Source organism: Leptonychotes weddellii, chromosome 1, assembly GCF_054177405.1.
Source record: "Leptonychotes weddellii isolate Sample4059 chromosome 1, ASM5417740v2, whole genome shotgun sequence".
Classification (NCBI taxonomy): domain Eukaryota; kingdom Metazoa; phylum Chordata; class Mammalia; order Carnivora; family Phocidae; genus Leptonychotes; species Leptonychotes weddellii.
This window is the reverse complement of record NC_138369.1, coordinates 88,293,648-88,349,838: the sequence shown is the minus strand read 5'-3', so window position 1 is coordinate 88,349,838 and position 56,191 is coordinate 88,293,648. Positions and strand designations below refer to the sequence as shown.

Sequence of the window (56,191 nt, the reverse complement as noted above, 5' to 3'; positions counted from 1 at the left end):
CTAGGCTCTTTCCATAGTTTGGCTATTGTGGACATTGCTGCTATAAACATTGGGATGCATGTGCCCCTTTGTATCACTACATTTGTATCTTTGGGGTAAATACCCAGTAGTGCAATTGCTGGGCCATAGGGTAGCTCTACTTTTAACTTTTTGAAGAATCTCCATACTGTTTTCCAGAGTGGCTGCAACAGCTTGCATTCCCACCAACAGTGTAGGAAGGTTCCCCTTTCTCTGCATCCTTGCCAACATCTGTCATTTCCTGACTTGTTAATTTTAGCCATTCTGACTGGTGTGAGGTGGTATCTCATTGAGGTTTTCCCTGATGCCGAGTAATGTTGAGCACTTTTTCATGTGTCTGTTGGCCATTTGGATGTCTTCTTTGCAGCAATGCCTGTTCATGTCTTCTGCCCATTTCTTGATTGGATTATTTGTTCTTTGGGTGTTAAGTTTGATAAGTTCTTTATAGATTTTTGATACAAGCCCTTTATCTGATATGTCATTTGAAAATATCTTCTCCCATTCTGTCAGTTGTCTTTTGGTTTTGTTGACTGTTTCCTTTGCTGTGCAAAAGTTTTTATCTTGATGAAGTCCCAATAGTTCATTTTTGCCCTTGCTTCCCTTGTCTTTGGCGATGTGTCTAGGAAGAAGTTGCTGCGGTTGAGGTCGAAGAGGTTGTTGCCTATGTTCTCCTCTCTCACATTTAGGTCTTTCATCCATTTTGAGTTTATTTTTGTGTGTGGTGTGAGGAAATTGTCCGTTTTCATTCTTCTGCATGTGGCTGTCCAATTTTCCCAACACCATTTATTGAAGAAACTGTCTTTTTTCCATTGGATGTTCTTTCCTGCTTTGTCAAAGTTTAGTTGACCATAGAGTTTAGGGTCCATTTCTGGGTTATCTATTCTGTTCCATTGATCCTTGTGTCTGTTTTTGTGCCAGTACCATACTGTTCTGATGATTACAGCTTTGTAATAGAGCTTGAAGTCCAGAATTTTGATGCCACCAGCTTTGCTTTTCTTTTTCAACATTCCTCTGGCTATTCGTGTTTTTCTTTTTATTTTAATAGAAACTCTCCTCATTAAATGCCCAACTGCTTGTAGATTTCAGCAAATTTTCTCTACTAGCATTCTCAACAGATGGTTCAACAGGGCCCTAATGAGCATAAGGCAACTGAAAGAGAAAATGGACTTATATTGTCCAAAGGAAGGAAGAATGTCTCTTCTTTCCTTGAGTCAGATGAACTGACAGAGAGTCCTTGATCAAACTTCAGTCAAGCTTCTCTCTCCCCAACTCTAAAACCCCAATGCACTAGTCCCTTGAATGAAGTCTTCCTTATCATCTTTAACAAGTATCAGAATAAATTTTTCTTTAACAGTATAGAAGAAAATGCAGGTGTGGAGGATGAAACAATAGTTTTCCTGATAGAGAAACACCATTGTTAAAGGATTAAAAAAAAACAAACTATTTCAATCTTATTAGATACAATGTGTTTAATGTTTGTTTTTTATCTGGTAATTAGTAGTGATATCCAGGTAGTCTGCTAAACTATGGTAATAGTGTTTGTAATCATGGGTTTTAGAGTCAGACAGACCTATGTTACTATCCTAGCCGTGTCACTTTTTATTCTATGATATTTAGGCAATTATTTGATCTTTCTAAAATGTCATACTTCTTTTGTTAAATGAGCATAATGAATAATGATAATATATCTCTGATAGGCTTGCTGTGAGAATTAAATGAGATAACACATATAAAGAGCATAATACAGTGCCTAGAACATACTAGGTATCCAATAAATATTAGCCATTTTGATTTTAAATATTCATAATAATTAAGTGCTTTCCAAATATTTTGTTTTGAGTTGTTCCATTACTTATAGTAGATATTCCCAGGAGTCTCTTTAAAGAGACTATGATAGTTAACACCATATTCTGAAATTAGTGATCTCATGGGAAGGTATGTTTGATATGTAAGTTACATATAATACATAATTTTTTTCAAAATAAACGACCTCATAATTCTTTCTAGACAAATCATGGTCAAAATTTATTTCCTTTCTAATCATGAAAGCCTCCATCTGGAGCCCAGGTAACATCCTAATACTTTATAAGTAACACAGAAATCCAGTAACTTCTGGCAGATAAGAATATTAATGTGGACAAAATCCATTACTCTATGACTCTTAAGAATAAAGTATGTCATATAAGGGTGTATTCAACTCAGTAAGATATTCTTATTGTTAGATTGAACCATATGAAATCACCATTGAATGCCCCAAATAATCAAATATCAGCAATTTCACATTTCATACTAAATAACTAACAAAGGTGTTTCCATGAATAATGTTAACTACATTTCCTCTTCTGGGTTCTAATTCCAAAAGGATAACTTATTTACTTGAGCCCTGTATTTGTCCATGCCAAGCCCAAACTATCATGGTTATTTCCAATGCATATGAAGGTGAGGCATTATATGAGTGGGATTCTTGGATGTAAACAACAGAAACCATTTTGGCTAGCTAAGCAATAAAGGAATTTCTTGGAAAGATACATCATGGAATAGAAGGCTGGAAAACCAGGCTCAGGCAGAAAGGCTAAGACCCTAACACTTGTCAACTAACACTCCGTAGTTTGGAACTCTCTGTTATCTCTGACAAAAATAATCTCTGCTGTCCTGCACTGTTTTTCTCACTCTCTCAAAGTTTGAACCTCTGGGAGGAAGTGTCTGATTAGCTGATGACACATCCTGTCACTCTACCTTCTATATGACCACATCCCCTCATTGTCTTCTGTAACGGAAGACAGAGCCCTACTTCCTACCTCTCTTGTTTTTCCTGCCAAACAGGAAGTTTGTTTGTAGGTTGGGCACATGCACATAGTTTTTTTTAGCTAAAACCCTCTAGATTTGTTCCTATACAACATTATGTCAGGATAGTACCAGATTGCTACAGACTGAAGAAATTTTGCATTTTTAATTATTTTTGTTGTTTATATATAATATATATTCCTATTTAAAAATATATCTGTACAAATGTGTAAGTCCAAAAGTATAATGAACTAAATAAATGATTAACTAAAACAGTTTCTAACCCTCAAAAAATTGGTGGTTCAGAATTGTATTTGCTTTTTCTCAATTGTACTCTCAGTGTCAATTCTTATTACACAAGGAGTGATATGAAAGTAATATAAAGAACAATTTTTTGGTGTTATTTGTGCAAAATATATTTAAGAGAGTGCTGCCAGGATGTTATTCACATGAAGAAGTCACACATTTGATCTTTACATAGAAAGTACAGAAGATTATCAGTTTAACAAAAGGGAAATAAAAATCAATTTTCACCCAATGCACTTCTGTGAATCTAATCAAAATTGAAAAGTAAATAAACCTGTCTGCTGATGAATATGCTTTCTATTGAGGGGGAAAAAGAATGTTTGCATGGTTGTTGGTGAATAAATTCATCTTTCACAAAAAATGAATTTGGTCTTTTCCAAGGTGAAGAATTTAGGTCAGATTAAATTTAAACTTATGTGCTGTAGAAGAAGTTAAAACTTTATTAAGAGATAATAAACTATATTTAATCAGAATTATTTCACAATGGGAGTGAAACTGAATGAATCCTACCATCCAGAATCTCCCATGATATTTCAGCTCTGTGAAAGACTTCTAGAATCTCAAAGGCAGTGTGTTCTTTACATGAGCACTTCTTAGCACATTATATTCCCCAGTCTCAATTATCTCTCCCTTTACTCATTTAAAAGAAGCCAGATAAAAAAAAACTTAGTCTCAAAGCATGCATTAAAATATGACCTTTTCTTTCCACTGAATTAACAAATTGAAATCACATTAAGTTTCTACCCCAATTATACCTGTTTGTAAATGTTTCCTTCTCTGCTTTAAAAAGGGAAGAGGTTTTTGTGTGTAGGAATGGGTTGTGGTTTGTTTTTTGTTTGTTTTTGTTTTTGTTTTTTTTTGGTTTGTTTTTATCCCTTTTGGGGAGAGGAGAGAGGTTTGGGGGAAACCTGCTTTTAATGTTAAGGGCAAAACAAATTTATTGATAGAATGCTAATTAGAAAGTAAATATTCGGGCGCCTGGGTGGCTCAGTTGGTTAAGCGACTGCCTTCGGCTCAGGTCATGACCCTGGAGTCCCGGGATCGAGTCCCGCATCGGGGTCCCTGCTCAGCAGGGAGTCTGCTTCTCCCTCTGACCCTCCCCCCTCTCATGTGCTCTCTCTCTCTCATTCTCTCTCTCAAATAAATAAATAAAATCTTTAAAAAATAAAAAGAAAGTAAATATTCATTAAATCATAGTTTTAGTACAGCTGTTGGATATATTTAAAAAAAACTGGTTGTGTTTTAAAACTGTTCAAAACATGGTGTTTTGCATTTAAACAATGAAATAATTCAATACATGAATTAATTGAATATAATACCGGTGAGGTACTTTCCCTATAATTGGGATGATTTTTACCTAATCGACAGCTTAGCTAATGGTGCTCATTTGAAGATGGTTTGTGGTTAATATAGGGGTGTTGTTTCTTTATCATGAAACAGAAAAGGGTGAAATAGTCTTTACTGAACATTGATTTCTGATCTTGGTAAGTTAGCATGATGTTCAATCAGGTTTGGTCATTTGTTTTTCTATTTAATATTTAAATGATGCTATATAGATACTTGGCATCCCATGTCCATGAGGAGGAAAGGACATTTTTCTAGGAAGACCAAAAACTAAAGCTCTTCTAAGATTGTGATTTTAATTTTCTCCCCAGTTATTTCTACTGGGAGCATCATATTACAGATACCAGACACATAATCGTGCAAGAAAAACATCAACAAAGACAACAGTTTAGGATTATTTTATTTCCATGAATAACACAATCTTTTTTCTGAGTCTGAGCATGAATTCATGGTATTGATCTAATAATAGAAAACTTGGTTAAAAGGGGACTGTTGATGTTTCCAGATCCAGTGGCTAAGTTATTCATACTATTTCCCCCCCACCAAAGAATATGATAACAAAACAAAATGCAAAGATAACAAACTAGGGAATAAAAATGGCTGTATGTCTGCTTTTGCCCGCAAGTACATTTAATATGAAAATATATGGGTATGGGGTGTGTGTGTGTGTGTGTGTGTGTTTATGGGGGGAAGAGGGTACTACATATATATTTTAGATGACTCCTTTTAAGTTAGAGGAATTTAGAGAAATTGATCCTCTCTAAGGCACCAATATGTACTATATCACTTGAGTATTCAGCATCAGATGTGCTAAAACAATGAAGGGAAGAAACAAACAAACAAAACTAACACAGGCCACTAAGAGAAGGTAAGGAAACACATGGCATAAGACATCTATGTCCTCCTCTCCATCTTCTCAGTTCCCAATCTTCCAACTCTGTACCCAAAGTGTTTTTACCTCAGAATGGAAGTAAACAATAAAAGATATGGCGTCAGCTAATGGTAACCTTGACCTTGACTCTGGACCTCTGGACCCATGACATCAGTGTCTTGTACAAGAGGAAAGTTAGAGGGTTCATATGCAGTCTTATAGCACCATATGGACAAGCATGAGGTGTCCCATGCTGTGACTTGGAAAGTCCTTTCACTGAACCCCCCTCCCCCCCAGATTCTGTCACTCAGGGCATCAAATGCAGGCATTTTTTGCATATTTGTTCATTTGTTTAAGATCCACTCATATAGGCAAGACTTAGTCATTAATGATCATACACTGATTAGGAAGACAAAGTTTAATGAATCTTGAAAACAGACTTCTATTTCCAGCCAGCTCACAACTGACAATACAAAATTATCTAAGTCATTTGATTAAAATTGTGCATTCTATCAAAAACTTACTCAAGCTGACTTTACTTCAGCTTTTCCAAGATGAGATCATTATAAAAATAATCTAAAGGAGAAAAAAAATCTCCAAACAACATGTAGTTGTAACTCATATTTCTCAAAAATAAACCAGTCTAGGAGTCAAGATAATAGCCTAATAAGGGTAATAAAATAGTATTTCTGTTTTTGTCACTATGTATTAATTTCAGAAGCTTCAGCTTTCCTCAGATTTCTCCAACAGACTTTAAGCTGTCCTCATGGGGATAGCCAAAAGCAGCTCACATGCAGAGAATATGGTTTCCTCTTACATATTCTTCTTGGATACCCTAGGGAGTCCTCCATTTCTCTTGTCTCCTAGTCCAGCTGCTGTGAGGATATGTCTTTCTTCTAATGCTCTGATGTTCAGCCCTGATAGAGTTCTTTTCTTTCCCTTCATTCTACACAGAGGCTGGATTGGTTTGCTGTTTCAGTTAATGTGACTACAAAGATCAATAATTACCTAAATTACAGAAAGCATTACACTGCTATACAGACTACTAGGCTATGGTTGTTCTATTCTCTTCATGTTGTACAGAGATTTTAAGAAACCAGTTCTGTTTAATGTATATCGATTATACTCTGGTCTCTGCTATATGTCTTTAAAGGAAGCAAGGAAACATATAACATCTGATCTGTACCCAAATTTTCCATCTTTTCTCAAAACTTAAAATATGTTTGTATGCACTCTTTTTTAGATTTTTATTTATTTATTTATTTATTTATTTATTTATTTGAGAGAGAGAGAATGAGAGAGAGGGTGCATGAGAGGGGGAGGGTCAGAGGGAGGAGCAGACTCCCTGCTGAACAGGGAGCCCAATGCTGGACTCCCGGGACTCCAGGATCATGACCTGAACCAAAGGCAATCGCTTAAACAATTGAGCCACTCAGGCGCCCCTGCACTAACTCTCTTTATTGAAGAAGATATTTGTTCTTTCCAAAGGAAGTTCATTAGTCCTTTATACAAACAGACCCTGGTAGTCATTTAAACAGACTCACTAGACTTGCAGAAATATATCTGAATCCTAGGGTGAATTCAACTTGATCTCTCAAGCTCAGATCCCATCACCATATATGGGCATATATTAAAGTGATAAAATTCTATTCAAGAACAGGCTATTTTCTTCATTATTTTAAGTAAAATGGTGAATGGGCTTCAAATTGATTATTTTATTATATTTGCCCCTGATGTGCCATAATTTACATTTAAGACCAATGGACATTTCTAATTAAGAAACAAAGAGAGAACTGCTTCTTAATATAATTTTGAATGGCAGGGTACCAGGGTAACTGATGGAGTTTCCTGGAAAGAATTAGTGTTATTCCCAAAAGTAACCATGTTGGCCATTCTCAAGGCCTCTTGGGGGACTATAGCACCAAGTGCACCATTTTGATTTGTTACAATAATCTATTCAAAGAAGCACTTCTCTAAGAAATTAGTCTTTTGCTGTGATAGACTTTGGTCATGTTTTTCAGACTCAGTCACTCCTAATCCTGTGAACAACAAACAAATAATTTCACATGTCCATACTGGTCATTCTCACATATTTTCAAAACTATTGTACATGGGTGATGCCTTGTCATTTTTACATATTCTGTAAAAAAATACATATATGGGATGTTGATCTAGTAAGAACTTGTCACCTGAGTCTAAATGTGACATGGTTTTTAAAAAAGTGTTTATAAACCATAAAATGCTGTCATTCCTAAGTGATAGGACTAGGGCTATACGAAATTTATAAAGCCCTCCCTTGATGCTCCCTGAATCCTGGTTTGGATTCAGTCTTCACTCTGCACAGACAACTAAGCCTCCCATCATCTGCCTGTATCTCTAAATGAGGGAAATGAAGGAGGTTCCAGAAGTCCTGGTCATAAAACGTCCCAAGCATGATATTTTTTTGTATTCTTTTCCAAAAACTGTCTCCTTTAAGCTTATGATAGTAAAATGCAACTTGATTAAAATTTCTGTATTGGAATGACTAGTTTTGTAAATTTTCAAAACTTTTCCTCTGTAGGTCTTAGCTGCCATGCAAATAAAGGTTTTGACCAAGAATTAAAAATATAGAACTATAGAAGTATTTCTATAATATTTATTTAATCCATTCATTAGTGAACATTAATCAAATTTATTATAACAATGAGGCTATACCTAATCATTCAAAGAGTCTTCTAATATCAAATTTGTGTCTTCCTTCTTATTCCCTGACTTTGAACTCAAGGAGTTAGAGTTAGCAAATGGGGTCCCTTAGCCTTTTACAACACTGGGACAAAATAAAGGAAAAAATGACAAAAATATATATATATTTAAGATTTCTTTATTTTTTAACATAGAGAGAGACAGCGAGAGAGGGAACACAAGCAGGGAGAGTGGGAGAGGGAGAAGCAGACTTCCAGCGGAGCAGGGAGCCTGATGTGGGACTCGATCCCAAGATCCTGGGATCATGACCTGAGCTGAAGGCAGATGATTAATGACTGAGCCACCCAGGCACCTGACAAAAATATTTTTGAAGAGTTTAATATATATCAACTGTGATAGGTTTCCATGTTGTTTTTTTCCCTCTACTATCATAATTTGAACAAACTTCCTGACAGAAGGAATTTGATACAATACAGAGGATTCTGGAATTCCCCAAGTCGTCAAACACCGGGATAGAAATACCATCTTAAAGTTTTCCACAATGGAACCTGATTCATAAGACTAAAAGTGTTAAAATATGGGTTATCTATAAGGAAAGAAAGAAAAGGTCTCTATTGAAAAACATCTAGAGTAAAGAAGAAAAGAGACAGCCAGAAGGAAAATCCGTAAAAGATATCTCTGAGAAAGGTCACTTCAATTGATGTAGGTTTTTCTGTTATGAATTCCTTTTTATGTGCTTAGCTGTTAAATGTTAAAACTTCCATTGTAAAATGGACTTCAGTTTCACTATGGAATAGGGCTCTAACCCCTGCAAATGATGGTCAGTCTCTACATATGTATTTCATTTTATGTCATGTGCTCTTTGCTCATGCTTTCTATTTTTCTTATTTGGTGCACTGATATAAGGGCACTTATCTGTCTGAAATGTCATTGTGTGAATGTGTATTGATATCCTCTTGTGTAAGTGCCTCAGGGACATTCTTTTCTGATGGATGTCCCAGATGTCAGAGTTTACACCTGTTCCTAAGGGTAAAACGTATATGTTAACCAACAAAAATAAAGTTTTATAAGGCTAATATGATTTTAAGTGAAGAAGCTCATGTAAATGGATATAGCAAGGTGTAGAAATATAAAACATCCCATATTTGCTTGAAAAACATATAATTTCCAGAAGAATGCAAGTATGACATTTGAAGGAAAGATCTGGATTAAATATCATATAATTAAGTGACTAAATAGGGTAGCTTAAGTGAATGGTTTCCTGGTTCCCACAGGTTATGATTTTTCTCCTTGCCCTCACGTTAAATAGCCAATAGATTGGGGGTGGAAAAAAGAAAAGGAAAATTAGAATTTTAATAAATTCCAATCCTTGAACTTAGAGTTTAGTAGCTTTATGAGTTCTTTAAAGGTTTTCATCATATGTTTATTTATTTATTTATTTTAGAGAGGGTGGGGTCTGGTAGGGACAGAGGGAGAGAGAAACTCAAGCAGACTTTGCACTGGGCATGGAGACCAACAGGGGGCTCCATCTCATGACTCTGAGATCAGACCTGAGCTGAAACAAAGAGTTCACGTTCAACCAACACAGGCACCCTGAGTTCTTTAAATTTAATGCAATCGACAATACAGTTAGTGGTGATATAAGAGTTGATAGAAGCCTAGATGATATTATCCACTATTACTTATTAGTAATAGTCACTCAAACATCCATTCAACTAATACTTAAGTGCTTAATATGTATCATGCAATGTTCTTGAATATCACTTTAACATCTCTTAGTCTCTATCACCTAATCTGTAAAATGGACAACATTGTCTTCTAACTTAGTGAAGACAGAGGCTAAGCAAGATGGTCTCTTGAACTTAAAGATTTATAATGCTATTATTCTGGGTAAGATTTTTCTATTTCTCATTCTCTCTCTCTCTTTCTCTCAGGCATTAAAAACTATTAGAGACAATAGTAAGCAAGCAAACAACGTAACCCAGAGACAGAAACATAAATTCTTTAGAAGTTAAGATTAGCTCTAGAAGACCAGTAGAAGAGGCTTTAAAAAGGGTTTGTGAAGACCAGCAAAGAAGAGAAAACCAAGGGTAGGAGAGCTTTCTGATTTTAAAAATAATTTTTCCAGTAATTCTTTGAATTTTAGACCTTTTTTTTAATTTCCTCCTTCCTATGTAAGAGTAGAGAGCAAATCAAATTGAAGAATTGTTTGCAAAGAATTGAAAACTGTTCTAGAACATGATTTTAGTAAATTAACTAAAATGATTGCAAAATACTAAATGTTGGTGATATGACCGATAATCTACTTCCATAATAAAGTAAGACAACACAAGGAAGCCCACCTTTGGAAAGGTGGGATCTTTCCATGAAAGGCTTTTGATCATTGTCACATTAAGTTATGGTAATTTTTAATAGAGATCTTTTTAAAAAGCCCAAGGACACTTTGAAACTTCACAATTAAAGTATTTTTAACATAATTCCTTTTATTTTTATTCTAAAGATCTCTAATATTCAGCTTTTCTTATAAATAGCTGTACTCCAGGTTTATTATTTGAAAAAAGTTTGAGATGATTACACTACTGTTATTATGTTTTTAAAATTCCTTGCTAGAGGAAAATAAGTACTTGATTCATAATCAAACTATTACCAGAATTTAATTTGAATTGGGAACAGGAGCATTTAAAAGAATGAAAGGCCTAGATTAGCTGATTTCCTGAATGGCATGGCCATCTTAGAAATTCAAAATGGAAGGTTAACTATTATTTGATTATCTATGGTTGTATGGAAATTTCATTATTGCTGATTTTGAGGGCTCTGAATATATAAGTCTATGAACACACACACACACATTTCTGTATATTAGCCCTTCGTTAGTTAAAAGGGCAGGATGAATTTTTACAAATTATATATTGATTATTGTCTGAAACTTCTTTCTTGCTAGGCTGCTCCCTTTCCTGATTCTTTGGCTAAAGAGGGCAGACTTTTGTAAGGAGTTTTTAATGTCTACAACCCTTGGCATTTCTGGACTGCCAGCTTCAGCTAGGATATATGAGGCAAAAAAGAAAATTCCAGGAAATCACCATGCTATCTTTCCTTGGGTCCCCAAGTCATAGTTGGTCTGCCTTCTTTTCTAACCTTTCAGAGTCTTCTTATGGCTATGTTACATATAATTCCAGGGATATTAGTTATACTTAGTGGGAGAAATGACTTGACTTTCCAAAAGTGAAGTCCCAAAAGATTTTTAAAAGTTAATACCGTATTAACCTTTAAGAGATAGTTTCTGTTAAGTATTAGTAAGGGGTAACAATTCTTCTACGCAACACAGGATAATATAGTTAATTATGCTCTTTAGTTCTATCTGAAAGAATCATTTAAATTCATGATGATGATCATAGAGTATTTGAGTTAAAAATATCCTGAATGATCATTTAATCCTTCAAATCTCACACTTAATAACAGCTCTATGATTAGAAACCAAATACTTAATACCTAGAAAGTTAGTGACTTTCTTAGCTGTTGAGCAGCAAACCTCATAAAATTTAGTAAATGCTCAGTTTGTACTTAAAGTTATTGAAAGATGCTCTGAGTTTGATTGTAGCTAAATTTTCAAATTCTGCCTTCTCATTGCAACTCTTCCATTATTTTTTTAATCACAGTTATTAATAATAAATATGTCTTTACTTGTCTTGGGTTCATTTGTCTTAAAATTATGCTTACATGTTCTTTATGAAACTTGGGAAATATATCATATCAGATCTGTGACTTATCAGCATAGCTAAAGATACCTACAATTAGCCATACAACTTATCATCTTTACCAGTTATATTTATAAACACTATTTCCTATTTCTCTTTGTCACAAATCAAAATAGTTCAGAAGACATCATTGGTACCATGCTCCCACTTACCCCCAACAACAGCCCATTCTCTACATAAATTAATTTTAAAATATACATACAAATCAGATTATTTTACATCATTCCTGCTCAAGACTCCCTGGTAATTTAAATTCATACATAAAATAAAACGTGCCTTTAAACCTTACCTGATCTGTATCTTGCCTCCTCCTTTGACTTCAGTTCTTTCCCCATCTTCAGCACCCCCAGCTCCCCACCCCTGCCACCCAAAGTTACCATATATCATCCATACTTGTATGCTCTCTGTCCTTGAACACATCTAACTTATTTCGCGGCTTTTACACAAACCATTACCTTTCATTCATGTATCGGACCAAATGTCATTTCTCTGATCCATCATTCTATTTTTGCCTAATACTTAGCATTATCTGAAATGACCTTATGCATTTGTTTGCCTGTTTTTATTTTGTTTCCCTGACTAAAGCACAAGCTCCATGAAAGCAAAGAACTTGCCCATTGTAGTCACTGTAACTTCCCATGCCAGATATTTCATATATGCTTCCCATGCCTGGTAAGAGTTAATATAAAATGTAGTTAAATTAATTTATTGAATGAATAATTTAAGCTTTTATTGTTGATTGAAAATTATCATGCTGAATATTTGTTACACTATTATCTTGCAATATTGTAAGCTATTTTAGGAGCATTGAGAATCTAAGAACTTTATGTCTCCAGATTTCTGTACATTTTGAGTGCTAATGTGTTTGGTTTTCTTAGGTTCATTGACTTATCTTTCTGTTGACAGTAAACCTTCTTTAAGTAACCAATACTCCCCTAATGTTTTGAAATCAAAAAAAGGCAATTTAGTATGCACTGTATGTAAAGTAAAGGTGAGAAGGTTTTGAACGAGGATCTAGGCCACTCTTGTGTAAGAAAAGCATATAAGCTTTCCTATCATATTTTGGGGCATCTGTTGGTTATAGTACTGAAAAGCATTTTAAAAAATTGACTTTTTCTGTATGTACACAAAAAAAGACCCAACTTACAAAACTCTGCTTGATAAAATTTTACCAAGTAAACATACCCCTGTGACTTCCTCCCAAATCAATAAATGTAAATATAATCTATAATTTGGAAGCCTCCTTCTACTTCTTCCCAGTCATTGGTTTGGTTTCAAAGATTAGAAAATTATTTTTGATTTCTATCCACCATCAATTAGTTTTTATTTAGAATTTTATAAAAATAGAATCATAACTAGGGTTTTGTTTTTTTTTTTGGTATTTGGCTTCTTTGGCTCAACAGAACCTTTGTAAGATTTATCCATATTGTTGCATGTAATAGTAGTTCATTCTCATTGTTTAGTTTAGAGGCTTGTTTAGTTATCTGGCCTGAGAATTCCAAATGGAACTTTAAGATGGTAGGATAGATATACGTTTAATTTTCTGAGAAAATACCTGAGCAATTTCCAAAGTGGTTGTAAAGTTTTCTATTTCAACAGCAATGTACAAGAGTTTTAGTTTTTCCATTTTCTTGCTAACACTTTTCAATCTTAGCTATTCCAGTGGGTATCTCATTATAGTTTTAACATTTTCCTGATAATTAATGATGTTGTGTACCTTTTCATGCACTTATTGGAAATTATATATCTTCCTTTATAAGTGCCTGTTCAAGTCTTTTGCTCATCTTTTAAAATTAAGTTTTACTAAGTACTTAGAACAAAGGTTGTCATTCTCAGTATTAATACTGTTGAAAGGGGAAAAGTATAAATAAAATAGATGAGGGTACAGGTACAGTAAAAGCAGACTCAGCCTCGTGGAATCCAGTTGGTCACAATATGGGAAACAGTGTTTGGACAGAATCTCAGAGGATTTAGGATCAGAATTTAAGCTTATGGATTAGTTGTTATTTACTACTTGAATATCAGCTTATTGACAAAAAAGGGAGGGGCCAGTTTATTAAAACACTGTGTTCTCTTTTTTTCCTCAAATAACCGGAGGCTTAATTATTTATATTCAATTTTAGAAGATTTTTAATTTTTTAAACATTAATAAATTATTAGCATTTCAAATTGACCCTTAGTAGCTATTAATAAGGGTTCACATATTTTAAAAATGTAAACTAATAAAATACTTGTCTCTTCACAAAGTTGAAATTGAAAGAATTGCCTTTTGATAGTCTACCAGTCATCAGATTCTCATCATGATATCCATCTGTTGTTTTTCCTTTATTGTTACAAGTGAAATGATACATTTTACAAGTAACATAATCAAGAAATGGGGAATTAGGTGTAGTTATAAGATACTCGGGAGTTCAGGATTCAATGGCATGTTGTGTAAAAAAGGAATTGAGGCAATTTTACTTAAATCTAGACGTACGGGGCACCTGGGCTGACATCCAGGTTACGGGAATAAACATCATACTTCATCACTATGTGTTTTTACCAAATAATGACATTTTTTAGAAGTGTGCTTCCAGAATGATGCTTTAGTAAGTTAAAGCAAGACAAGGAGTTCCCCAACAGTATTCTGATACATTCATCTCAGAAGTACTCTGATGTTACCTAACATCCTCTGTCTTCCTTTAAGTTATATTAATTCCAAGATGCTTACCCTTATTTGGTATCATAGCAATACAAAGAGAATCTCAGTTTCCCAAATCATGTTACTGCCTTTGCCAGAAAACTACTTGCACTATAAAAAAGAAAAACCAAGGTTGGTTATTATGTGTAGCTAGTGAATGAGAGTGCTATCATTTCTGCTTCTCTATTTTCAATACTCTATTGTTATCAATTATCTATCAAAAGCTATAAAAGAGATGTTTACTGAAATGTATGAAGCCTCAGAATATAACTAAAGATAAATGCTAAATTATATATAATGTAATCTGCTTGCATAAAAGAACGATATTGTAGATTACATTTTCAACTATGCCACACACTTAGCATCAACAGAAAACAACAGAGTTAGCCATGGAGTTAAACCAGCCCATGCCAATTTTGTTATTTCATATGCTGCTGTCAAAGCAATAGCTCTGGAAGAAATCCAAATGGAAACTCAAATCAATAGCACTCTGTATTCCAAAGGGTTTATGATGGGACCAGAAGTATAACAAATGTGACTTGAGGGCACAATGTTCTAAGAAGAAAAAATGACATATCTCACATAAAGGATGAGCTGATTATAACTAGAGGGAGGAAAATTATAATATGTGCATGGATATTCTGATAAATAAGAACACAACAATATTATAGCTATATGAAATAATATACTCTACATACTCAAAATCCAAAGTTTCACTATCTGATTTAATTTTAGCTCAGAGTTTTTTTTGCACTTTACATATTAAATTTTATTACTACTAGTATAACAATCTGTTGCTTTGTTTTCCTTTCCTTAGAGAACATTTTTTCTCTTCCCATTTATTGTAAACTAAAGGAAGCTATTTATTGTCAGATGATAAACATGTCAACAATATCTATTTGTACATAGAAGTAGAAAAGTTTCTTAGGCAAAATGAGCATTTTTTTCCCGAGGTAACAAAATATGTCATTCATCTAGGTACAAATATTTCATTTATATTAGTGTAAACATGAGGCAAAAATATAAAATTCTCACCTTTTTAATGATTTCCTTGGGCATGATACCAGCATGAGGCTGGGAATTTTAGAGTAATTTTCCCATAAATTTGCTACAGATTTACCAGACAGATGTTGGTTAGAAATATTTGTGTGTGTGGGAGCCTGGGTAGCTCAGGCAGTTAAGCATCTGCCCCTTGATTTTGGCTCAGGTTATGTCCTCAGGGTTGTGAGATCTAGCCCCACATCAGGCTCCTCACTGAATGTGGAACCTGGTTAAGATTTTCTCTCTCCCTCTCCCTCTGTTCCTCCCCTCCCACCTACTGCCCACATGTGCACTCTCTCTCTCTTTCTAAATATATATGTATATATATTTGTGTGTGTGCATGTGTGTATGTGTGTGTGTGTGTGCACACACACATAGCACGTAAGCCATCTTCCCTTGAATCACTCTAGAATCTGGGCTCTAAGGATAAAAATTTGGTCCCAATATGAAACATGCAAATGGGAAGGAAGGAGTTCAGTTCCCTTCTTTCCCAATTACATTTAAATCTCACCATAAAACTGTCCGTATTTCCTTTTCTTAACAAAATATAAATATTCAATGGGTTAAACTTGCTAAAGTACACCAGGAAGCAGCTTATCTTTCCCTCTACTCCACAACCTTTCAACCTTCTTTCTGATCTCCCTTCCCTTGCCTTTTGATGGCAACTCAAGCCTATCCCATGAGTTTACAGTTACTTTCAGATATTAGAGGTGTTTTAATTTCAGATATTAAAAACTTCAGCCCAACTCATATCAAAACATCAATTTCTCCTTCCATTTAACTACTACCCCCAATCTAGTTTAACATATGGCTAGGCAAGTAGCATCAAGGAAAGGGACATGCATTATCTCTTAATTTTATCTAGGTTTTGTGGAAACTAAAGCATTTACAATTTGGGGAGGGGCACCCCCTTTACAAAAAATACGACAAATTAATAATACAAAATATGGTCCCTGGTATCCCAAGGAGATCTGTGCAAATGAGGGGCTCTGAAGTTTGAGTTTCATTAGCTTTAAGGTAAATCCACCCCTGCCTTCACTTTGCACTTCCTCTCTTTCTCCTCATCCTCTTCATTCTTTCAAGAACAAAAGCATAATGAAGAAGGCCTCGAGGTGATAAAAGGTCTTTTGAGTAGGTGGAATTATTGGCTATTCCTTCTTGGCTCACACTGGCTGGTTTTTGCCCTCTGTCATGGCAGACATCCAAACACTTGTACTTTTATGAAGCATATTATTGGATTCTTTATGAACCACTCCTCTCTACCCACCCCATGGTGACCTCCACTATTATATATTCTCTGGCAAAAATGTGGCAATCCTGAGCTGACCTTTTGAGTTCACTCTCAGCTAGTGCCTCTGGCAGTTTACATACTAGGTCCTCACTATGACAAGTATCCTTTTTTTTTTTTTTTTAATTGGTGAGGGAGGGGCAATACTTTCAATAGTACTTCAGCCTAGCTATTTTCCACAATATCCACTTGACTCAAAGGAATGTAAACCCCCTTGTTTATCAAATTGTAGAATTTCAGCTTGCTTCTACTATGACTTCTCTTCTCTTTACCTCATTCGTGTAGGGGTGGGTACTCCAGGTATCCTCCCAGCTTCAAAACTTTCAATGTGAGAGTCAAGTTGCAGTTTCTTGGCTGCCAAAACTCTAGGGGGCAACAGGTCAAGCTCTCCTAAAATGTCAATAGTCTCCACCCTGGCAGGAACACCCTGGGTTTCTAAGCTCAGGAACATGCAATCAGGGAGTAAAAGAAGTTAATTTCTCCTCCTTGACCCCAATTTCTCCTAATCTCTTCAAGGATTTTTAGAGCTTTCTAACGTACTTTAAGGGTATCTACAAGGAGGAGAGGGAAATCCTGACAGTTATCTTTATTCTCACAAATTCCTTCACCTAAAGAAATCTGGTCCTCATTGATACACCCTTAGCCTTAATCTATATAGTTTTCAAGTGAGTAATAGTCGCTGGGTTAGTTTGGCTTTCTTTTCATCAATCCCATTATGATGTGTGTAGTACTTATCTTTGGATTGTGTCATTTGGATTAGCAACCAATAGCATAAGCAATGTGGCTTTAGCCAAGATTATAACGGGAAAAGTCCCATTCTAAATGTTGTTGTGCTTTTCCTTACTGGCTGTGAAATGACCAAGCCACTATTTAGTCCAAATTAAATACTGGCTTTGTGACCTAGGAATAGAAAAGTGATTGAGCCAGAATTCTTCTGTTCCTTTATGGTTTATGGAATACCAGTATAAAAGTCTGCAAAGAAGTGCAAACATATTATTTAAGATGAGAGATGGGCTTTTAAAGATGTCTCAAAATTATCAATGTTTAAGTTATATGGGAGCTCAGAACTCTTTCTCTTTTTTGCACCTGGCTTCCTGGTTGATCTTTATTAAATGAAGTTTTTATAATTTCAAATTTTTCTTTCCCCTTTATACTTCCTAAAAATCTTTTAGCAGCTATTCATCTTGCATTGGCCAGAGTCCATCTTTATTCACTTGGATATTTAAGTCTCTGTTATTAGAGCTTAAGCCTTCTGGACGGTCTTATTTTTATTCTATTCCAACTTATTTGATCCATTTTATATAATCTACTGCCCAAACACTCTCCCAAGAACTTATTTATATACTCCCTATACCGGGAATTCTCTTTTTCATTCTGCCTTATCCCTATTAATTCTTCATTAAAATCTCTCTAATACATCAACACAGAATGGATGGATGGTCCTTGTGCAGAACTTCTAGTATGTTTTTATTTTTTTCTGCTTATGAGACACAGTTGGCTATATATCACTTATTTTTTGTGGTTTTTTTCCTTCAGTCACTAGTATTGAGCTACTACCCTATTCAGAACACATGTAGTAATTTATCTTCCCAACTGCATTGCAATCTATGAGATTTTGCCTTACATGCATAGAACTATGCCTTGAAGGTGCTTATTAAATCTTATATTTTCATTGATTCACATATGAAATAATTGATAGAGCAGCCAAGGAAAGAGAATTTCTATATCCACAGACTAAACAAAATAGCCGAATTTTAAGAATAGAATTAAGAGGTTCTCTTATATCAACCACTTGAGAATCACACTGTAAGAGGCAACAACCTCTCCTCTTCTTCTCCACCATCTGCTCGGCAGCCACAAAGCAGCAACCATGCATGAATGCATGTCCATCCATGTTGGCCACGCTGGTGTCCAGATTGGCAATGCCTGCTGAGAGCTCTGTTGCCTGGAACATGGCATCCAGCCCGATGGTCAGATGCCAAGTGACAAGATCACTGCGGGGAGATGACTCCTTCAACACCTTCTTCAGTGAGATGGGTGCTGGCAAGCATGTGCCCAGGGCAGTATTTGTAGACCTGGAGCCCATAGTCATTGATGAAGTTCACAATGGCACCTACTGCTGCCTTTTCCACCCTGAGCAGCTCATCATAGGCAAGGAAGATTCTACTAATAACTATGCCCAGGGACACTACACCATTGGAAGGAGATCACTGACCTTCTCATCACCTCTCTCTGTTGATTATGGCAAGAAGTCCAAGGTGAAGCTCTCCATTTATCCAGCGCCCCCCCCCCAGGTTTCCACACCACCCTGGAGCACTCAAACTGTGCCTTCATGGTAGACAATGAGGCCATCTATGACATCTGTCGTAGAAACCTTAATATTGAACGCCTAACCTACACTAACCTGAATAGGTTGATAGGTCAAATTGTGTCCTCTATCACTGTTTCCCTAAGAATTGATGGAGCCCTGAATGTTGATCTGACAGAATTCCAGACCACCGGATGCTCTATCCCCATATCCACTTTCCTCTAGTCATATATGCTCCTGTCATCTCTGCTGAGAACCAGAGAAGCTTTCTGTAGCAGAGATCAGCAATGTGTGCTTTGAGCCAGACCACCAATGGTGAAATGTGACCTTCACCATGGTAAGTACAGGGCTTGCTGCCTGTGGTACCATCGTGATATGGTTCCCAAAGATGTCAATGTTGCCATTGCCAACATCAGGACCAAGTGTACCATCCGGTTGGTGGACTGGTGCCCCACTGGCTTCAAAGTTGGCACTGATTGCCAGACTTCCAGCATGGTACCCGGAGACTTGGCCAAAGTACAGCGAGCTGTGTGCATGCTGAGCAGCACCACAGCCATTGCTGAGGCCCGGGCTCACCTGGACCACAAATTTGACCTGATGTATGCCAAGTATGTCTTTCTTCACTGGTATGTGGGTGAGGGCATGGAGGAAGGAGAGTATTCTAAGGCCTATGAGGACGTGGCTGCCCTTGGGAAGGATTATGAGGAGACTGGTGTGGTTTCTGTTGAAGGAGAGGCTGAAGAAGGAAAGGAACACTAAAGTTAAAAATGTCACAAAAGTTTGTCTCCCTCTCTGATTTCTCCCCCTTCAGTTTTCCCTCCATCCTCCTGTGGTCCTCTGTGCTATTCCTTATATTCCACATATGAGTGAAACCATATGATAATTGTCTTTCTCTGCTTGACTTATTTCACTTAGTATAATCCTCTCCAGTTCCATCCACATCAGTGCAAATTGTAGGTATTCGTCCTTTCTGATGGCTGAGTAACATTCCATTGTATATATGAACCACATCTTCTTTATTGTAACTAATGAATTGTTGAACACTACATCAAAAACTAATGATGTACTACATGTTGGCTAATTGAACATAATAAAAAAATAAATAAAAACAAAAATATCAAACCTCATCCAAAAAAAAAAAAAATGTCACAAAGGTGCTGCTTTTACAGGGAAGCTTATCCTGTTGTAAATATTGAAAAGTTGTGCTCTGGTCAGCTAATTTGTATGTAGCATGTATACTGTCATATACAATTACTGACCTATGCTTTAAAACATGATGCTTTGTTACATCACCCAATTATCCCATTCCCCAGCTGAAGGGGAGGTGGGTGGGGGGATGGGGTAATTGGGTGATTTTTATTAAGGAGGGCACTTGATGTAATGAACTCTGTTGTATGCAACTGATGAATCACTGAACTCTACCTCTGAAACTAATAATACAGTATATCTTAACTAAACTGAATTTAAATAAAAAGAAAAAAAAAAGAAAAAAGACAGACAAAGAAACCTGAAAAAAAAAAAACATGATGCTTTGTTATAGACTCAAGCTGACCATTTCTCTGATGAGTTTGAATAAAGTATTCCCAGTCTTAAATGGAAAAAAAAAAAGAATAGAATTAAAATAATTTACTTTTGGGCGCCTGGGTGGCTCAGTTGGTTAAGCGACTGCCTTCGGCTCAGGTCATGATCCTGGAGTCCTGGGATCGAGTCCCGCATCAGGCTCCCTGCTCGGCGGGGAGTCTGCTTCTCCCTCTGACCCTCCCCCCTCTCATGCTCTCTCTCTCTATCTCATTCTCTCTCTCAGATAAATAAATAAAATCTTTAAAAAAATAAAAAAATAAAATAATTTACTTTTTTTTATTTTAGGAAGCATATGCATGAGGAAAAAAAGGTTATCTGGAAAACAATTCATCAAAGAAGCTGTAACAACTTACTATGACATATTTTCTGTTGTCAACTATGTCCATCTGGGCAAGTGGCAGTCGTGGGTCAGCACAACAAGAGTTGGAGGGAATCTTTTGGTTTTCCTCCTTCCCTCTGCCCTCCTCCTCCTTCTTCATCTCCTTTTGATTAGGTCACATTATATAATGTTCAGTTACTTTTGTCATTCAGAGCACCATCACAATAGACAAAGATGAGGGGCAGAGTCTCTCATTCTTTTCCAAGACCACAGAGTGCACAGAGTGTATATCTAGCTTTTTTTTTTTTTTTTTTTTTTTTGGCATTTATGCTATTGGTTAGAAAGAGGAGTTAATAGAGATCCTATACAGTTATATCCAGAATGTACCACACCCACTTACTCAAGCTCAAGTGTTCATAATATTGTAACTGTTCCCTCTGCTTCCACCCTTGGCTCCCTTCAGTCCATTACAATCTCAGAAACTGATGTGATACTTTAGATTATAATTCACACCATTTTCCTTTCCGGCCTAAATCTGACAATAATCTGCCATAATATTCAGATTAAAGCCAGGGTCCTTACAATTAACTTTAAGTTACTGTATGACTGCTCACCTCTGTCCATTCCATCCACCCTATAATTCCACTTCATCTGCCACTACTCTTCCCCTTTTTCACTTTCAGCAACTCCTCCACAGGGCCTTTGCACTTGCTATTGCATCAGCCTGCAAAGCTCTTCCCCCCAGATGTCCCATGACCTTTTCTCATACTTTCTTCAGCTTTCTTACTTTTTCAAACATCACCTTCCCCTATGTCACCCTATGTACAATGACATTTCCTCCATCCTTTTCACAGTTTTATTTTCTTTCCCAGTTCTACATATTTACCAACTTCCTTTATTTATTATCTGTTCTCCTCTAATGGAATATATATTCCATAAGCACAGGAAGTTTTGTGTGTTATGTTCACTGTTACATCCCTAGCATGTAGCACAGCACTGGACGCTAAATAGGAGTTCAATGAATATTTGTTGGATGAATGAATGAGTACCTACAGGAATGCCAGAGTACCAAGGCAATGGGGGCTATACGACAATGTATAAAACATAACCTTTATGATCAAGGAGTTCACAATATGTTGGTGAAGATCACTATGAACATAATGAAGATAAAACAAGCCCAAAATAGGTTACAAAAAGTATTATGGTAAAGACTTCTTTGAACTTGACTGGGACAACAGTAATAATTATGCTTAATCCTGAAGAATGAGATTTGAATATAAGAAAATGGAGGTAAAACCTAATTTTTGGCTAATAATAGAGCACAAGAAAAACAATAAGCCAGTGTTAGGCAAATATGTTGCCTGTTGAGGTAGAGTTGATAATGGAGTTTGGTGGAAGTGTTGATATGAGGAAATAGAGTGCAGATAGAAAGGTTAGATCAGTGCCATGTCAGAGAAGATTTTGAATGTCAGATGAGGGGAGTGAGTGATATTTTATAGACAGCAGGGTACCTTGTAAAATTTTTGAGCAGGAAAATGAGCTGGTCATACCTGTGCTTTGGAGGAATAAATGGGAGTGAGGGAGAGAGCAAGGACAGATTGGAAGCAGAGAGATTAATTAGAAAATTATTGAAATATTTGTGGAAGTGCAATGAGAGCTAAAGCAGATAGTGGCAACAGGAATGGAAATAAAAGGTTAGATTCCAGTGATAACAGTGGGTAGGATGGAAAGAACTTGGTGACTAACTTAATGTTTATCGTAAAAGTGCTGTCCATTATCCATGCAGATAATGTTTTGGCCTAACTATCAATGAGAGTGATCATTTGAATTAAACATTTTGTTTTATTTCTATTCAGTCCTGGGATTGTACAGATCCTAGGGTGTGAAAATATGTTTAGAAGCAGAAAGTCCTAAGGATCCTTTCTTTGCATGGCACTAAGGATTCACATGGAATAAAAATTTACTCCGAGCCTGAAATTTCCAGTGATGTCAGAAGCTCAGAGTTAGACTAATTTGTGCCTGTAACCATCAGATTCAAACAATGGTCTGGCACATATGGGAAGCCAGTCATCCTCATTGCCTCAATCCCACTAGGGAATGATAAAAGAAAAAAATATTCTTAATGTGAAACATTTCATGCTTGCAAGAGGAAGATGAGCGGCTCTTTCGATGAGAATAAAACCTCCAAAAATATCTCTCAAATTAGAGCAGGAGGCTTGCATACTAGAAAACAAAACACAACAAACAAATAAAGGTGATCAAAACATGCTCAGAATAGCTGAGCAGCAAACAAAGACAGAAAGGGTTATGTTGGGGACACAGCAACATAATTGGATTCTTCTGCCAATCCTGGTAATTAAAATGGAGACACTCAGTACCTTAGTTGCTCTGCAATCCCATAATATGTTTGAGATTAACAACCCTTGAATCTTGGTTTTACTGCTATATTATTTGAATATACAATACGTATCTCTTGCCATTTTCAGAATACACAGATCAGGGCTCCTGTAGGGCTGAGAGGATTTAGAAACAGCTAACGAGAGAAAGCCTGATTCTCGCTCTCCATCTCACTTCCCTCTGCCTGGATATTTGGGCCAAATTTGAACAGAAAACAAACAAACAAAAAAGAGGAAGTAGCAAGCTTGCCTTCAGTGATTTAAATCTTTGCTTTCCTATTTCTGAGAAAAAACAGTTGTGTCTTGTAGCTTTGCATAGTCACTTCTCTGTTTTGCCAGCATGGTGTGTGTGTGTGTGTGTGTGTGTGTGTGTGTGTGTGATTTCACCAGTGCCTTGTAAAAATTAAAGATATAAAATGCATTGTTGGCTTGAGCTGCCTGGCTGGGTAATCTGTGAGGGACCGTTATCTTCATTGACACTGCCTTACCCCATGCACTTCAAACCCCCTGTGATCTGAGAGATCCCTGCTGCACCCATCTGCGGAGGTGGTATGGGAACTCAGGTCTCCTCATTGGTCTGTGACTTTACCTGGCTGGTGCCCACAGGTAACCCACAGCTGGCTGGCCATGCCAACCAGCCACATGCAGGAGACTCTGCACATACAAAGATCCCTCTGTTGCTGAAAGGTTTTTCTGACTATAGATGGTAATTTCAGCTGAATTCCTGCTTGCAGAATGAGAGCTCCTCCAGGCTCTTGGGGAGGTGCTTGTGAGGCAGCAGAGATGGTATTACAAAGGAGACCAGAAGTACATGCCAGTAATTAATATTATGTCTTGTCCCCAAAGACATTCCTGGTCCCTTTATATGTTAGTTATCTGATCCTCCAAACCCACTGAGAGGTAATGATGAAGTTCATATAAACACTGAGCTTTATATGTAATTTCTACTATTAAAAGGGAGGGAGGTAAACAAATGCATATAAAGCAGGTCGGTAATGCCTAAGAAAAATCTCAGTGATATTGGGTATGCAACCCAGAGGACAGGAACTCGTGAACACTTGTGTTTTAGGCTGAAGGAGTTGGTTCCAGTAGGTCTGGTCATGGTGACAGGTATCACAAAGAGCCTGGAGTAGAAGGAATTTGAAAGGGCTTAAAGAGAAAGCATAGGAAGTGTCTGCAATATTTTACTTCTGTTTCATCCCTGGACTAATACCTCTTGTGGAACAAAATCCGGCCAACAGCAGCTCGGCACTAGTTCAGCCTGCCATGGTGAGGAACAGAGCCCAGTTCACAGCTCACCTGTCTGGTTAGTGAAAGAGGAGGTGAGCAGAAGACCAGAGGTACATCAGTGATTATTCTTACCTCGGTGTACACAGCTGTCAATCTTTACAGGGTACTGGCCATAGCCAGAGAACAAGTGGAAACTCACATTTTTAAAAATGACTGAAATTATATATCAAGTACATTTTAGCATTAAAATAATAGGTACTCCTAAGGTAAATGTCTAGTCTAAGCATGTGGAAAATCCTATAAATCATGCTTTTAATCATTCATTTATCCAATAGATATTTACTGCAAGCTTCGCTGCAGCATTGGTTGCTGCTGGTGGTACATGGGATGATCACTGTTTTCAGAGGGTTTCTAGACTAGATGATCAACTTGGTTGAACTTGCTTGAGAAAAATGGGACACTAGAAGCAGATGTGAATGTTGTTAGGCTAATGGAACATTAGAAATACTGACTGGAGAGAACAAGGATGGATTTCTTTTTAAAAAACAAAAAGATATATCCTTCCCCCCTCCCCCCATCTCCTATTTATATTGTTGCAATTTTAAAAGGACTAAGAGATTACCATGGAGCAGGAACTCGGCCACAATACAGTCTCATGAATGCTGAATATGATCTTCCCCCAAAGATTCAAAATAGCCAGGAGAAATCTGATGATTCTGTTGTTTCTAAGAGGAAATTCAATCCTATCTTGTGATTTAATTCGGTTAAAAAATTCTGATTTGTGATTTACTTCACAAATTCTTCATTATTTCAAGAGGATCATGCCATCTCTTGATCCTCAATGGCCAAATATTTTTAATTCATATGCAATAAAAATAAAACATGATGTACTTTACCTCGAGGATGAAGACAGGGCACTGTAAAATAAAACAACTGACAAAGTGTCAAAACTCTTCCAACATGGACAATCTCTGCATTCCTATGATCTTTATTTATTTTTTTTAAAAAAGATACCACCTATGAGAAAAATCAAAATAGATTTTTCTGCCCAGAAAAGTCACACTAACCTCTTGTAACTATTTCTGTCCGTGGAAAAATACCCTTAATCACAACAAGAGCCCTACTTCTTCTGAACACCAGTATTGTTCCAATGGCTGTTGGAGTTTGAGCATTTGGGTTCAAGGAGAATTTTAGGATCTGAGAATATCAGGAGAAAAATGCTCAAGTTTGGGTCTCCATGTGCTCAGCTGGAGTTACACTTCATAGCAGATGCTCCCGGAGCGGCGGGGGGAAGGGGGGGGCGCGGGCGGGGAAGGGAAGCAGATGCAGCTGTGGAGAGGCTCTGGCCTCTGCTCTGGGATGCTGTTCCACATAGCTGGGGCTCCGTGCTCGTGAATGTGGGAGCTGCACAGCACTGTGACGGGTGCAGTGGTTCAGTTGCTATTAGCGAGCGTCATTGTGCCCTGATTGCAAGCACTCCAGTGTTCAGAGGGGGAATCAGGGATACCAAATGGAGAGAAACAATACACAGGAGCCTAATATCTTTAAGCGGGTAAATTATCTTTTCCTTGAGAAAGCAAAAACTGTTAATGGCTAAATCTGCCAAGACATTTTATAATAGAGGTAAATAAAGAAACAAAAGATTGTTCCAGTACTTTTGTGTGCAAGTACAGCGCATCATTCAGTACCCTCAATGTATCTAGGATCACGGACATAAAGGTCTGGATATATCATAAAAGGTGCAATTTGGCTTGATTTTTGTCTTTAGGAAAAATGCTTTGTAACTGGGGATTTTTCATCTGTGCAGTGATATTTGATATCATATTTCTATCCTGAATCAACATATGAGCAAAAGTAAGTTTTATTCCTATTTATCTTCTATCTTTTCCCTCTTACAATCCATTTTAGTGGACTATCTTTCCATCAAGACTAAATTTTGTTAGTCAAGGCTTCTTCTGTTTTAGATGATAAAATAGTTACTGATTTATAAAATTAGGTTGGGGGGAAAAATTGGAGTCTGTGAAATGAGGAGTTGTCAGAAACAGCAGAGCTGAGCAGGCTGGATGATGCTGGCTTAGCCTCCCTGCCTGTCTTCTCTGTCTCAAATGGGATGCTTTCACCTGCCGCACTAGAAAAGGGAGGCCTCCTTTCACCTCTGGGTTACTTCAGGACATGCTGAAGGAGAACTGACTTCCTTACCCCCACGCTGTGCCTGCACCCAGTCACTCCATTGGTCACATGGTAGAAGGCCAGAAGTAGAAGTTACTTCTCTGATGTCACAACGGAGTACATTTGATTGCTAAAGCAATTTCCTAAGTATCCTGCTCTCAACCCTCTCAGAAATGACAAGTAGATTGATAGAAGAAAATATGTCATATCCTTAAGATGAGGTGACATGACCAAGTAAGATAACCATAGGATGTGTTGTCAGAACTCTTGGGTTCATGTTCAAGCACTGCATTTACCAGCTGAGAAGAGTAAGCCATTTAATCTTCCTGAGCTTCATAATCCAAATGGATAGAAGAACGGTAATGCCTCTACCACCTAATTTACAGTGATTCTATGGTGACTGAATGGGAGATGGATATGCAAGCATATTTTCAACCCAGAAGCCTAAAATTTGCTATTGATATTTCCCTGTACCTGGCATGTTCTCAGTATGTACACATTGAATGAAGGACTCGATGTGCCATGAAGCCCTTCTAGATAAGGCAAGACAAACAGGATGGGACCTTCCTACCACCAAAAAGAAGAAAAAGAAGGAGGAGGAGGAAAAGGTGGGTAGTGCAACCTCTTCATAATTTTGTTAAAGATTTTGTTTATTTATTTGAGAGAGAGAGCGAGAGTAGGGAGAGGGGCAGAAGGAGAGGGAGAGAGAGAATATCAAGCAGACTCCCTGCTGAGCAGGGAGCGGGGAGCCCACAGTGGTGCTCCCACTGTGGGTCTCAATCTCACAAGCCAGAGATCATGACCAGAGCCAAACTGAGTTGGATGCCCAACTGACTGAGCCACCCAGATGCCCCAGTGTAACCTCTTCAAAAAACATTTGGCTTATCTACTGAAGCTCACATTTTCACATACCACATGGGGCCCCAAAATTCTACTAGGTGTATACCCAGAATAGATTAATATCTATTTTTCCCAAAGGCATATACAAGGTTCATAACAGTATTATTTATAATAATCCCAAACTGGAAAATATGCAAACACCTACAAATAATAAAATGGGTAAATAAATCATGCTGTGTTTATCCAGTGGAATACAATATAGCAATGAGAATGAATGGACTATGATGATACATAAAAATATGAGTGAATCTCACAAACACAAATTGAATGAAAAAAGCCATACACAAAAGAGTACATACTTTAGGATTCTGTGTATATAGGGTGTAAAAATGGGCAAAAGTAATCAATGATGACAGAAATCAGGAAGTTTTGTTCTCGAAGGGTAGTGACTAGGCATTTTAGGATGTTGATAATGTTCTGTTTTGTTAATGTGTGTTTACTTTGTAAAAACCCACAGGCTATACACTTACGAATGGTACATTTTTCTGTGTGTATATTATATACTTCAATAGAAGTTAAAAACCATATGGGTTTATTGAGATTTGAGGGGTTTGGGGGTTGTGTTTTGTTTTGTTTTGTTTTGTTGAGTGTGCGTCTGTGTGTGTGTATTTTAGATTTGAGTTTAATCCTTCCAGATTCCCTGAATTCACTCTGATTCCCATAGCAGGCATCTTGAGTCCTCATATCAAACCCGTCTTTGTCTGCTTATCAATAGGAGAGACAGGCCTAGCAAATTCACACAATATCATGTAACCTATCACACATATTTACATCTTAAAAAGAGGACCTCTACAAGAGAAAAATGTCAAACACAGAGGTGTAGATCACTAATAGTTGGCTTTTATTAATCACTTAAGAAGATCATTTCAAGTGAAATATCTCGACTTTCCTCAAATCATATTACATATGAGGAAATGTATTCTCTTTTCACATAATGCTAGATTACAAAAGTCAAAGTTAACAAGAAGAGAAGGAAAGATGATGAGGTTAGAGAAAGTACACAGAAGGTTATCTATCCTCAATCTACAACAAGTATCTCTCTTGAACTTTTAGTTTTGTATCAAACACTGTGATATCCCCTGGGGTTTCAATAGGCAGAACAATATGCCCTCATAGAGTTTACAATCTAGTAGTAGAAAGAATTCATTTTTCAAACAGGGAATGTAAGTTACAACTTTGTTTCAACTTATAGGAGATACACAAGTTTACACAGTTCTGTCACTTTCTGACTGTCGAGCAAGTTACTCAACCTCTGTGCTTGTTTCTTCTTTACTGAAAAGGGACTATTAATTGTACACACATAGGATTGTCATGAAGATGAGATGAATTAATATTCATAGAGTGCTTAAAACAAGGCTTGGAACATTAGCATACGTAGCACATTTCTTCAATGTAAATTATGTAGTTTAACATTTTGGAACTCGGGCTATCCTTATCATCAATGATATCATCTTCACTAACTGAGGGTGTGACAGTTGTCATTATCTACACGTGCTTGGATGTCTTTATTTTTGGTTGCTTGATTAGACAGTTTTTCAGGTCCATTAGAAGAAGGAATGAGTCCTGATAATATCAGGAAAAGCTTAATTTGAAACCTTTTGGTAAAAATCAATAAATTACCTATGCAAGTCTTCCAGTGAAGTAAAACTTGGAGAAAACTTTTAAAAGCCAGTGACTTAAAGCTTAGAGCAAACTTTTAGGAAGCAATGCACCAACAATGCTTCTGATGGCTTAAAAGACAACAGCATATGGAAACACATGGGTATTGATCTTTCTGACTTGAAAAGGAACTGAAAGTTGAATTCTGAAGGTGAACATTTTAGGAATATCTTTATTTCATTTTAAAGTTCTTTTTTATGTATGCGCAAGAGGGATATATGGTAAAAGTAGGTCTAACTATTTCTGAAAGAGCTCTTTCAATAAGGGTAAAATAAAAATTCTGACTCCTATGAAACACTGTGTCATAGTTTAATTGGTCTCACATTGTCTTTCCAAGAGATAACACAGAAACTAAGGTATATCTTACCATCACCAGTGTCTTAGTTTCAATGAAATATGGTAAGTATTCATTAAATAAATGAAATAATGTGATGAAAGCATAAAAGAGGAAAAAGACCTTCTAAGAAGCTCAAAGAAAACCCCTGAGGAATTAATTTTTGAGGTGAGATCTGAAGAAAGGGCAGGGGTTGAAGAGGTGGGGGAGAAGAGTGTCCTAGGCAGAGGGAACAGCATGTGCAAAGATCCTACAGCAAGAGGGAACATGGCACTCAAAAAAGTATAATTAAGAAAATAGTGGTCATATAACAACCTTATTTCAACTGATCTCCAAGATTTAGCTTCCTATAAATTGAAAGCAAACTCTTCCCTTACACATACTGATAGTATATTCATTTTCCAGAACTCTCATCCTAGTTTGGAAGTTGATGTCTTTCCTTTGTATCACATCTCATTTTTATTTTTAGCTGAAAAGGGAAATCTGCACTCATTGACAAAAAAAGGTTTTTTTTATTAGCTGTTTAAATGTCTACACTTGGGCATTTATTCAATATGTTTTTATAATGACAGCTTTTAAAAAATTAAATATCATTTGATTATGACAAATAATTAATGAATCCAACTACAAAATACAAAAACTGATTGAATGAAATAATTTGAGTTCAATTTGAATGTAATAACCCATTACATCTTCACATTTTTTCTTTATTTTTAATATAGTGAGCTAATTACCTCCTTTTTTTTTTTAAGATTTTATTTATTTATTTGACAGAGAGAGACACAGCGAGAGAGGGAACACAAGCAGGGGGAATGGGAGAGGGAGAAGCAGGCTTCCCGCGGAGCAGAGAGCCCGATGTGGGGCTCGATCCCAGGACGCTGGGATCATGACCTGAGCCGAAGGCAGACGCTTAACAACTGAGCCACCCAGGCGCCCTAATTACCTCCTTAAAACCTCTATATAATAGCATTTATAAGGGCCAGAAAAGTATCCTGCTCTATGAACTCCAAAAACACTTATAATAAAAATATATATTTAGGATAAATTTGGTAGATTGTGGTTGAGAAATGATTTTTATGTGTTTCACTGTCATGTTGAAGAGTGTAGTATTCATTCTTTTTGTTTTCAGATTTTCCACTTTTATTTTGTTAATATTTTTTTACCTTATATTCTTCCCTTTTCATGTTTATTTTTAATTCTTTGGTGATTTGAAGAGTAAATAGCCTGCTTTAATTCTCCTGGAGTTTTCATTTACAATTTTAAAAACACAGATCATTCTCTAATTATATTATCACAAGTCACAGTAGTGGTTGAGTTCCCTTTTCCATAACATGAGGAATTTTATTTATTTTTTTAAACTTTTTATTTTTTAAGTAGGTTCCATGCCCAGCATGGAGCCCAACATAGGGCTTGAACTCACAGCCCTGAGATCAAGACCTGAGCCAAGATCAAGAGTCAGATGCTTAACTGAGTGAGCCACCCAGCCGTCCCTTGAAATTTTATTATTTTTTAACTGCTGCCTTTCCAACTTCTGAATTTTAGTTCATATTAACCGATATTTTGACCCAGAGTATATTTTCTACTGATGAGCCTATTTTCCCAGAACCATGTTATCATAGAGTTCTATTAGAATTTTCTTATAAACGTGACTTTTTTCGGTCTTTCAACTTTTCTGATAAACAAAACATAAAGATAATAGATAATGCGTACATGTCCTGGCAAGTGTTTTCTAATCTTTCCCAGTGTTATATGGTGAAAAAAACTGACCACTTATTTTGAATCATTTGTCTCTATCTTTTAGATCATTCATGCTTTCCATTATCTTATTCCAGATTTGATGAACCTGTTGGTACTTCTTGTAAAGGTCTTTGGTACTTTTTAGTAAAGCACACAGAAAAGATAGGAAAACGAATGAATGATCATTGATGGTTTTGATGTGAACAAGAATTTATATCACAGACTACCTTTTAAAAAAATAATATACATTTTACCATGAAAGAGATCAATTTCAGGGAAGTTGTCAGGCAGTTTTTGTCCTATACAACTTCAGTAATTAAATTAAATCTGAAATTTGTAGATGCAATATCTTCATTTGCAAATTGGCAAGGCTCACTAAAAAAATGTGAACTTAAGACTATTCAATGCAGTTCTGGTTCCATGACCCTTGTCACTAATCTGCCACAATATTTCTTATGCTCTTTTAAGTTTGTGGGTTTTTTGTTTTGTTTTGTTTTGTTTTGTTTTTATTTGAGAGAGAGAGTGGGTGCACACAGAGGGAGAAGGAGAAGGAGAAGCAAACTCCCTGCTGAGTGGAGCCCAATGTGGGACTGGATCCCAGGACCCTGAGATCATGACCTGAGCTGAACGCAGATGCTTAACCAACTGAGCCACCCAGGTGCCCCAAAGTTACATCCTTTTATAACCCAAACTTCCTTTTCCTTATTGAGGTTTATTGAGCTTTATCTCTGGTTTAACTGCCATGTGCTTTTCGTCAACTGTTTTTATTGGGTAAATTAGCAGCATAGTTTCTGAGCTCCTATAAATGTATGGTTGTCTTTCAATTAATTTCTCATGTGATCAAAAACTTAGATGTATGGAATTTTGGGTCAAGTCATTTTCTTCACCAAGAATTCTATAGACATCACCAAATCTTTTAGAGTTTTTGCTATAGAGTAGACATTTGAGGCAAATCTGATTTGCAATTTCTTTTTTTTTTTTATGTTTTATCATTAGTTTTTGATGTAGTGTTCCATGATTCATTGTTTGCGTATAACACCCAGTGCCCCATTCAGTACGTGCCCTCTTTAATACCCATCACCAGGCTAACCTATCCCCCCACCCCCCTCCCCTATAACTTCCTGCTTTCTAGTCTCTCTGTCAACTAGACATTGTCTTCTTAGCCGCATTGACAGTTTCATCTTCAATCTGTATCTTTAGCATGCTGCACAGTACTTGGTACAACATAGCTCTCAATAAATTTTTGTTGGGGAAATGAGTAAGCAAGCAAATTAAATCTCCCTTCAAATTCCAGAATTCAACAAAATTTTTTCAACTGAAATGCAGAGCAAGCCAACAGATAGATATAAGTAGGAACGAGAATTGGAAGTCTTTATATTTTTAGAGATATTTTGAGAGAAAAATTAAAATGTTGTAACAAATATGAAGACATTGTTCCTAATAACACATTGGCTATCAACTATTAAGATTGAATTCCAGCTGCTTTATCTTTGTTCCACCTATTGACTGTTCTATAGATGTTTATTTTACGATGTGGTTGGCAATTTTTGGTGGCTTGATTATTTCCAGTAGGCATTGTCTTTCCTGGGAAAAACCTGTTTTACAGATGTAAGCATACACATGATTTTTAAGCTGGCCCCTGAGAGGGGCAAAAATTCACTTTCAAAACACTGAGAAAAATTCGAATCTCCTACCTGCCTGTGGGTAGGCTTCGGTTTCCATTTCTCCCAGGTGGCTTTCTTCCACCAGGGCTGTGAATAGATGGAAAGTTTCCCTGCCATATTCCGGGATACACAGCAGAGCATGCCTTTTGGTTCCTAAGTGTATTTGGAGGCTTCCTACCTTTCAAGGCATGAGGGCCTCATCTTCCATCCTTATTTGGGCATCAGAACCCATGATCCAACCTCATCAAGTTTAAATCTACGTTGGAAAACCCTAGGCCCACCTTGACTTCAGTTCTGCATTGATTGTGTTCTTGCCGCATTTATAGCAACTGACAACTTTCTTATCATCTTTGTTATTTGAGCTTAAGCATATGATATTTAATAGTTTTTATCTCCACAGCTTTTTTATGTATTTGACGCAGAAGTTCATCCTGCCATACTGACTTCACATGCATTCACCTTTGTTTTTCCAGTGCCTTCTGAAATGTGGACCACAGTTGCTCAAATGTTTGTTGCATTATTTATAAGTGAATAAAGCAGATGTGGACACCTGAAGTACTGATGTTTGTTAGAAGGGTGGAGAATAAGCACCCAAAATGGCCTACCTTATATGATTAGGAAAAAGAAAATAATTGGAAGGAATAATGGGAAATATGACAGTATAAAAAAAGCAGACAACAAAGCACTAAGGAATAACTTCTGTGATTTGCAAAATTTGGCCTGAGACCTGACTTCTATATGGAAATAAAACAGAAGTCATCATTTTGACCCTAGGACCCTAATTTTGCCATGTTGATACTTAGCTTATTTTATTAAGCTTCCTTCTGTAGCTCTTCCCAAAATAAACACTAGAAAAATTCTGCCAAAAACGAAGGAAGATGTCATTGAAAATAAATAGTGAAAATGCCACCTAATGCAAATTTCTGGTAGCAAATTCCTCTCCATGACACCCCCAGCTTGACAAATTTGGATCATACTGTGGATGTATAATTTTTTTTGGCAATAATGCCAGTTTTCTCCCAAACAGAAACTATGTGTTCACCGCTTTCCAGATGTACAACTCCCTCTGGTTAATTCTTACAAAAATGGCTTTCATTGTTCAAAAAAAAAGAAAAAAAAACAATTTGAACAAGTTTCTTTGTGTCTTTCTTGTTTCATTTGATAAAAGCCAGTTTATCTACTCAGCACATACATTGCTTTCTCACAGTACCTTGTGGCAGCCTAGCCTTTTTTTTTTTTTTTTAATCTGCATTTGCTAAATTTAGTATGAACTGTAGGATAATCCTTGCTAGGAAAGTGGATTATAAAGATAAAAGAAAGAAGCATTAAGTTCTTTCCCCAACCAGTTCCAAATGTGCCTTTATGCCTGTAATATCCCATAAACACCAGGGCAATTGCACCAGCTGCTCTTGACTCTCGGAGGGCGTGATATTTCGTCTCATTCTGGCACCATCCACCACCCCAAAGGAAAGAAACCCTCACGAGCCAGAAGTAGACAGGCGGAGCTTACACCAGAATGATAGATAAACACTAGGACTTGATAGCTCTCTGCTGACAGTGAATTCCTATAAAAATAAAAAAGTAAAATATAAAAAGACACTAAATCCAGACATAAAAAAAGGCTTCTGGATATTTTTTCATTATATTCTTCTGATATTTTATAAGTGTGATATCCAGAACTCTTGGCAATGATGCATTAAATGGGAGTGAGGTGAAAAAAAAAAATAAAAAAGAGGGATTTAACTCCCTGGTTAATACATGGTCGGCTCACTTCTATTAGCACGTGCACTTTCTTTTGTGTTATTGCATTTTCGTACAGCTGAAAACAATCTATTGGCTTATGTGAAAGCAAGAAACACCATTCAAATACCATAGAATATGAGGTGTACATCATGCTTTGTAATCTGGTTTTATTTCATTCTATCAAATGGTGAGATTAAACACTTTCTTACTCTTAAACACAAAACAAAACTGCACTCCCAAGAAAGACTGAGAAGTGCTGTCCTAAGGAGCATCATCATCCCAACATTCTTGAACACTGGCCACAAATTACTATGTTACTGTTTGATGTTGAAAAAAACAAAAATAACAAGAAGAGCAAAACAAATGAGAAAAAAACAAAAAGGAGTATGTCCTCATCCCAAACTTGAGCTACTAGATAATTATTGCCCAAAGAGGTGTCCATACATTGTGGCAAGACTTTTACATATATTCACCTCAACTCACCCCCCACCTTGTTCTGCAGTGAAAGCCTAAGGCTGGCTATGTGCAGAGGAAAGGCGGGAAAATCACAACCCATTGAATCCTCATCCAATATGAGGAGATCATATGTTGGCACCTATTCACCTCTCTAGAACAGGCAGACGAAGCTTCAGAAAAATTTTCACGAGAAAACCTAGATTTTAATCTTACCCCTGGCACTTACAAGATTTGATGCTGGTTATTTAGTTTTTTTAAACCTTTGCTTTTTCATGTGTAAAATGAAAATACTATAAAATACCCTCTGCCATTTCTTCCTCAATGCTTTTTGCCACAGTAGGGTGAAATACTGTGTGTGAGAACCTCTTTAAGATTGTTTACAAAAATGAGATTTTCCTATTTCTGGAAGGTTTGTATTTGGTATATACAGCTGCCATCTAGAACTTCTTATGTGCCAGATGCTGTTAGTGACTTAAGTATTTAACACACTTAATCCTCACAACGACCATGAAGTAGAGATGATTATTGTCCCTATTTGACAGATCAGTAAACTGAGACACTAAGAGACTAAGTAACTCATCTGTGTTGTTAATCCTTACATTAGACTGAAGTTTTATGGATGCCACTGACTTAATTGGTATAATATTTATACTATGAGACAAGTAGACTGGAGTCTGGAGTGGTTTAGCTATACCATTGTGAGATATATGTCCTCAAGTTACAATACCAGCCAATCTCAGGGTTAGAACAGAGACACCAAATGTCTGAATTGTCTGTATGGAAACATTGGAGTCCAGCCATAGAAGGAGAAAGATTAATGATAGTGACCTGCTCTTGAATGGCCCATGACTGCATAAGATTGGACTTTTATGTCATAATCACTTTGTTAGTGTTATTTTCATAGTCCATGGAAACAGCAGGAAAAAAGGGTGGAATTTGGGAAATCCTATCCCACCACATTCTATTAGTAGGAGTAGGATGATAAGATGGAAATGTTACCAAATAAAATTGTCTGAGCAGGGGAAGGCTGGGAACAGGAAGAAATACGTATTATTAAATTGTTCACATAATCTGGAAGGAGGACTCAAAGAATGCATTAGAATCATTCCATCCACTTTGTACTGTTTGACTAGAACAGCAAGTCCTTTGGAGCTGATCATAAGTAGCAATGGCAACAATAGCACTTTTATGGGAAAGGCAGGAATTTGGAGGCATTTATGGGGTGTATCATGGGGTGTATGTTCCTCCTTTCAGCTATTTCCTCTCTTTTTCTTAGACACTCCATTGTTACTTCCCACTTAACGATTACCTATTTGCAAAACATTAGTGCCCAGCATTAATGTCAGTTTCCAGAAAAACAGATGACTTTCTTTTTTAGCCATAGATAATGGAATTTTTTTATCCATTTCTGAATAACAAATTGTACCAAAGCTTAATGGCTTACAAAACAACTTTTACTATCTCACAATTTATGTAGGTCAGGAATCTGGGCACACTTAGCTGGATACCTCTGGCTCAGGGCTTCTTACAAGATTACAATCAAGGTGTTATCCAGGGCCTTAGTCATTTCAAGGTTCAACCGAGGAAGGATCTGCTTCCAAGTCACTCCCATGGTTGTGGGCAGGACTTATTTCTTGGCAGGCTGTTAGACTGAGAGCCTCAGTTCCTTGTTGGCTATTGGCTAGAGGCTGCCCTCAATTCATTGCCACATCACCTCTTTATATCACAGCTCAAATACGACAGCTTTCTGGGAAACAGCTTAAACATGAGTGTCTTCTAGATTTGGGCCTTCACTTGTGAGACTTAAGAGGCCAGGTAGTTTCAAGTATTGGTAAAATAAAAGGTTAAGATAAAAACAGTGGAAAGTGATAGCTAACCTCAAGTGTCCAAGGTCTTTGGAAACTAGAAAGTCCAGGAACTGAGAGTCCATGTATCTGGTGCATCTTTCATGTGAATGTTGAAGTCATTACAATTGTTGACAGGATTGGAGTGCACAGAAAATCATGAGAATCAAAGGATAGGGTTCACAAATTTCAGATAGGGTAACAACATGACACGGGAAGCCAGGAAAATCCCTGATCTCACTGGGGACCTAGATTATGTGGAGTGTGAGAGATTAAGCTCTCTGCTTGGGTACACTTTGAGAGAAGTGGTGACCTCTAGGGAGGCCCAGGTTATTCCAGTCAAGGAGGTGGAAGGCTATATTCATTGCAGCTGTTGTGGAGAGAGAGGCGTGTCTTTATCATAAAGTATGAACTCCAGAATTGCCTAAACAAGTGTTCAACTTGATTAAAAAAAAAAAAAAGAAAGCTATAGTAAATGTTCCTCCTTCCATGCTTTTCCCTATATCTCGTATCCTCCCATCCCCAGGAAAGTCTCACACAGACTCTTTCACCTCAGGCATTGTTTTCTAGGGAACCCAAGCCAAGACAAAGGGAAAGGGAAATTTACAACTTTTTATCTAAAAGACAAATATATATACATTATACTACATAGCAGTATGTGTTAACAAATTCTTATCAAACTAAAAAAATTTAAGATATGAATTATCCTGTGTCTAATAATTACCCCCCCCACCACCATCATCATCAGTCTCTCCCCCTGAGACTCACAGAATGGCAACAGACCATATGATTTAATTGTGGGATGCCTGCAAAAGGAGGTCAAAGCCAGCCTGCAGGTGGGAGTGAAGATGTTTATTTTCACACAATTGACATTGATTCATTAAAGTTATGAACGTCTGTTTCCCTTTAAATTTGCATATTCTGTTCAGAAGTCCCCAAGGTTACTAGAAGTCTTTTAAGATATCAGTATTCTCTATATAAAAATTGGGAGCTGAATTTTTTTTTTAACAACGAGAAACTTAAAAAATTATAACAATGAGTAGATAATTTATAATCAGGGAAAAATTATAGTTCGGAACGTTAGTTTCCTAGAGCCGCTGTAAAAATTTTCTACAGACTAGATGGCTTAAAACAAACTGAATGTATCCTCTCACTATTCTGGAAGCTAGAAGTCTAAAACCAAGGTGTTGCCAGGCCCATGCTCTCTCTGAAAGTTCTAGAGAAGAATTCTTCCTTGCCTCTCCCCAGCACCTGGGGCTTCCTGGCACTCACTGGCATTCCTTGGTTTGTCGCGGCATCACTCCGATATCTACCTCTGCCTTAGGGCCCAGTCTGACCTTATTTTAACTTGGTTATATCTTCAAGACCCTATTTCCAAATAAGGTCACATTTACAGGGACCAGGGGTTAGGACCTTAACATAGCCTGTTGAGGGCACATAATTCAACCCACTACAGATAATTATCAACTAATTATTGGACTTTCAACTCTAATTTCCATAAGCCAAATTATCTACCAAAAGAAGGGGTGAAATAATGAACCTTGGATCTTTCTTATTCAGTTAAACCACCAAATCTCATGACCTTGGAAAATCAACTGAAAAGAAGTTATTTCCTCAGCCCCAGTTAAGTTAGTTCTTTTTCATGAAGTTGCTCAGCCTCTAATTGTGATATACTCCCTCTTTAGAAAGTGCTATACAATTAATGACCAAATGCATATGAACGAATTTAGATTAGACATATCCTTAGCCTTGGTGATATTTTTGCGGTGCTTTGCTCTTCACACTTCTGGAGTTGAAAACACTGTAGGGGGCTGAGCAATTGAGGAAAACAGAGAGAAGAGGGGCAATACATCAGAGTTGTTTTCCCACTTCAAGTGACTTGACTCGAAGCTTTCCCACCAGCTCAGGGGTGTCTGGGGTGGAATGCTTAGCATCCAAACAACGTGCAAATGCATACTGTGAAACAATATGCAGCCTCCTTCCCATAAACACCACTGGGAAGAAAGAAAAGGGTGTTTTTTCCATGTTGTCAAATGACTTCGGTCACAAAGGATGTGTGAAAGCAGAGGGTTTTTTTTTTTTCCCCCTGGCCTTATCACTGCAAATATGTGCTGCCATGTAGACCAGCTCTCAGGTCTATAAAATATAAGACCTCTGAATAGAGCTGCTATACACAGAAAGTACAAAGGGTGAGGTGCATTTCAAGTCTTTTCACATAGCCAACTGAAATACATATTAGGTTGTTTTTTTTTTTTTTTAAAGAAGCTACCATCTTTCATTATTTTTAAGCTAGTGGGAACAATAATTCCTGGGGAAATATGAATGTGGAGTTAGTTCATCTATTCTACAAAAAATAATTAAGAACCAATCTGAGATGTTTTCATCTTTAACTGTCTTTGTTCTCTTTGATGATAACTTTTTCCTACTTTTTTTTATTATTGACTTATTTTTCTTTTTGAAATTTTGACATGACTGATTTCAATGTCATAAGGCTATCTTTAGAACTCAATATGTGAATACCTGATATGATTCCTATTGTTTTTCTTCACCACATTTTCATCACTGTAGTCTCTCCCCAGACCCCATTTAATTCACGGATGCATCCAGTGTAGTTATGTTCTCACAGGTGGCCTGACCAGACTTCTCCCATCATTAGTCCACTTTGCGAGCCAGCATTATCACAAACTATGCAAATAAGTCATATTGAACTTTCACCATGCCATTTCTCAACTGACTCTCTTCTTCCAATATGCTAAGCTCAATTTCCCATTGGCTTTCAAATCTACCACTAGTAACTCAACACTCCCACTCGTGAGTTATTTTTGGAGCATGCATGTTTACCTGCAAGCAGAGTTACTTGTTCCTCAAAGGTCCAGACTGGAACACTTTTCTCAAACAATTTCTGAACTTAAATATCAAAGCCCTTCCAGATCATTCTTCTGTATACAACTTGCTTACACTATCTCTGCTTCAGTTTATCTATAAAATGAATGGTTGGAATAATTATTATAATCCATGAATTTATGTCTTTTGTGGTCTTTGAAACTTGGCACAAGCTCTATTTGCTAAGTGCTATTTTAATCTTATGAAAACTCAGGAAAAAATTCTATTTGATATAAGAATATACTACTTCATCTCCTAATTTATAATCTGCCCCAAGTTTCACAAGTAAAAAAGAATATGAAAATAAATTTAATAAGTAAAAATATGACTTCACCAAAAACAGATGTTTTGAGAGCTTTTGCTTACACTCTGAGCTCAGCTGAGGCTGGCATATTGCTGAGAGTGAACTATTCAATTTAAATTTCAAGTTAAAACAAGTCAGTGATTTTTGCTAGTAATAATTGATGAGTGATGAGCTATTTTATTTTTAAAGAGTCAAGTGGAAATTAATCATCTGATTAGACAGAATCTTGACAAGAATGTTGGTGGTACACTGTAATGTGTAAAATAAGAAAATCTACACAATTATTTTTTCTTTTCCTTTTTTGCTATGTAAAAAAGAGAAATCAGAAGATCTTAGAGCAGAAGGGATAAGAGGAAAGGTGCTGATCTTTTGACTGAAGACATGTATAATGTGAAAAATACAACAAATAAATAAAAATACAATGAAAACTATCATTATTAGCACAATGGCTTAAATAAATATTTAAAGTATGTATGCATGATGTAAAGACCTTTTTGGCCACTAAACTAAATGTGATATTTTTACTTCAAGATAATCTGAAACTAGAAAGCCAGTCCCAAGATGATTTGGTGTTAATATAGGATTAAGGGTAATAAATACCCAGTTTATATCTGGGTATATAAACTAGGTCAGATTAAAGGTAGTAATAAAGACGTGAGAAAAATATTCAATTATATATATTTACTAAAAAAGAAACAGACATTTCTATATAGAATTGTTTCCTTAATTGCAGCACTGCTTAAGTTCAATTGTTTAAAATATTAAGTTTTAAGTAATAAAGAATGGTTAATTTATCAATTTGCATCTCAGCAACATCTCTAACTCTTAAATTTTGCTAGATAGTGTGATGGTGACCACCCAAGATATTAAACTTAAATTCATTTATTCTATCAATTATATTGATTCATGAAAAGTTTATTGTTTGCCTAGATGTCAGAATTGAATTTTGAAGGATGAAGAAATAAATGTTTATTTTCTATTAATATACATGGCATTTTGTACATAATGTACATGACATTATGGACTATTTGTGAGAGCTTACAATTCTCTAGATCCATGGTGTTATGGGCTGAGTTGTGTCCTCCACAAATTCATATGTTGAAACCCTGACCCCTAGTACCTCACAATATAACTGTATTTGGAGATAAAACCATTAAAGAAGTGATTAAGTTAAAATGAGGCTCCTGGGTGGGTCCTAATCCAATCTGACTGGTGTCCTTACAAGAAGAGGAAGTTTGGCCATGCAATGGGACACTTGGGGTGCATGTGCACAGAGAAAAGACTAAGTGAGGACACAGCAAGAAGGCGGCCATTTACAAGCAAGGAGAGAGGTCTCACAAGAAACCAAACCTGCTGACACCTTGACCTTGGACTTCCTGGCTCCAGGACTGTGAGAAAATCAATTTCTGTTGTTTAAGCCCCAAAGTCTGCGGTGTTTTTGCTATGACAGCCCTAGAAGACTAATACATACGGGTAAAAGCCTGAAGGAACTCACAAGAGTTGCTTCAGAAGCCGGTCCATTTATAACACAGCACTGTCAAGGTCTAGATGGAAGGAACGATTGCACCAAAAGATATGTGCTCAGTTACTCCTGTTTCAGCTCTCCTGGTGACCCACTGTTCTATTATAAGGATATGTCCCCAGGGAAGGTCCGCCTACCCTGGCTTACCTCTGCTCTGTCTTTCTAGACACCAGTTCTCTTTCCACCAGTTTGATTCTCCAGGCACTACATAGGGTCTCCCTGGGTAGCCAAACTTCAGTAGGTGTCACTACCGAGAACTAATCTTGCTAAATTTCAAATGGTCCCAATGAGCCACCTATCTACCAACCGCTCTGTGCTTCCCAGTGCCAAGACTGGGGCGAGGTGACCCTACACTGGCATGGCCCCGGGCGTGGGTGCCTCCTGGGCTTTTGCACCTTTGGCACTTCACTCTCCTCAGCTGAATTCCAGCCCTGCTGGTACCACACATTTCCTTAGAATTGCTTAGTCCAGGTCCTCGATATTCCCTCAGAACATATATAGTTTGATTGTGGGTACACAGGAGATATTCATAGGAGATTAAAAGCATATAGATATATATACCTTGAAAATAAGGGATAAATGAATAAGTGAGTTCTTCAGGAGTTGAGGGGATATTTTGCTCTGCCTTGATACGATAAAAAGAGCTTCATAACATGAGGAGCTGGAAGAATAGAATTTTAACAATGCCTAAAATGTGGAATCTTTAAAACCAACCATATGAGGAGATGGATTATAAGTACCACAGTATCTAATTCAAAAAATTTCAGAGAAAACACAAGTTAGGAGCCTGGCTCTGCCACTTACCAGCTCTATGTAGCATGGAGCAAATCACAGCCTCTCTGAACCTCTATTTCCTCATGGGTTTATTTAGATGATTAGAAATAACCCATGTAAAATGACTTTGTGCCAGGCAAATGGCCTGGACTCATTAAATGGTTCTACACTTATTATCATTGTTCCTTGATTAATGCAAATCTAACCACCATCATCTCAGCAGGCCTCATTTTAGCACTCACATGACGGACATCAGAAATCAAAATTGACCTTAGCAATGATTTAGTCCAGTCTCCTCATTTTTCAGAGAAAATTAATGCCCAGAGAAATTAAATGACTAGCCCCAGGTTATAGAGCCTGTCCGTGGCAGGGACAGTGTCAGCCACCGAACATATGATTTCTTACTCAGGTTCAGGATAGTTTTCATTTTAGGGAATTTCTTATAACAGCAGTACACCTATCTTAATAAACACGTGTTTTTATATGTGTACTAATTATATATTGTCAGTGAACTGAAATAAATGGCATAATTTTTGAATCGGAGTACCAAGGTAGTGCTGCGCATTTACACTCGGGACACGCCAACGTACAAAGTAATTGAGGGTTCTTGACTGTCTAACAAATCTAATCTTTATCACAAGCCCTGACCCTGCCAAAGAGGGACAGAGTTCATGGTGGCAATTTTAACTGGCTAATTAATAGTATCTCAGACTCTGGGTTAAATGTGTTTTCAGGAAAGTGCTTCGTGCTCCGACTGCCACACAAGTCTCAAAATGGCAAACGGGAACATGGAGAGAGGACACAAGGGGGCCCCTGCCTTTACAGAAGTGGAGGAGAGACCTGGGACTCCTGGGCTGACCTCTGGACTCTCTAGATCCTCCCAGGTGGCCGCTGTGGATGGCTGGTCCATCCCCAGGATTCTTGCACTATGTTTGGAGGTACAGCATAAACTTGTGACTTGTTCTCTTAGACTGTTCAGGTCTTGATGGGCCTCTCCTCTTATTTTCAAAAACATCTCCCTCCCTCCCCCCGCCCCGGAGCCCCCATGTGGTGCCCGATTAGGTTATTTGTGCTGTGGCTTCTGCATCAAGCTCACCTGTCTCTTGTAAGCGAAGCCCTAGGTCGGCCTCCAGACTCTGGGCTCAGCTACCTTCCACCTCCTCCATGGCACATGCGGACACTTCTGAGTCCTGTCCATGCCCCACAAAACAAGGGCAGCTCTGAGCATTTTTTTCAGATACTCTCTCTGCTTAATTCTGCCATTTTCTCAGATACTCTGTCTGCTTAATGCTGCCATGTCTTCATTTTTTTCTATGCCATGTCTGACCCATGTTACTATAAATACCACAGTGTGGAGGTTGTCTTTTCAGAGTTCAAAATAGAAGTGGGCAAAACCCCTTCTGATTTGTCTTTCCCCTCAATTAACTCCACACCTCTGACTGGGATTTCACAATAGCTGGTGAAAGCTATGACCCTTTTGTCACACTTTGCTTTTTTCTCCACCTTGGTGTCTGTCTTTCTTCCCAGACTTCATTGGATCATAAGGAACTCTCATGACCCTTTCCCTTCAGTCTACTTCAAACTCTTCTTCTGACATAATTTCCTGTGCCTTCTCTGCACTTTGGATATTAAATACCTATGATCTGAATCAGATAGGCTAGGATCTCGATACTGGAGTGTCAGGAATCTAGGAACTAGTGTTTAATTAGGACAGATAATATTAGTATTTGTGTCAAAAATTGCTTAAAACTCCTCAGAGATTTTTCTTTTCACTTGGAATAAAATACAACTTTCTACTATAACTTTTAGGGCCTAGTAACCCCCTCCCCTTCACCTTCCAACCTCATTTCAATCCTCTCCTTCTTGGTCACTCACCCCAAACACATATGTCATATCAAGGAAGCCAGTGCCCCATTCAAAGCTTTTTTTCTCATTCTCTTTTCTGGATCTTTGCAGACCCAGCTTCTTATCTTTTAGGTCTCAGCTTAAAAATCACCTCTCCAAAGGGAATTCTCTGAGCTTCTCATAGAAAACTTTGGAAATAAATACTCATTGCCTCCAGACATTTGTTTCTAGCACAGCACCTTGGTTACATCCCTCATAGTACTTAACGACAATTTCAAACTATTTTGCTTACTAATATGTTTGTTTTATCATTTATTAATAGAATAGAAAATGCATGGTACCAGAGAGTGTGCACTTTCCTTGTTCGCCATTTTACCCCTAGAATGAAATAGTGTCCGGAGCTTAATAGATGCTCAATAAGGAAGAAATTAATGAATTAATGTATATATGTTAATGTGCTAGGAGTCATCATAAAGCTCACATTTCCTTATGTACCTAGATTATTTATACTTTTGAGAATATTATAAAGTCCATAATACAAAATTATGGCACAAAACCCTCAAAATCCTGTGATATTTTTACCCAAAGATATAGTTTTCAAAAAAAGACTATAAATGACATGTGTTAAAAAAGAAAAACCTTAGAATTTGACTATATTTCAAACTAACATCTTATGATCTAATTACTTAATCCATTTTATTGCTATTTATCTTGCAATATTTCCGTTCTCCATTGTGCTTTCTTTTATACAAAACATCTGTTATCTCTGTTGCACAAACTTGAACATCCTCTTAATAAATGACAGTTACAGCTGACCCTTGAACAACAGGGGTATGAATTGTGCAGGTCCACTTAAATGCAGATCTTTTTCGATGAATATAGCACAGCATTATAAATGTATTTTCTCTTCCTTAGAATTTTCTTACTAACATGTTCTTTTCTCTAGTTTACTTGATTTTTAGAATATAGTCTATAATACATATACCATACAAAGTATGTGTTAATCAACTGTTTATGTTATTGGTAAGGCTTCTCCTCAACAGTAGGCTATTTGTAGTTAAGTTTTGGGGGGAGTCAACAGTTATGTAAGGACTTCTCACTATGTGGGGGTTGGCACCCTTAACCGCTACATTGTTCAAGGGTCAACTACAATCAAATGTCTGTTTCTCATCTATTATAAGCACATGCGGATGCACATTTATGGAATTTTTACTAAGAACTAAATTTACATCGGGCGCCTGGGTGGCTCAGTCGTTAAGCGTCTGCCTTCGGCTCAGGTCATGATCCCAGGGTCCTGGGATTGAGTCCCACATCAGGCTCCCTCCTCGAGGGGAAGCCTGCTTCTCCCTCTCCCACTCCCACTGCTTGTGTTCCTGCTCTCGCTATCTCTATCTCTGTCAAATAAATAAATAGAATCTTAAAAAAAAAAAAAAGAACTAAATTTACACCAAAATGGTATAAGGATGGATTACTCTATCTAGGGAGATTGAGGCTGTAATAAAGGGTAATTGTCACCTGATGTTGTTGGTACCTTGTAATGAATTCCATCAAAGTGGTTGTTTTCAGTTAAAGCTGGTAGAAAAATGACTGAGCAATGGCCATTTCTTCATTATTTCCTTTTTCCTCTTTTCTTCTAGGACAAAATGGAAAACATGTTATTAAAATACCAATTACATTACTCAACTGGAATATACATAAACTCACAAAGAACAAGATTTAATAGAATTTTGTAACTAGGCTTGCATTGTAATTTTCATTTAATTGTCCGTTATTCAGAATTAAACCTCTGTTTTTCTGCTATAGCTCAATTACCTACTTAGAAAGTCATTTTGTTGTATGGCAGAAACTATTCATTTCTATATATTTTTTTTCTTTTAATTAACCATTGCTTCATGTGGGTTCTAGATTTATAGTTTGAAACTTGAAACAATAGATTTACATGTTTGGGTTGGATTGGAGGTTAATGATTTTAATTGCTCAGTTATAATTTGGCTTCTTCAGTGTAAGTTTCTATGGTGTTTTATACCAGTGTTTTTCTGCATCTGTATCCTCTCCCCACTCTTAAAAAATAAAAATCAAATCCTAATTTTATCTTTGTTCCCTGCATGATTCAACAGAACTGAAATTTAAACAAGAAAAAACCATACTGAGACAGAGGCTCTCCCTATTCTGTAACAATATTTATTCATTAAGAAAATGCATCACACCTCTGCCTTTTATTTCTAAGTGTTCATTCATTTGCCATATTCATTTGCCACAATCTTATTTGAAAAGCAGAATATGCAGGTATTATTTTTTTAATTATAAACATAACTGGTAATTTAAATTTTATTTTCTTTCCATATTGATTAAAAAGTTTGCTTTTTTTCTTTCAAAATGTATAAACATATTTATTTTACGAATAATACATGGATTGTTAATTTCTTCACAGCCTCCCATGGCCAATTTAACTGGAAGATAAGTCTTATTACCTGCCTTCAATGAATGTACAAACTATGGTATTTATAGGTTAATTTTCTAGGTTTTTGTTTCATCCATGTCTTTGTACAGTACATTGTAAATTTTGTACATTGTAAAAAATTAGTTTTTAATAGTTTTTGCTTCATGATTTCTTTAATTCTCACAAAATATTGACAGATAACCGGAAAGTACTCAAAACTTCTAATAGATTATTTTGTACTTGGCAGATTTTCTTTAAAGGAAATTAAAATTCCTGAATATATTCTAGCTCTAATGCTAAAATGCTATTATGTTAGTAATGTTCCATACTTTATAAAAGTTTTCATATGATTAATTAACTCTTTAATTATAGCACATATAGTCATTTTGTTCTCTGGCTAGATAATTAAGACGTTGGCTAGTGAGATTAGATTTACCTTTTTGCTCTCAATCTCTATATGCAATTAGTAAAAATCTGATTATATTTTATTCTTTGTCACTAATTTTTTGCCTTCTCCTCCCCTTTCCTTCTTCCTCCTCCTTCTTTTTTTTATTCTCCTCATCCTCCTTTCCCTTTGCCCCCTCTCCCAATTTTTTCTTTGTACCATTTACAGTGAAGAAGACAACACCTCTGTACTCTTTTAATGTTTGTCAGTACACCTTGACAAACACTTTACTATCCTTACTCTTGGTCTCTTGAGTATGGAGTAATCCCTACTGGGTTGTCATTATTGCTTTAGTGCTCTGTATTAGGGGTTTGTTTGTTTGTTTGTTCATACGGTTGTATGTTAACTAGATTACAGTTAATAACAGATTTTAATAATTAAAATGTGTTTAATTGTATTTGTGTCCCCAAATTTTGGAGATTTATTGTTATTTTTGATGGAGTCATATAAAATTGTTAAGGCAAGTTTTATAAAGATAGATTATAAAAGTTTCAAATTTCCATTGAAAAATTTAATTAATACAGAAGTATATAAAGAAAAAAGCCAAAGTTCTTCCCTTATAAGCTTTAGTTATTCACACAGAAGGAAAGTGTATACTTCCATAATAATTTTTAAAATATATATAGATACATCCATACAAATATAAACACATAAATATCTATATATACACATATATAGATATGTATATATATATTTTTTTATTTTAGCAATTTCTTTTTTTTAAGCTCCACGCTGGGTGTGGAGCCCAACACAGGGCTCAAACTCACGACCCTGAGATTAAGACCTGAGCTGAGACCAAGAGTCAGATGCTTAACTGACTGAGCCACCCAGGTGCCCCAACACATAAATATATTTTTAAGCAAAAACTGGATCATAAAATACAGACTGTTTTAAAACCAGATTTTTTAATGAATAATTTTTCATGGATATCTGTATTTTTTAATTATGTTAAAATTAAGTCCTTAGACAAGTACTATAGGTATAATAAGTGATATAGATATGACATTCATATTATTGACATTATATGCTTTTTACCTTTACAAAATGGAGGAGCAAAGTAAAAACAAAAACCTAAGCATGGTTCAGGTGAAATCACATTAAATTGCAATAGGAGATTTATTTGAAATCCCAGAATTTGCTACTTTTGGGGCTTAGTTTCTTCATTTGATAAATATGGGATGAGGTGAGAAGACATGGGTCTGGTTGATGTCTGATAATCTGTAATGATAGCACTTTATAATTCGGTAATAAAGGTTACACACACAAAATAGTAATAGTGGAATAAGTACATTGTACTGTGTTTATTAAAATATCATTTTAACTAATGTTATCCAAATTAGCTGTATTCTGAATAAGATACAACTCTATTTTTCTTTCATATACAGATCTAAGCTGTGGGGTAGCTTAATCCTCAAAGTTGTCAGAGTTCTAGGCTCCTTCTATTTCAGTGTTCTGCCAACCTGAACAGTAGCTTTCATCTCACGGTCCAAAAAGGCTGTTCCATCTCCTGCTGTCACGGCCACATTCTAGCCAGCCAGATGAGTAAGATGGGAAGTGGGAAGCTGCCTCACACCCTTTAAAAGCATTGTCCAGAAGCGGCACACACTTCTAATCTATTCCATTAGCCAGAACTTTATCACCTGGCTATACCTAACTTCAGGCAAAAACGGGATACAAAGCATTTCTGTGTGTTTAGCAAAAAATTGTATTGCATAAAAAAATGATATGAGGGGATATGAGGGACAACTAATAATTCTTTCACATATTGACATTGACATGAACAGTTTAAAAAGATTTGGGACTGCTTTGTCTTATTTGATAAGGGAGACCATGGGTAGCTGGAGATGGATACTTTAATATTCATGAAATCTATGATTTTATAAAGAAAAATGATATGCCTAAGAGATTCTTGGATTAAAAATTAGCTTATCCTCTTTCACCCTGGCAATTTATCTCTTATGTCAATTATAATTTGACTGTTTTCATCCTTTGTGTACTCCACCATGCCCCCACTACCATTAGTAGAAAGAGTATAACAGTAGAATTGTCATGCCTTTGCTACTCCTCTTGGTTAAATCACTTAATTTCATTTTGTCTGAGTTTTTCCACCTGTTAAATGCTGAGCACAATGTGTGCTATTTCTGGAGAAAGGCAGAGAAAACCACTTCATAAAAAAATAAAGACAATTACAAATATTAAGTAATTTGATGGATGTTATGCTTAAATTAGATAATTATAGCCCCCAATTATTTATTGCCTACTCTGCACTCTCTTAGATCCTTTATTTATTTATTTATTTATTTTTTATATGAAGGATATTTTCTTTTTTAATTTTTTATTGTTATGTTAATCACCATACATTACATAATTAGTTTTTTGATGTAGTGTTCCATGATTCATTGTTTGTGGCTCTTACATCCTTTAAATATATCTTATTTAATTTAGTCTCCACAACAACCAACCATATGGTTCATTTCATAGTTTCTCTATTTCAGATTTGAGGAAACCAAGGCTCAGGAGAGGTCAGATGATTTACCCATAATGTCACTTTCTTTTTTTTTTTTTTAAGATTGTATTTATTTATTTGAGAGGGGGATAGAGAGAGAGAGAGCACAAGAGCACAGGAGCAGGGGGAGAGAGAAGCAGGGAGCCCAACCCAAGGCTCAATCCCTGGGATGCCTGGATCATGACCTGAACTGAAGGCAGACACCTGGACGACTGAGTCATGCAGGCACCTCCACAATGTCACTTTCACCATGCTCAGGCTTTGCTATTTCAAGCTTTTGGCATTCTTGTTCTTTTACACTTTTGAATAAAAGACTAGAATATCCATCTGAATTGGTTTACTGTAGTGAGTTACATAGTATGTAATATAATAACAACATAGTATGTCATAACTAAATAGTTCTAAGACTGATGATATTAAAATCAAACACTTTGGTTCCTTCTCCTGAAGGTCATCCTTGTCACACTATTTTTGTCCTCATTTAGTGACTGACAAGTGATATTGCTTGAAGTCCACTGCACTCATCTTTAACTTGGATTGTCATCCATCTTAGTCCACTCCTTTGCAAAATCATCACTGAAACCCAAGGTATTTCGGCATGTTGTCGGTCTGGTTGAGTGAATGTTGGGGCCTATAAGGAAATGGAAGTTGAATTCTCATTTCTGTAGAGTATTGCCTTGTAAGGTGGACAATGTGCGCTGACATGGAAACCCAGAGATGGTTTCATCATGGCTAATGACAGTGTACCTAGCTGGTAGGTAATTGTAGGCCTTCAACCTCCAGTACTCCACTCTTCATGAGATTAATGTTTATTCGGAACAATAAATATAAGGTCTATGACACCTTTAAAGTTATGCTTGAATGTGTTCTGACCACTGATGAATGATGGTAGCTGTTTCATGTCTTGCTAAACATACTTGGTTTTTCACAAGAAATAGGTTCTGAAAGGCGGAATATTCACAGTGGATGCTAGAAAAGTACACATATTAATTTTGTAAACTGTAGCTCAGACTTGAGTCCACTTTTTCAGGGGATGATATTATAGTTTTGCAATCCAATCTTGACTCTCATAAGAGCTGAGCAGCTGAGGGCAGGGGTGTTTTCTCCACATCCAATTCTGCACTATGCTTGAGCTTTGTTTCTGACAAGAAAGCTAAAGAATGTGGCTCATGGGCCCTTTTGAAGACCCTGTGAGATAATGTACTTCTTTTTTAAAGATTTTATTTATTTATTTATTCATTCATTCATTCATTCATTTATGGGGTGGGGGCAGAGGGAGAGAGAGAGAGAATCTCAAGCCGACTCCACACTAAGTACAGAGCCTGACAGGGGCTTGATCCCACGATCCATGAGATCATAACCTGAGTCAAAACCAAGAGTCGGACACTTAACCGACTGAGCCACCCAGGTGCCCCAAGGTAATGTACTTTAAAAAGTCCTTTCCTGTCTAAATTAATCACAGTGGACTTCATTATTTGCAAGAACCTTGAAGATACAGCCGTGAAACCTGATTTAAAAGTTTAGAAAGTGAAATTCATTCATTCATTGGGTCAGATGTTTACTATTCCATTTATTAATCCTCTTTGCCCTTCTTGAGTAAATAATTGCCTCATTTAAGATACTTATTGAGCACCAACTTCATGCATGCCATTGTGGGAGAGGTTAAAAATAAATACATTAGACAGGGACCCTGCTCACCAGGTTGATTCAACCATGCTAGGAAACAGAAAGTGGCCAGTATTCTGGAACAGGTACAGAGGTACTTTGTTACGAAGCTTCAGAGGAGAGAGAGTGATTTGGTATGGCAAAAGAGAGTCACCTTTTTCAGAGACGAGGTGGCATAGGAGATGGAACTGAAAATTTGGGCAGGAAGATGAAGAGATAGGTATCTCTTGGATAGAGAAGGCATGAAGGGGAGAAAATATGTGGCATATATGAGTAACAGGCATCCTTAGTTTTAATGCAGCATGAATGGACCCAAAACGGAACAAAACGGGAAAGGCCAGATCACAGAGCATTCAGTTTAGGCACTGGTGTTTTGACTTTAATTTGTAGACCAGACAGAAGTCTTGGAGGATTTTGACAAGGGAGTATTTTGAGAAGGTATTCTTCTATATATTTATTGGCTTAACTGAGATGTAATTCACATATCCTATAATTTATCGATTTAAAATGGGAAATTTAATTTTTTGTAACCACAATGATTTGTGGTTTTCACATTATAGGTTTTGCAACTTTGTTAAATTTTTCCTAAGTATTTTATTTTTTGGTGGTATTATTAATGAAATTGTTTCTCAATTTCATTTTTGGATTGTTTATTATAAGTGTATAGAAATGCAATGGCTGGGGCTCCTGGGTGGCTCAGTCGTTAAGCGTCTGCCTTCGGCTCAGGTCATGATCCCAGGGTCCTGGGATCGAGCCCCGCATCGGGCTCCCTGCTCAGCGGGAAGCCGGCGTCTCCCTCTCCCACTCCCCCTGCTTGTGTTCCCTCTCTCACTGTGTCTCTCTTTGTCAAATAAATAAAATATTAAAAAAAAAAAAAGAAAGAAATGCAATGGCCTCAGCGTGCCTGGGTGGCACAGCCGGTTACGCATCCGACTCTTGGTTTCAGCTCAGGTCCTGATCTCAGGGTCTTGAGACCAAGCCCTGCATTGAGACCCGCTTTGGGCTCCATGATCAGTGTGGACTCTGCTTCAGATTCTCTCTCCCGCTCCCTCTGTCCCTCCCACTTATGTGCTCTCTCTCTCTCTAAAATGAATAAGTAAATCAAAAAAAAAAAAAAAACTTTAAAAGAGAAATACAATGGCCTCAAAATGAATTAAAGAACTGAGTGTAAGACCTGAAACCATAAAACTCCTAGAAGAAAACTGGCAATAATCTCCTTGACATCAGTTTTGGCAATGATTTTTTGGATTTAACACCAAAAACAAAGGCGGCAAAACCAAAATAAGCAAGTGGGACTACATCAAACTAGAAAGCTTCTGCGCAGCAAAGGGAACCATCAACAAATGAAAAGACAAACTACTGAATGGGAGAAAATATTTGCAAATCATATATTTGATTAGGGGTTAATACCCCCAAAATATAAGGAACTCATACAACTTAAGAGTAAAAAAAATCCAATTAAAAATGAGCAGAAGATCTGAACATTTTTCTGAAGACAAACAAATGGCCAATAGGTACATGAAAGGATGCTCAACATCACAAATCATCAGGGAAATGTAAATCTAAACCACAATGACATATTACCTCACATTTGTTAAAATGACTATTATCAAAAAGAAAAACAGGTATTGGCAAGGATGTGGAGAAAAGGAAAGCCTTGTGCACTGTTTGTAGGAATGTGAATTGGTGCAGCCATGTGACCAGCATGCAGGTCCCTCAAAAAATTAAAAGAAAAAGTACCATATGATTCTGCAATTCCACTTCTGAGTATTTACCCAAAGAAAATGAAAACACCAACCAAAAAAGATATATGCACCCCCATGTTTATTTCAGCACTATTTACAATCGCAAAGATAACGGAAGCAACCTAAATGTCCATCAGTGGATACATGCATAAAGAAACGGAATATTATTCAACCATAAAAAAGAAGGAAATCCCAGAGAATAAATTTTAAAAGTACTCATCACAAGAAAAAAATTTTTTTCTAACTATGTATGGTGAAGGATGTTAACTAGATTTGTTGTGGTGATTGTTTCACAATATGTACAAATAATACATCATTACACTGTACACCTGAAACTAACATAATGTTACATGTGAATTATACCTAAAAAAAAAGAAAAGGAAGGAAGGAAGGGAGAGATGGAGGGAGAAAGAAGGAAATTTTGTCATTTAAGACAACATGGATGGACCTTGAGAGCATTAAGTTAAGTGAAATAAGTAAAACAGAGAAAGACAAATTCTGTATGATCTTGCTTATATGTGGTCTAAAAAACCCAAACAACAACAACAAAAAATTGAGCTCATAGATACAGAGAAGAGACTGGTGGCTGCTGAAGATTTGGGGGGGTAGGGGTTAGGGGAGGCAAAGTAGGTGAAGGAAGTTAAACTTCCAGCTAGGAAATAAACAAGTAATGGGGATATACGTACAGCATAGTGCTAGAGTTAATACTATATGACATATTTGAAAATTGCTAAGGGAATAGATCTTAAAAGATTTTATCACAAGGGAAAAAATGCAATGGATTTTTGTGCATTCATCTTGGATCTTGAAACCCTGCTGAACTCATTTGTTAGTGAATAGTTTTTTTAGTGCTTTCCTTAGCATTTTCTACAGACGAGATCATGTCATCTGCAAATAGAGATATTTTTATTTTTTCCTTTCCAGTATGGATTTCCTTTCTTTCTTGTTCTTGCCAATTTCTCCAGCTAAACTTTCAGTAAAAGGTTGATTAGAAGTAGCAAGAATAAACTTGTAAACTTGCTTGCTGGTCCTTTTTTTTCACCATTAAGCTTGTTGTTAGTTGTTTGTTTTTCCATAGATGCTATGTATTAGGTTGAGGAAGTTCTCTTCTTAGTTTTTTTTTTGAGTATTTTTATTATGAAGGCTCTTCTGATATCTGTATATGCAAGGGATTGGAAATTGAAGATACTGAAGATATTATGTAAAAATCAAGGCAAAAGGTGATGATGGTCTAAATTAGAGCACAAAATATAGCACAGCTATTTAGGAGAGGGTTATTGAAGAGATACAAATGCTAAGTACTGGTGACTGAGTTGACAGAGTGGAATGCCTCCCCCAGGACCTGAGGGTGGTAAACATAGTAGAACATGGTTACGAAGAGTCTGGGTTAAAATCTCCAACTTGACACTCATAGTTATGGGAACTTAACCAAGCAACTCAGCCCCTTTTGTGACCTCATTTCCTTAGCTATAGAATCTAGATAATAAGAACAGCCTCACAGATTTTCTGTGAATATCAAATGCATCATCAGTAGTCTTTTAAACAATGGGTGGCCCTGAGTGTTAACTGCAATTATCATTATTTCAAAAGAACCTATTTTTCCCCTTAGTTTATGAACAAATACAAATATATAGTAATCAAATTGGTATTTTCCAGCCAAAAAGTAGACACAGAAATCATTTTCTACTCACAATGAAATGGAAAATGAATTGACTTCATTGGTGTGAAACATAATTTATCATAGGTAAGGTAGGGAACACATCTTTTGAAATGATATATTCACATTTTCAGGGACACAGCCTGTTTCCCTATTCAAAACAATGACTATTAATGAGCAGATGGCACAAAATGAAGAAAGACTCAGAAGTGTTTAGAAGTAGGTATCCAGTTAATATACATAAAATGTGTCTTTATAGAGTAAAAGTACATATTAAATAAATCTAGTCAAATACAACCATAGCTAAATTATCTCACACTTGCCTAAGACTGCACAAACCTGCTAAACAAAAGGAATAAAATGTCTCATCTCTAGGAAACTACTGCAGTTAATGAGCTTCAAAATATTTTATATTTGAACTTTTGTTTTATCATTCCAGAGTAGCATTTAATTAGAACTTAGAAAATGGTGATACCATGGATTATTTTATTTAAAATGGCTACATTTAATCCTTATCTCAACCTCTGTGTTCATATAGCTGTTTAATAATGTAGAGCAATCCTTTAATAAATACATTTAAATATTATTGTTAAATCATAGTTTATGAAGTGGACTAAATAAAGCCTATAATGTCCAGAAGAAATATGGCACCATGTAAAATAAGATTCAGTTCACTTATTTATATTTTGCATTGATAAGAGTGTAACCTGTTTTCATCTCAAACTAATAGGGATTAAAACCTTAACAAATGTTTTCATTGATAGGTCAAACTTTTCCCTTTCTAGTTTAAGACTCTCTCTTAAACATCACCAGTTTTATTCTAGTTTGGAAAATTTAAATAAATAAAATAGCATATTAAATGAATTTGTTTATGCAGTGTACTTTTTATCTAATGATATTGCATCTGAAAAGAATACATGATACCATAGAATATATGATACAATTGTAGTGTTTCAAGTTCCAAATTATACTTAATAAATTTTACACAGGAATACTGAGAAGAAAGAATAAGAGGACACTACTATTAGAAATGAATGGGAATGCAAGCTGGTGCAGCCACTCTGGAAAACAGTATGGAGGTTCCTCAAAAAGTTGAAAATAGAGCTATCATATGACCCAGCAACTGCACTACTGGGTATTTACCCCAAAGATACAAATGTAGGGATCCAAAGGGGTATGTGCCCCCCGATGTTTATAGCAGCAATGTCCACAATAGCCAAACTGTGGAAAGAGCCAAGATGTCCATCGACAGATGAATGGATAAAGAAGATGTGGTACATATATACAATGGAATAT

General features: G+C 36.5%; 1 pseudogene; it reads left to right on the top strand.

Moving 5' to 3' along the window:
* Window positions 1-18,643: 18,643 nt before the first annotated feature.
* On the top strand, window positions 18,644-20,303 carry LOC102731216 (tubulin alpha chain, testis-specific-like; annotated as a pseudogene).
* Window positions 20,304-56,191: the final 35,888 nt, after the last annotated feature.